Below are 60,948 nucleotides of genomic sequence, written 5' to 3' on the forward strand. Positions count from 1 at the left end.
GTTTTGTCCCTTGAGAAAGCTGGTTGGGGACACAATTCTTAAACTCATTTTCATTTTCAGGCTGCATTCACAGTTGAAGATCTTGGGATAGGGAGACTTGGCTAACCTTCATGCCCTGCTTGTGCTTAGCTCTGGTTTGTGTGAGGGTTTAGTTCAATCTCAAGAAATCCACGCTTGGATTCTGAGATTTTTGATAATAAACATCATGGAATGGAAAAATATTGTAGTTTAGTCTTGTCCTCTTAGTGAAGGTAGAAACTGGTTAGAGATGGACTTAGAAAAAAGAGAGTTTCCTAAAAGCCTGGTTTAGCACCCCAGTTTGGTCTGGCTCCACTAATTGTGGAGGACTTGTATTCATGTCAAAATACAGTGACAAGAGGATAAATTATGTTCTGGAATTTTTAATGCAGAAAATAAAATCACAATTTCAGTTGGAGTAATTTGTAAGTGTGAACCTATTCCATCAGTGAAATTTGAAGAAATAAGGATGTCCTCTTGCTAACAGCATATGGGCCAAAACCAGAGAGCAGGGTGTCTAAGTAGTTTTTTAGAAACCTGGCTCAGTACCCTATTTTTGCCGCTGCTTGACAACTAGACTCTGCTGATTGGTTATATTAATGTATAGTAAAACAGGAAAATGGTTGGATTTTGCTTGGTAATTAATCCAAAAACGCTGGTGTCTGTAAAACCTTTCCAAGATGTTATTCAATACAGGTGTTGCAGCAGGACATAACAGAGGATATTAACATAATACCTCAAATGCACTCAAACTTTTCCCAAATCCATCTACATGTGGCTATCACAGGCTTGGGAGAGCAGAGGAAAAGCCCCAGACTTGGCAAACCCCAGAATGCAGGTTTGGCTTGCAGCATCTGCAAAGCAGGGTTGGTCAGTGCCCAATTTGCAAGCCAGGCAATGTGCCTAGACCCCAATATTTTGTTCTGCCCTCATTCAGGGAACATGACATGTCCAGGAAGCCAAGGCAAACATGGTGTTTGCTTTTGCAGGGTTATGTTTGGCTGACATTTCCTGAAGGAAAGAGCTCAGGAAAATAAATCCTAATTTTTATTGAGCATCATAATAGGAATAATACAGCTCATTAAACAGAGCAGTTGGATTTACCTTATTTCTGAGAGGCAGTGTGGATTATAGTGGAGAGCAGAGATTAAATCTTCAGGGATCAGGCAGAAAGTTACAGTTGACACAGAACTGTTTTTGGAATTAGATCTACTTTTGTATCTAAAAGCTGGGCTAGGTACCCCAGATCTTGTGTGGCTTTTACAGGAAAAAACAACTTTCTGTTACTTAGTTCTGCTCTTAAGCCATTTGAAATGGCCACATCTCAGCATCTGTCTTACACAGGGAGCCAAATGCAATCAGGGTCCTTTCCAGTACCCAGGGAAGTCAATAGAAGGACATAACTTGTTTTTGATTTGAACCTCAGCCAAATCAAATGAGGGGGTACATTATGTGGCACTGTGGCATCTAGATTCCATGGTGATTTGTTTATTGTAAATACTGCAGAATTTAAAAAAAAAATGCCTGCAGGCAAATTTTGTAATAGCTGTAAATTCATCTCTTTCAACCACACAGATGCAATAGAACATCTGGAAAGAACAAAGTGTTCCACAAACAAGAACTGCCTACCTAAATCAGAGGTGCACTATGAGTCAGCCTCCATATTATCAGTTGAATTCTCAAGATAAGCTCAGTGGCTGGAATTATCTGCCTCTTCTCCTGGATGTAATCTCTGTGTTTGCTTTTGCAGTGCCATCTCTGCCATTTAGGTGCCAGTTTTTACTCAGAGGTCTTACCTCTCTGAGATTTTTGTGTTCACTATATTAGGGACCCTGGATGCAAAACAATAATAAAAAAAGAAAACTGTTTTTTTTAATAATTAAGGACTATTTGGGAATAATTATTGCTATTGTGGCTCTAGAAGGTTTGCCCAGAAAAGGGATCAGAAACCAAATCCAGTAAAATGTGCAACCACCTTTGCCTTGTGTAATTGTCTTTGTGGCTATTTAAATCCAGTAGCAACAGCTCCCTAAGGGACAAAAGTTAAATATTTATGATTTCCTATGGGCTAACACAGGCAATTCTGCACTGCATATTGGGTCTCATGAATTTCACTCTTGTACATGAACCCATCTGACATCTAGCTAACAGTCAGCTCTGCAGAGCTGGCCTTTGCTGTTTGGAAACACAAGGTAAAATCTTCATGTTTAGGGAATGTATAAACAGGCAGGATAGGAAAACTGCATTGTGGCACTGTATGTTCTGAAAGGAATCACAAATTAATTAGGAAAGCTGGATTTTAAATTATTATTCAGAGAATCTGCCTTTAACTATGCATTTATTCTTGGAAGTTTTGCCCTCTTAGGAGGTTTCAGGAGAGACACTGAAATTAAGTCCCACTCCCCTTAGCCATAATTGTGATTTTCAAATGAAATCTTGATGTATTTATAACTGGGGAGGGGGAGCCCAAACCCAGCTGCAACAAATTGTTCATTCATGATACAAGGAAAGATAAACTTTTATTGGTTTATGGGTTTGCTTCCCCCTTGTCACTTGGCTGCTTCTCAGGGTCATAATCAGCACCTTTTAACACCAGAATGAAGCAGATTTGGTCCATATGTTTCATCCTGAATATTGCTCCACTATCTGCTCTAGCTGTGCCCATAGCCCAGTGACTCCCATGTCAGTGCTGCAGGAGCCAGCAAACTGCAAGCTCTTGGCAATAGCAGCAACTATTCCCCCTGAAAATATTGCATTATATTCCCTGGCAGAGGAGAACATCTAATGGAGTACAGATGATGTGAATTAATCTTTGAATAAGCATTTAATTTGTTGGCCAAAATATGATTGCCCTTTTTTATTTTTTGTAGTGTCCTCATAATGAACATAAAAAGATTACAAGATTTGTGAATGTAGTCAGTCCTCTGGAAGCTCTGGCAGCTGGCTAAGCTTTAACTTCTTTTTTTTTTCTCTTCTTTTAGTAATTAAAAACACTTCTACAAACTCAGAGCCTAACCATCATTAAGGGCATTTCCAGAGCAAGTTATAAGATTCATAATTAAATCACCTCAGATCCTGCTTTGCCAGAGATGCTAAAGAAAAGTATCCTACTGAGAATTTGTTTGAAAAATGTATTTCTTGCACAGGTCATTAGAATTGAACAGGCTGGCTTGTCTACAAACACATGAATTAAAAGTATTGCTATAGCTGTGATACAGGACACTTAAATTAATCCTTCCTCTTGGGTAAACCCTGCTTTCATTAGGCTCAACACAGAGCACACTGCCAGGGCCTAGAATCAATCTCACTCCCAAACCATCTCCAGAGTGATGTGCAGGATAGTGAGAATAGATGCTAGTAATTACACAAAGGTTTGGTTAAAAATACTTGGAATATATTTAAGTATTTACAAACTCATCCCCAGGGGCAGAAGAGGAGGACCCTGTGGCTTTCTGTACAACAGAAAGGTCTTGCACCAGCTGAGGTTTATATCTGATTCCATTTGTGAGGTTTATATCTGATTCCATTTGTGTCATGATGGAGAGCATGAGGGAATAAAGGGAGCAGCAAGAGAAACAAGCAGAAAATCCAAAAAGATTATTTTGAGCTGGATCCCAGAACCAATGGGATATAGGCAATACATTACAGGCAAGACTTGTCTTGTCTCAAAGCCTTCCTGGTGAAATCAGAGGGCTGTGGGTGCTCCCAGCAGCACTGCACCCGCCTCCATCCTGTTACATGTGGGGTTTCATATTCCTGGTGCAATCCCCAAGGCTCTGCTGGGCTGGGGCTGGCTCTTCTCTCCCCTTTCCATGTAGGGCAAGGGGCTGGAACATCACACACTGCACCTGGTAAGGTCAGTGCCATGGGCAACTGGGGAGGCTCCGTGGGACAAGTGGAGCTTGCTCTTCCCCATGGCCAGGAGTGACCAAGGGCTGAAGGAATGGGGATGCAATCCAGATCTTGGCATTTAAAAAAGGAGGTGGTGACAGGAAGATTTGCAGGCAACAGATGTGGAAGGAGAAGGAGAGTTCAGGGACAAGGAAGACGGTGCAGTTGGTTCAGGTGCAAAAAGAAGGTGGCTGGAGACAGCATGGTGGGGTCTGGGCCACTTTTGAGAGTGTCTTCCCAAAAGGCTGTGGAATTTTTTTTTTTTTTGTTCATTGTCAGTGCATGTGCCTGGTTGGCAGAGCTCAGAACTATGATTACAGCCCTAGGGCTCTTGTTTGCAGAGGAAGTTTCTCTTGAGCACATGTCTGCAGGACTTGTTTTAAGAGGTGAAAAAATACGGCCTTGGGTTAAAGCCAAGGAGTGGAGCAAAGATAGCTGGGCTTTATATATGATTCCAGCACAAGTGTAAAGTTTGCAGGAGACATTTAATCTTCTGTTTCCCTTAATGTAAAATAGAATATCTAAAAGGATATTTTAAGGCTAAATTTTTTAGTGAAGCACTTCTAAGGTAAAAGCTGCTTGTGAGAGGTGAAATCTTTGAAAGCAATGTTAACACACTCAAGAGTCCTGTCTTGACTTTAAACTCTACCCCAAAGGAATATCCATGTTTTGACATATGTCCTCCTGTTTTACAATGTTTGTGCAAGTGTGTTTGCTGTTTTCCTTGGTGTCAAGGTCAGACAACTTCTTGTCTGATCCAGAAATGTCAGACTGACTTTGACAGCAAGCTGCAGCAGGGCCTGCTGCAGATCTCCCCACTCTGCAGCAGAGTGGTTGGTATGACACAGCTAGGTCCGGTTTTGGCACAATTTAGCAGACAATTAACTGAAAACATTGAGGGAAAGGAAAACTGAGCAAAGCTTTTACAGCAGGCAACAGTGACAATTTACCTATTTTCGCTGTGAATCTCTTGAATCTCTTAGGACTGAAAAATTCCCAGACCATGCATGACTTTCAGGGATGTTGAGCAGTCCTGTTTCCTTTTCCTTCCAAAAGAGAATCAAGACATTTCTTTTTTTTCTTTTTTTTTTTCTTTTTTTTTTTTTTTTTTGACTGATGGACTGATTTCTAGCAAGAAACTACAAGGATGAGAAATGCAATGCCACCATGACTTTCACATATTGACGTGATGCAGGAAAGTCTTAAACCTTTTTGAAGTCCTCTTGTTCCGTCAAAATTAGCAATTTTTGTGTTCACCGGAGTACAATCCAGTTTGCACTGTGCACTTTGCTTTGTGTACCTTGCATCCCTCAGATGTCTGTCCTCTCCCAAATATGAAAATGGCTTCAAGTACTGACTAGACAGGGTTGTGTGTCAGGAGTGGTCAGTGTCCTGCTGGGCTGAAAACCTCAATAGATCAGAGAAGAAACCCCGAGCCAGAATGGAGCACTTTTGTTCCTGGTGTATAAATGGGAAAAAAAGGTCCCAGAATTATGTGACTTTCTTGGGGTTGTGCTGGATGTGTGTGGCAGAGCTGCACCATAACCTCCACCAGTGGGACACGGCGTTTTAGCTCAGCCACTGAGCCACACTTGGTCTCCCCTGAGGCCTCAGGGCTACTTTCAATCTTTACTCAAACAGGTTAATTAAATTCCAGCTCTCAGGATCTATTTGGCTATTAGTAGAGCTGCTAAGTGTTTCTGTGGGATTTCTCTCCTCTCTCCACTGCCCCTCACCCTGAATTTGCTGTGTGCAGTTATGTATCCCTTAAGTTTTCCTTGAAAACTCTGATTCATTCAGTTCCATGAATGCACGATTCACAGAGGAGCTGACACATTTCATTAAGCTCAGCACATTGCGTAGAAGTTTGGCAAAGGGTCCCTGGGCTTTATTCAACCCAGACACACTGTGTGACCAGCTGTCACAGACTGGTTGTAAAATTAGAATGAAACCATAAAACACAGTTGAGGGAAATGAAAAAAATTGCCCCTCTCTGGGGACAGCACTTTGAGCTGTGACAAAAGATTCACAGAGCACATCAGACACAGACACACACAAAAGCTCTGTGCAGAACTCAGCTGGTTTCATTTTTCATGCTTGCACATTACACCATGAGTAGGTGCCATGGTGCAAAGGATTCACCTTGTTCCAGCTTCAGCACCAAGCTCTGCTTTTAGCTCAGCTGCCCAGAGCACATTCCGTCTTCAGAGGAACAGTGTTTCCTTTTAACCAGGCTGCAGGGCTGAAAACAAGTGCTAAAAACTCCCTGAGCTACATGAGAACAGCACAAGAATGGAGAGCTGTGCAGCACTTCTTCCATAAATGAACTGAAATGTGTTTCCTCAGATCTGCCACAGCCTGTGTGAGGTAGACATTCACACTGTCCCTGTTCTGAGAGCTCCTTCCCTCTGGGAACCCAGAACATCCCTCTGGCTGTCCAGAATGGCCAAGACCCCTGCCAGAGGGCTTAGAGACCCTGGCACAGAGCCCAAAACAAACCCCTGTGTCTTTGATTATGACCCGTGGAACAAGTTACCTACCTTATATGAAGATCAGCAAGCCACAACCGTTTAGGTAAAATAATAGTGAATTTATCACAAGGTGAAAAAGTAGATTTTGGGGTTTTTGGTATGAGGGTTCAGGAGGCAAGATGGAGGGATCTGGGCATGTCCAGCCTTTCTCCTTCTTCTTCTTGGCCTCCACCTTCTGCTGTGATGGTGGCACTTTTGGATTGGTTTAGAGTAGAAGCTGACTGTCTAACATAGGTGATAGGTATTGGAAAGTAATTGTAAACATTGTACATGTAGTTTTTAGTATAAAGACATAACACTGCACTGGGGGCAGGCAGAGTGCCTGGAACTGTCCTGGTGAACGGACCTCAGCAGGGCAGGAGAAAGAATTGTACAGGTAAGATACAATAAACAACCTTGAGACCGAGAAATGAAGAGCTCTGACCTCTTCAAGCGCCAGCTGAACAAGAGATTTCCAACTTTTCAGGTCATGACCAGCTAGAGCTCCTGACATTTCTCCCCATTCCAGGATGCAGCATACTGTAGGGATCCTCACCCCACAGATGTTTGGGGATGTTTGCTCTGCAGCTCCTCAGCGGCACAACCCAAGCAAAGACATGACCCCTAGTTTTGTCTCCATGTGAGGAAATGAAGCTGGGTGGCTGCTGCAGTGCATTTAATGCATGGGATGCTGCAGCAGGACAGAGGGATCTGCACTGCAGCTGCTCCAGGCACCTTTTGGGAGGAACATCAGGCAGGAATCAGCTGGTGCATGAGGCTTGTTATAGCTGATTAAATGGCTAAGGAATAATTACAGAGTTGAATTGTAGGACTCTCCACTGCATTTGGGAGCTCACTTGGAGGCACTGAGAACATCTATATTTGTTGAGTATCTATATTTTCTCTTGATGGAGATCTTGATTGTCTGAAACAGGAATTCCCAGATTAGTGGATATAAAGAAAACATGGCCTGAGCTGGCCACAAAAAACAAGTGAGTAACAGAGCTGGGGGCAAAATTTCCATTTCCCGACTTTCACTCTTGCAGTTTAACTAAAAGGTGTGATTTTTATTGTCTCTGTTAGGTAATTGGATGATGTATAGTTAGGTCGTAACTTTGGCAAAGAAATAATTGGAGACCTCAAGGCCCTGACAGTTGACTACTCTGGATGCTAACAAAATTAGTTAATCAACAGTGATGAAATTATATCATGATAGAATAAGTGAAGCACGCAAACAGCATGACTGGAGCCTGTTTAACACCTGCTGTTTACCTTGGTTCATGCCAATTTATAAAATGGGTTAAGCTATTTCCATTCCAGCATCCTGTTCTCCATGTGGGAGAAATTTTGTCTAATGAAATGTGTTCAACTTAAAAATTATTTTTTGAGGCTCATTAATGTCTTTCTTCTGTGAAAAGGAGGTGCAGTTCCATGTCCCTGCTCAATTCTGACCCCTCTGGATCAGAGAAGGTGGCAAAGCATAAAATATGGAAATTATTTTCTTATGTTTCTTTGTGCTTCATGGTAGGACTGGTTCTACTCTGGGATGAATGGATGGATGGATGGATGGATGGATGGATGGATGGATGGATGGATGGATGGATGGATGGATGGATGGATGGATGGATTTGGGCCTGGGAAAGGCCAGACAGCTCTACTTCAACAGGTATCCTGCATTTTTCTCTTCCTAGGTGTAGTAAGATGGTGTGAATCTAATTTACAGCAGAATTTATTAGGCTAATCCTGTGTGGTTCTCTCTGTGGGAACAGATGTGGCTTTTTGCAATATATAGATAGAGGTTCCACTTCCAGCATTATTTTGTTTATAAATGTATTTAAAAATCCCCACAGACAAAAAAAACCTACTTCTGATAATGGGAAGCAGTAGGCTGGTACCTGATTCCAAAGTGAGCATTTGTGAGCATAGGGCTGATAATATGAGGAAAACTAAATGATGATCTGGGAGTTTAAATTGCCTTATTCAGAAGGAGATGACAATGTTCAGCATCTCACAGGATTTGACCCTGCAAGGGATATCTGGCATTTCTCAACACTTCTACTGTGCTTCTACAAATCCTCAACATAATATTTTTTTAATAAAACTTTTTAAAAATTGCTTTTATAAGAACAAATGTCAGGTACAGACACACTGACGCACACAGAGACACTTTTCCCTGAGGAGATCTGGGATTTCATGGCCTTTTTTCCTTTCCCTTTCTTTTTTCTATTTTTTCCTTTTTTTTCTTTCTTTCCTTATTCCAGGCAGGGATCTGAGGAACAAGGCTGTTTGTCAGGCAGGGTTTTTGTCTGAAGTGGAATGTGCCTGGCCTTCCCAATGAAAGGCTTTGAAATGGGCTGCCCGAGGGATCTCCCGGCCAGCTCACTCACCCTGCTGCAGGAGCGAGGGTGGCTCTGCTGGGCTGGCCATACAGGATGGGTACACAGCAGTGCAGGATTCTGAGAGTGGGGCCAGCTGGAGAGTCCTGACTGAGCAAATCCTAAAGGGACTCCTTATTCTGCTGGGAATAAACGTGGGATTGGCTTCACTGCCAGCCCCTGGCAAGAGGGACCTGCTGGTGGCAGGGAGGGCTTTGTCCCCAGCATTTGTGATGTGTCTGGGACAGAGCTGTCCTGACCAGGAAGGGGGCTAGGGGAAACATTCTTGAAGTGAGAGTGATCCTAAAATTGCTTCAGTGGCAACATGAGTTCAACCAGATCCCAAATCTGAGGAGCATGGATATAACTTTGTGTTACTTGTCCTTCTCTTCTCTGCTTCTTCTTTGCTCCCTCAGCATTTCCAGAAATCCCTTCAGGCTTTGTGTCTTACTGCCCATTTGCTGCTCTTTATTTTTCCTGACAGCTGTTTGTATGGGTTCTGATATGATCAAGTGCTCAGTGTCATTCCCAGTCCCAGTCCCAGTTATTAGGCATTTTTAAGTGCATAAAACTGCCTGGCTGGCACATGCAGTATTGCATTGCCTGGAGATTCAGATGGGTTTTCTTGCATCCTCTGAAGCATCTTCCCCAAGCAGGTAATGGATGCATTTTTCCCTTTAAATAAATAATACCCCCAGGAAATAAAGGAAAATGCTAATGCTGCTGTTCCCTTGGGGTTTTATTTTCTGGAGGGCCTCTCACCAAAAAAATCTACTGCCAGGCTGGGCAGGAGGGTTGGACCTTCAGAAATGCAATGGCTTAGGGCTTTTAAATGCAAATCCATGTTTCTGGGATCCCATTTAATAGAAAGAGCTGGTGTGAAAGCACCACCTATAAATACATGCAGTTTTAAAAATCTCTTCACTTGAAGAATAATTTAGCTTTGGCAATTTCCTGTTCATATGACAATTAATACATTTTTAATGGTAATGGCTATATTCTTAAAGCTGGAAAAAAAAATCATACTTCTGTTAATCAGGGATACCACAGCCTCAGCCTAGTGTATGTAAACTTGCTGATTTCTCAGGACCTTTAGCAAAGGACTGCTTTCTGAAGTGAGAATTATCACTAACATTAAAGAATACTTGAGATTAAATTCTACCCTCAGCAAATTCAAGTCTTGAATATAGAGAATGACAGACAGCACTTGACTTAGTAATTGCTGTCTAAATAATAATCCAAATGGGCAAAATTCACAGGCACAAAATCACTTGCACAGGTCTGCAGTGAGGTATCCCTGGGTGTATAAATTGCCCTAGGCAAGAACACAGATCAAGGCAGGGCAAATGCACGGGAAACCGGGAGCTACACCTTCATTCAGCTTTCTTTTTCTGTACCTGCCTTTCAGTTTGTGGGCTGGGAACCAGGAACTCTTAAAACTGTCATGAAACTTCATGGATGAGAATTTCTGGAATTATTTGAGGTCCTCTCCAGTGGGGTGGCATATTATTAGGACTGGAACAGCACCAGATACTGAGTTCATGCATGGGCCCTGGGGACTGTAGCTTGACTCAGATGCTGTAGGTAAATTTAAATCTGTGCCACAGTTGCTACGTCCACAGAGAATGGCTGTTTTCCTTTTAATCTGCTGCTCTTCAATGGGTTTCCAGCCTTTGCTAGCCTGTCTTTGTGAAATGAATTTTCACCATTCAAAAGCAGCAGTGTTTTATTTTTGTTTTAGCTGTGCTTGGGAATGCAGAGCAATTCAATCAAGAGGAAAATACACCATGAAAAGCTCTGAAAGCCCCGAGGTCAAGGATCTGAAGTTACCCACAATATTAATGACAAACCAGTGGCTGCACCATGGCAACGGACAGAAGAATACGTGGCGTGGAAACCATAAGTAGTTTGGGGCTTTGAAAGAGCACAAACGGGAGAAAAATGGAAATTACATCATGTTCTCTCTGTTCTGTGCTAGGACAGCCATGTACAGTCTAATTCCCAGTGCTGGTGAGTCCAAGACTTTCACAAGGGCCCCATAAGAGAAAGGCTTTGGAGCTAGAATTGGACCAGTGAAAAGTTTTGTTGAAAAGGGGGAAAGGTTTGGGTGGAAGCAAGTGAGATGAAGTTACTTGAAAAAAAAAGATGCTGATGCTATGGGATCTCCATTCTTGGGTTCTCCTCTGGGATTCCCTGCTGGGTCCAAGTGAGTCACTGAAAAATCAAACATTGGTGGTGAAGCTGACTAGAAATATGAGCCTCAGCTCCTTTGCCTGAGCTGGGAATTAGTGGCAATAGGTTGTGCTGTTGACTTCAACAATAGGGTGTTGCTTCCTGATTAAGTTAAGGGATTGTTTCCAAAACCTCCTCTAGATAGGATAGCTTGTTATTCTTTATTTTTAATAAAAGAGATGTTTCTGTGACCATCCCTGCTGGCTGATAGTACATGAGATAATAAAGAGCAGAAGATAATGGAGATATATATGAACTGTCCAGCTCTGGCATCTCATGACAGTGCTGTTGAGAAGGGATGGGGGAGACAATTGGAAGAGTTAAAGTGAGGAAACTCATGAACTGAGATAAAGGTGATTTAGTGAGTAACCCAAAAGCTGTGCACACAAACAAAGCAGAACAAGGCATTCATTCAGCCTTTCCCCTGGGCAGGCAGATGCTCAGCCTTCCCCAGGAAAGCAAGGCTCCATCGTGTGTGTGATGGGGAAGACAAGCACCATCACTCCCAGTGTCCCCTGTTCCTTTTTCTTCCTTGAGTTCTGAGTAGAGCAGGATGCCATGTGGGGTGGGACATCCCTTGGGTCCCCTGGGGTCAGCTGTCCCCTCCCACATTGCTGTGTGCTGACTTGCTGGTGGGGTGGGGTGAGACAGAAAAGGACTTGACTCATGTGCAAACTCTGCTCAGCATTAATGAAACATCTCTGTATAATCCACACAGTTTTCAGCACAAATCCAAAACACAGCCCCATACCAGCTACTGTGAGGAAAATTAACCCTATGCCAGCCAAAATCAGCACATAGTGTTAGAACTGAGCTCTACAAAGCAGTGATGATCCCCATTGCCATACCTGGCTACTCCATTCTTGAGTTAAGTCTGGATTTTTTCTGTAGTGCAGCATGTACTGAAGCTCTGCCCAACCCTCATGTGGCAAACATTAACATCATGCCTTGGACAATGCTGGCAGCTGCATCTTATTTTGCACAAATTCCTTTTTTTTTCTATTTTTTTCAGCTGCACGAGCACATCATCCATAGAACCATCCACAGAGCTTTCTATGGAATGAATGTGAATTTTTCTTTTTTTAAGTCATGCCCTTACATTTTGGGACACCAGTGGTACAGACCCAAAACTGGGTCATGGTGAACTGCGTCACTGAACAGCCCAGAGTTCCACAACATCTGTTGCTGCAGCATTTGTTGTGTACACTTGCAACCAATGACCTAATTCTGCTTGTGTGAGCAGGGAGTGCACTTGGGCAGGGAGAGGGCTGAGAACATCTTGAGGAGAGCCCTGTGCAGGAATCTGTCCATTCAGATTGCAACAGCTCAGTTGCAACAACGGAATGAGAAGAGAGGCCTGCAAGGCAGCATGACTTTGTGCAAGAACACCAAACATCATTGAGGGAGTGGGCAAGAAAGCCATTTAAAATCAGAACAGGAAGATTTTAAAATAAACACCAAACTTCCCCTGATAAAGGCAAGAAAGGAAGCAGTGAGCTTGTTGCAGTAAAAGCTGCAAATGATCACTTAGTGCCTAAAATATACCATAAGGCCTTTTAAGGGTATGAAAGGCAGTAGCTCAGAAGGCGTTAAATTTGAGACAGGAGGGCTGTTCAGGGCACTCTGGTGAAGAGTTTCCTTTGAAGCACTCTGATGACTTGGGAAAAGCTGGGATTAAATGACAGAAGGGGACAGAAAGTTCAGCTGCTGGGACATGAGGCTGAGAAATGTGACTTTCTTCTTTCTCTTGGTTGGCATTTCTTGAATACCTTTTAATTTCTTGTTCAGTGCATTGTTCAGTGTCAATCCAGATGACCTTGGGTGTTTTACTTCTGAACATGAGTTGCTTCTTTCCATATTTTCTAATGCTTGTGGTGACTTAGCTCTACAACAAAGAGAAATGAGATGAAACTGCATTGTCATGAGTACTCTTATTTCCTGAGGGCATCCTGCTTTCCAAAATAATCCTAATTAAACCAGTTTACCTCTTTTTTTACTGCCTTCTTTTCTCCTCATACTTGTTGAAATGCCTAGCATGGTTGTGAATAGATAGGAATGGAGATGAAGAGCAAGAGGAGGAGTGATGGTGAAATGTGCATGTGAGCAACCAGGATGATCCAAACTTCAGTTTCTGTGGAATTGTTTTCCTGACTAGTGTCCCAGGGCAGGGCCATGCTCTGGATTCCTGCTCCCTTTCCATGGCTGGTCAGCACTGGCTGGCAGCAGAGTTTGGTCCCACGGAAAATCTGCAGGAATTTGGCATCTGCCTTAGAGGGAATTAGCAGGACAAGACTGGTGACCAGGTTTGGGGCAGAAAAGAAATGTTGTTTTTCTGATGGTGAAGGAACTTGTGTGGGTTTTGGACTTCTGTTGCTTCCAAAAATTTTTAACAGAAGAATCTTCTAGGAGGGAGAAAGGTAAAAATAGTGGGTTCCCCATCCTAAGTGACTCTAGAAAGTTGTAACAGGGCAATCTGGGAGGAGTTTTTGTAGCATCCTTGTTCTGTTTTGCTTTTGCTTTCTCTGTTTTGCTGGTCAAGCCAGATACTGATTACTCCAAGCTACTCTCCCCTCAAAACTAGCCCAGATGTTCCACTAGGACTAAGAATCACAAATCTGCCTCTCTCTGGCTGTTTACTTAACTCCCCTCATCAATGCCTTGATCTTTCTCAAGATGGTTGTGTGGCTCTGGAGCCACAGCTGCCTCCCAAGCACAGCTCTCACGCACTGCCTGTATCACACAGCCACCTGTGGGGGCTCTGGGGGCTTCTCTGGGGCTTCAGATCTCTCTGCAAGCACGGAGGGGGCTGAGCCTGCTATTGTCAGCTTGTTCAGCCTGGTGCCAGCACACACCAGAGCAGTGAGACCCCAGGGGAGCTGCTGTCCCTGCCTTCTGAGATATTCCCAGCCTTGCAGAATGTGTCTCGTGGCTGTTGGCTGTGCAAGGCTCTCAGCATGCAAAGGAGGGTTGGCCACTGCTCCTCCAGCTGTTCCTCAAGTGTTCTGTGTCAGTGTAACCCTTTGTACAATATCAGAACCAGCAGCTAGAGATGGAAAATCACCAAAGTGCAAGGCGTGCTGACATGCCCAGTGCCTGACATCAGATTCCTCGGAAAGGAGCCTGAGGAATCTGGGAACTGTGGCACATGATGGATTATTTCTGGTTTGGCCTGTCTCCCCTGTGCAGCTTATTTCTGTCAGTCTCTGCTCCTCTTGACAGCTGGAGGGTTGTGGAAATGCAACTTGTCTCTGGCTGCCTTTACTATTCCAGCTCTGCTAACAGGCTGGCGTGAGTCTGAGGGTGACACACACGAATGGTGATCATGTGTCCTGAGGTGACAAAGTCCTGGAGTACAGTCTGCTCTGTTCTTTCCAGCAAGGATGCAAAAATAATCGTGCCTGTTTGCTGGAAGCAAAAGGCATGATAAAACTCCAGCCCCTGTGTCCCTTCACAGCTTGTAAGCAATTAGGGACTAAGAAAAAGAGTTTACATGGGTTGTAGAGAAAAGGCAGGTTTAAAGTGCACTGCAATCTTCTGATCCCTTCAAGCTGCTCCCAGGCCTTTCTAGCTCATGGGGGGGAATGTTGCAAGCTCTCCCAGCCCAGCTCTTTCCCTGACCTTGTTGCTGCAGTCAGATGTTAGCCCAGGCAGCATTGGGCATGGCTTGCAAATTGTGGATGGAGCACCATGTCCCCTGCCTGCCAAGCCCTCTGCAAGGCTCTGAGCTCTGTGCAAGCGAGGGGTGAGACCCAGGGAAAGATGTTCTGAGTAAGCACAAGCTTAGGGCCCAGCCTGCCAAAGGCTGAAAGCTCCCAGCTCCCCAGTGATGCCACTGGGGCTCAGGACATTCAGTGCCTGGTGCATGGAGTGGCTTGCCCAGATGTAACAAGAATGGTTTTTATTTCAGGCTTGAGTGATCCTACTTTAGTGTGGAAGACATGGCTTAGGCAGCTTCTTTTGTTCCAGCCTGTTTTGAAAAGACTCAAAGAACAGCGCTACAACTCTGTGAAGCTCTTGATAGTTCAGCTTTCACCCTCTAAGAGCGTCTAACAGCAGGAAATAATCTGTACAAATCTTACCCTGAAGCATGCAGATTCAAAAAAAATCAGAGAACCAGCAATGCTGCTGGATGGTCCCACATCTGTAGTGGGTCTAAGCCTAGGGCTGAAGTCAAGTTTGCAGCAGCATCTTCACTCTGGATTCAAGTTTTCTTTTAGAGTCATATGTTTATATATTGTGAATATGGTGGTGGCTGGATTCACAAAAGGTTACCAAGTAGCTATTTGGTGTGGTTAATGCTGGGGGCAATATTAAGTGGTCAGTCCCTTTTAGTAACATTGAATTTTCATTTCACTCTGCACAGAAATTTATCCCCACCCCAGGGTTTAGTGAAGGGTCAACCTATCTTTGAGCTCATTTTCTACAGGGTGGACCAGAGAATCTATTCTAGCAGAGATCAGAGGAAAATAATGGCACTTGTGGGAAGGGTGATCTCACCCAAGGATTGTTTGAATCCTTTCACACAGGTAGAAGCAGGGGCTCACTGCACAGACCAGTCTTTTCTGGGCACTGGTGCCAAATTTGTTCTGTCAGCAAATACACTCTGGTAGCACATGACACCTTCTAGGTATGCAAAGGGGGCAAGATGAGCCAGAAGCTCCTGCAAGAGTTCCAAAAAAAGAGTGAAACTCCTGCACTGCTTGTTCATGGCCTCCCTGGAGTCAGCACAGGGGGAATTTAGAGCCTTCCCCTGCCATCTTGCTTCCCATGAGCACCTGGCAAAGAATGCCTGATGCAAAAAATAAACCATGGCAAATGCTCTGTTTCCATTACTGTATGGGGAATGAGTGGCTTATGTAATGTGCAGTGTGAAACCACTGCAGGGATCAAATATAAATATTGCCCTATTGTGGAATGTACTGGTGGCATAGCTGATATTTTTGTGGCTGATGAAAAATCAAAGCTCATTATCACTCCTGAGGTTTACCCTCTCTGTGTGTGTTGGTGTGTGGGTCTGTCTATTTCTGTGTATTAAAGGCTCTGGGTCAAATCCTGATAATTCTATTTTTACTTTGTCACTACTCAGGCAAAACTTTCATTGACACTAATTGGAAAGCTACCTAAGGAAGGGTGTTGAGGGAGTTGAGAAGCTGACTGTAACCTGCCTTGATTTTGGTTTCTGAAAATCCCTTTCTTGAGATTTACTTTATATAACATATACTTCTTAGTGCAGGTTTAAAGTTGGTGCAAATTTACACTGCATCACTAGAGCCATACATGGGTTTTTAGCAGTTGGGATGTGTTTTGGTCTGCATTTAGAATAGAGGTGTGCTGTGTTCCTGTGGACCTGCACTTTGCAGGATTTTCCCCAGGGAAGGGCTGAGGGAGGGTCTGTGTTTGAAGTCACCCAATGGCAGTGGAGCAGTGCTGACTCTCACTGTAGTTCTGGCATGCAGAGCATTCATCTTTTTCATTTTTTTCCCCTTTCATCACTGAAGGCATTTGGAGTTTGATGGAGGGATTCAAACAAGTTCTCTTCAACCTCAAAGCTTTTCCTGCTCTTTTCCTTCCAACCTGCTCCTTCCAAGCTTGTTCTCTCTGAACTGCTGCTACTATCTGGCACAAAGGTGGCACTTTGTCACTTGGCAGGGAGGACCCCACGTGAAAGGCACCTGGGGAAGAGCTGGCTTGTGGAGTGAGAGCCTTATCCAGCAGAAGAAACATGAGGTGCATACCCAGCAGATGAAACAATCATCTGGCAATGAGTTGAGAATGTTTGCCAGGTAGGAGCTCTGAGTGAGAGGCAGTCAGAAAGATGTATCTTTTATAATCAGCCTGGTTTTTGATTTTGGACTCCCTCAAATTGTGTACTTGCTTCTCAGGAAGAACTTGGTTTGAGGAAAAAACAGACAAATCCATTCTGGACAGATGGTGCTGCAAAAAAGAGTGGCAGAGAGGTGGCAGGAAAGCAAAGGGAGGAGTGGGTGTGAAAGGAGGATGGAGAGAGGGAATGTCTGATACAGGCCCAGTCAAGTCTGTGAGGGATGATGTGAGCCAGCCCCTGAAGGGAGCCAGGAGCTCGTGGTGGTACGTGGAAATTGTGTCAACAAGAGGGAACTGGTGTGAGGGCACAGGGGCTTTCCTTTCCCTCCTGTGGCACTAATGAGAGCTGTCAAGCTGCAGCCACTCACTGGACACAGGCACAGGCTTTGTTCTTGGCTCTCTCTCCACATCCTGAGCTTCTCTTTCTTGGTGCTACCACTCAAACTAGTTCCCAAACTCCCCTGGAAACTCAGGAACAACCCATCCAATTCCTTTCTTACCATCAACCTGTTTTTACCAATTGGGTTATTTTCTAGCTATTCCTAGAGAGTGTGGATGAGACCAAGCTTTGGGCCACAGTGGTGCCATGGAAAAAAAAGCATGGGAAATATTCTGATTATTGTCATGTTTTGCTATTAGGCAACCAGTGGTGGAAGAGCTGCCAAGAACTCATTGCAGAGAAGAGGTTCCCAAATTGCACAGTGACATTTAGTGGTACCCAAAGTCCTCTTTGATGTTATCAGGCCTCTGAATCTCTCCAGAAAAGGGATATATCCAGCCTGTGCTCCCACAACTACAGAAAGGTGCCATCCTGCCAGAACAACCTTTGAAAAGAGATGATGAATAGATCAGGAAATAAACAGGTTGGTTATTCTCAGTGGCACATGAAGCTCTCTGGAGACAGCAGAAGGACCATCTCTCCAAAAGCAGAGATGCTTTTACTCTAGCGATATCCATAGAACAAGAAATTTTTTCTTTGTGTATCAACTTTACCATCAGGTAAAACTTCGGGTTTATTACTGTTTGATATGACATGATGTCCCAGCTATTGGCCCAGCCTGCTGATTCAGCTGCAAGAAAGTAAATTAGGCTTCAGATGCAGCCCTGGACTTCTGGGGAAACCATGCTGCTTTTCCTGGGATATCTGTAGAAACAATAAAATGTAGAAATCTCTTTTATTACAAGCCTTTTTCATGAGGTTGCTGACTGACTATTTGGAAAACAGAAAAGACTGTGTAATTTGGATAATTTTGCATATGAAGGCTCTCATGTTTCTCATCTTCATTCATTACTATACTTAATATGTAATTACAGTCAGCTATTAGCCATTAGCAGTTAATTCCCTGTTACTGATGAAGATGGAATTGAGTTGCCACTTCCAAGTGTTTTATTTCATGCTTCTTAGTGCCTGAGCCTTCAGAGAAACATCTCTGAAATATCTCTGTAGGGCAGGCAAAGCATGACCTTCCTAGAACTGGTCTGGAGTTGTGTTGCAACCTAAACAATAAGCATTCAGGATTTTCATTCAGTTTTTCATTTCACAACATTTGAAAATGTTTTGAAGCCCTCCAGGAGGCTTCAGGAGTTAAATGAGCTACCTAGGCAGGTGGTGGGGATGGTCATCATGACTTTCTGTGTTTAGAAATGTCTGTGCAGGACTTCCAGCTTCAAATCTAGATTTTCATCCCTTCTTCCCACTGACAGCACAGGAAGACAGGGATGGAGATTTTGGTCAGTTCATCACCCAAAATTTTCTTCTACTGCACAGAGAGAGTGGCTGTGGGTGGTTCTCTGCATTCCCTGTGGATCCCCACAGGCTGTGGTGGATCTCTCCATCCCCATGGATCCCCAGGGGCTGCAGGTTTTTCCAGCCCACAGTGCGTGTGTGAACCACAGGAGTGCACTGCAGAGTGCATACATAACACCGCTCTCTGCCCTGAGAAAAACCCTAAGGGTGCTGTGCCCTGGAGTGAGCTCAATCCTTTTTTAAGCAGATATGTGACATGTTTGTTTAAGAGCAAAGAAAGGACTGGACATCAAACACTTTAGAGCCTGAGCCTGCCATGGAATAATTCCTGCAAAATACTGGGTGACCTCCAGTCACTGATGAGTGTGAAAGCCAAGGATTTTAGCACATAGCAAGATCAGCTCCTTAATAAAAGTAGTGTGATATGAGTGGAGCAAAATTCCCCTTCCTGAGCCAAGAAAGAAAAGAAACATCTTCTCCAGGCATCTCTTGCACTCCGAGACACTCATTCTGTGGGTTTTTTTGCACCTACTTTGATCCTCTGGACAAGAAGCTTCCGTCTTAAAAATCCTGAGCCTCTGTTCCCAGTCTGGTTGCTTCCAAAATGCTCCTTCCTCTCAGGCTGCTCAGTGGAGTGGCTTTTCTGATCCCTCATTTCCTGGGACCGTGCCAGCCCTTTAAAGAGTCCACGTTCAATTGCTCCTCTGTGCCACTTTCTGGTCACCAAGGAAATGCCTCCAGCCATCAAGGAGGAGTGCAGCTGATGGGGATGGTTCCAGCCAAATCCCTCAGCAGGAGGGTAAAAAGACACCGAAACTGCTCAGAAAGCCATGCTCAAAGTAAGAAGTGATCACTTTAGGAGTATCCATTCACAGCTCCCCTCCAGCTTGCCTCTAGATCTTAACATCCTTTAAAAATATTATTGTTGCTACTATGGTTTGGGGAATCTAGAAATAGGGGAAACTCTAGAGAAAAAGGAAATCTAAAAATACCTGTAACTCCACAGGATATTTTCATATGTAGTTTGCAAAGTTGTTGTATGACTAGTTGATGGCATGGTTGATATTGTGCCATTGATTAGATAGGCACTGACTGAACCATCCATCCCACCCTGTGGGGTTGAAGTGCTGAATGTTTTTGTTGTCATTATCATAATTCTGGCTTTCAGTTCCATGGACAAGGGCCAGAACTGGAACTCCAGCTCCAGCCACCCCAAACATGGGTGGTGTGAGGAAGCTGACCAGTGTCAGTACACAGAGGTTGGAGGTGGACAGAAAAAAGAGCTGCTTCTTGCAACCACTTCTGCTCCTTTTGCACTTGCACTGTGGCCAAGCTTGAGTGGCTGTCAGCCACACACATGCCAAAACACACTGAGTGCTGTGCTGGGGAGTGAAGGGAGCCAGAGCCAGCTTGGGCCAGCTGTGCAGCAGCTGCTGCCCTGGGGTGGGCTGTGTGCCTTCTGTGTGACACTGCTCAGTGTGTGCCTGCTGTGTGTGACATTGTTCTGTGTGTGACACTGCTTGGTGTGTGACACTGCTCAGTGTGTGCCTGCTGTGTGTGACATTGTTCTGTGTGTGACACTGCTTGGTGTGTGACACTGCTCAATGTGTGACACCACTCAGTGTGTGCCTGCTCAGTGACACCGCTGGCTGTGACTGCACCCCAGGGCTGTGACACTCATCCTGCTCTGCACACTGAACCACATTACTCTGCCCCTTTCCAGCTTTGCTCTCCATTTCCAAAGGCTTTCATCTTCTGATGAGTTTTGAGCTTGAGGATTCATTTCTTTGGGCACAGGTAGAGGAGAAGTAACGCACTGAAAAATGAACATGTTATGGAAGTGTCTGTACTGCTCGTGCAGAGGATGGATTGTCAGTAGGCAGAGATGGACAGGGAACTTTCTGCTGCCTGGGACGGGGCAGGATATTGGGCAGATCCTGGCAAGCGAAACAGCTGTGTGACAAGGAAGAGAAGTGATGTATATTTTACTCTGGGGAACTCTACCAAGCCTTATCAGTATATCTCATCTTGGGCTTTACTTTCTCCTTGCTCTAAAAGGATCACATTGTCAGCATTCAGGAAAGGAATGCTAAACACTTGTATTCCCATGTCTCCTTGCACAGAATCCATTGCCATGTGCAAAAGATGCAGTGAGCCGAGGCACTTAGCATGAACTTTGAGGATTAAGGCTGTAATGTGGGAAAATGTTGGGCAGGTTTCCCTTGAGAGGCTCTCACAGTGTTCCTGCAATGCAAACCTCCTGCATAGCTGCAGGGCTGAGATAAGCAGTTCTGCCAAAAGAGTAGCTAACCAGATGAGAAGAAATCCACCTCAGTCTACAGGCATGAGCCCTGAAGCCACTTGGATCTTGTGTTCACTGTAGTCTGAGCAAAAAGCCTTCCCCCTTGTCCTTGTTTAACCAAAACCAGCACCTCCATGTACAAGCAGAGGTGGGCAGTGTTACTAGGCTGTGTTTACTGCTGAAGATTTCTTCCAAGACTCATGTTGTCTGTTTACTTTAAAATCCAGTGTTTAAGGCAGATTCCTTCTGTAGCCAGCAGAGAACAATGACCACTTTTACTGGGTCCCATCTGAAGAGATGTGTTTAAGATGGATTTGATGATTTGCTCCCTGGCTCTTTAGCCTTCTTAATGTTTAATGGGTATGATCCAGCCTGTTCCAATTTTGACATATTCAGTCAGAGGTTTAGGCATTACTCATCTGGGTTAACAGTTCTCAGAGCTTACATTTCCCCCCTTATCTATGAAAAGCAAAGATTTATGTAGCTCAGCTGACGTGCAGTAGCTGAGTAAACCAGAGCAACTCAGTTGAGTGTCTGAGAATGAGACACATTTAACTGCAATTTATAAAATACCAAAGGATGTACCTCTAGTTGCTTACACTTCGTTACCTTCAGAAAGTGGGTAGTTGATGTTTATCATAGCTAATTGCCAAACTGTGCAGTGGGAAGGCAACTCTAAAAGCCTTCTCATCTATCCTCTGCTGCAGCTACCTGTGCACAGATGTTTATGCCTGTAAAGATGTCAATTATTGGAGACCTGCTGGTCCAATGCTTCATTATCTCAGTAGTCTGAAAGCTCTTCCTAAGCTGAAGCCAAATTTACCATGTCTTTGTGGGTGCTTGTTAGCATTTCAACATAGGTAATTAAACTAATGTATTAATGATCAACCAAATAAAGCAAAATATCCCAAAGGATGTTGAAGTGGACAAGGGAGAAGGGAGGTTGCAGTACATCTGCAGACATAACCAGATTTTGACAGTGAGAAGATGTGACTGTCTGTAGTGTTAAAGAGATGTTTTAGGAAGTGCTCTGTTTGTGGAAGGTTGGAACATTTACCTTTTTTTAAGTCACTTTCCTTGGAAAAACTGCAAGTGACTTTGAGGGCTCTTCCAAGTTAATGAATATTTAATGATAGAGCAATTTGAAAAGTAAAGGAGAGCTTCAGCAAGGTCCTTTTTGCACCTGTACACCAGACTCTCCCTGGTCCTTGTGATGTGGTATTTGTTCAGTTAGAGTGATAGCCCCTTGGTGTTATAGATGGGAAGGAAGTTGTTTTAAAGCTCATTCACAGGCAGAGCTCGCTGGAAGGGTGCAAATTCTTCAAAAGCTCATTAAATTATTACCTTCATCCTGGAGTGCACACTGCAAAACATTTACCCCCGGTTCTTAATGCCACCATCCATTCAGACTTATTATTGCAGGGCAGGTCATGGGATGTAATGTCCTGCTGACAGTGCTGCCACAGGCTCCAAACACCCCACAAATATGGGAAGCTCAGGGCTCACATTCCTAGGGCTCCCATTACTCCAAAGCACTTTGCTGCCAGGTCAGAGCTTCCAGGCAGGGCAAGGCAGGGTCCATTCACCAGTGAGTGTCTCCTGAGGCACAGCAGAACATTAAACACATGGTGCTCAGCAGATTGGTTCTCCTCAGCAGCTTGGCTCTCCACACTGAGAAACCTGTTTGTCTGTCATTTCAAGGACTCTGGGTTATTTTGCTTAGCACACAGAGACATAAATAGATCTTGTCTTAAGATATCAAAGCTGCTTTGGGTCCTATTTGTGGCAGAAGCTAACTGCTAATGGAATGAAAATCCATAAATGTTGTGGGCAGCTTTTATCACCCAAATGTTTAAGGAAGCTGTACCACAGACTGTGCTCAGTTGTTAACTGTAATTATCCTGGTAGCAGACATGAGAAGACTGAGAACAGGAGGCTAAAATGCTGCTCAAACCAGCAGCACATGCTGATGCAAGTTTTGCTTTGCCTCCTCCAAAGCTGCTTTTTCAACAGCTGGGCTGTGCTGCCTCTGAAGTGCCCAGCACTGCCAGAATCCTTCAGAATCATATCCAAGCTTTTGGTAAACAGATTGAAGAGCTACTTAGCATATATCATGTGCTATGGCTGCTCATTGTTTCTGATCAGAAGGGCTCTGCATTTAATAGAAACCTCTCACTGCTGATAAAGGCAAGCAATGGCTCTCCCTATGGCCAGGAGTGTGTAGGGGATTGAGTAATATTGTAGATACAGGTTCCTGAGAAGCCAAGGCATGTGATGGCTGCTCCCAGCATGCTGGTATGAGACCAGGAGGCAGCATGTGGGTTGTACACCCTCTCTGACCATGCACTTCTTGCATTCAGGAACTGAGAATCTCCCTGCACCAAATGAGTGGTGGCACACAAGCAAGAGCATGAGACCTTTTCCCTTTGCCCAGGCTGCAAATGAAAGGAAAAAACCCAAGATTTCCTAGTATTATATTTGTCTCTGGTGATTACATAGACACTTGCATGCAATCAGAATTCTAAGCTACTTTGACAGAGTATCTGGGCTTGCCGTACCAGGATGAGATCTCTCTGCATGGTCGAGTATATGAACACTCCAGATTAGAGTCTGAGTCTGGAAAAATGTTCCTCATTATTAGGGAGAAGAGGTGAGAGAATAATAAAAGTGATACAATCTAGAGGTTACAGAGTCTTTTTGTCCTTGGAGTCTTCTCCAGATACATCTGTAGCTTTGTGTGATTTAATTAGAGCTCCTTGTGTCTGAGTTCCCTTAATGCACCACAAGAGAAATGCAGCCTAAGCTGGAAAGAGAGATCTATGTGAATGCTTTAGCCAAGTATCTCCAAAGTCTCTCAGTCAAATAGAAAGTCAGTTTCAAAACAAGCTCAGCTGGACAGGGTAGAATGAAAGGCACAGAAATAGTGTCTCTGCTCCTGGAATGTACCCATGTCTGGGACTGAATGTTACAGCAGGGCTTTTTTCACAGCCTGGCACGGCAGTTCACAGCAGGGTAGAGGGATCATGCACTGCATACCTTTGAAAAAGAAATGGTGATGCAAATTTGAAGAATGTAATCTACCCATGCTGGAACTCAGAGATTATCTTTGTAAGGAACTTCTTTCCTTCAGTTTGCACCCATGTTTGACAGCCTTTCTCAAGTGTCTTTTGCCTCTGTGCTATGGTGGCAGGAGACTGATTGCAGAGGGCTGTGAGATGTTGGCAGGGCAGCTCCAGAAGCATCTGTGGGTGAGGGTCTGCCCGCATCCAGCTGTGTTCTGCACATGGGCACTGCAGCTGCTGCATCACCTCACTGCATGGAGGCATGGAGAAATACCTGCTCACACCTCCTTTGATCTTATGCAGTGTTTCTAAACTTGCTGTTTAGGTGGGAGCATGCCCTTGAATTTGGCCTCAAAAGGCAGAAGTGATCTTACTACAAGATCACAGGACAGGGGCTAATGTGGTACTGATGGCTGCAGCACAAAGCACTCATTCAAACACCAATTCTCTTTTTCAAGTACAAAATAATAACCCAGAAAAACCTTGAAAATTACTGTCTTCCTTTCCTCTTGACAGTACAATTCTAAGTCTGGATCTTCTGACAGATTGAGAATAAACTATTCCCTCTCTAAGCAGTAAACAATTATGCTATGGGACTGGGACTGGAAATATGATAAGTATAGTAGCTAATGCTCAAATAGAACCAAACAAGTCCCCAAACCTAATACTACCAGGGTTAATCAGCTGGGAACACTTTCTATTAAATATAGAAACCACTTTTCCATCTCACAAGCTGGTTATAAATAAATACCTTTTCCCTTGTCTTTTTTTTTCTTTCAGGAGAGCCTGGCACAGCCCCAGTGAGCCTGATCAGCCTCTGCTGCGGAGCTGAGTAAAGGCAGCTGCAAACATACTAAATCCATGAGCAGGCTGACATGCTGCAGCTCAGCTGCAGGGCAGGGACACAAGTTTTCCCCCTAATTTCTCTCTGCATGGGGGTGACATGGTCTGAACAGGGCTGCAGTGGCCAAGGATGAGCAACATCCCTTTGTCCTGCCCGTGGAGAGCACATCGATGGGGAGGAGAAACTGGCATTTGCTTGGTGTTTGGGAGAAAAAGGAGAAAAGTCGTGACTGAAACAGAACTGGAAATGTTGTTGCTATTGGTTTTCAGTGAGGAGAGTTTGTTAGATTAGGAGTGGCACAAATAAATGATACCATGAGCAAGAGTTTTCAGGTGTGCAGGCAGGGAAGCACCATGTGAGTGCATGGTAACTGATGGGGAGACACCCTCAGTGTTTGCACTTTGAAGGGGACTGAGCCTGGGTTCCTTAATCTGCATTTTTGTGCCTAATTATAGCAGCATCAGCTATTACTACTAGTCACAGTGAGGTGTCCTTTAATGTGAGAAAATTCTGTATCTGTTTTCTTTTCCAAATTTATGTTACATTTATCAGCTCTCAGAATACCACTTAAATAAATCTTCCCGAGGAAGCTCGTAAATTGCTCAAGGATCCTTGGAGGAAACCTGACTCTGTTATTTTCATGCTGCTAAAATGTCTTCCCTGCCACCCAAGCCACAGGCAGGTCCTGCTCCTAGAAGGGGATCTGTGACATTTGTGTGTGTCTGTTCCATGACAGGGGCAGGACTCTGGGCCCCAGTGACCAAGGGCTGGCTGAGCAAAGGGCACAGTCTGAGGGTTGGCAGAGGTGTGTGCCCAGACCTTGGTGCCCCCCATGGCTCCCAAAAGGTCCAAATGCTGTCCTGTGGGAGTTTTGTATTGAGATATCTGGGGATTAATATACATTTGCATAATAACTATGTGCAAGTCTTGAGACAGGGTACACAAAATGCACCCACCTTGTTAGACAATTCCTTTGAAAAGGTGTTCCTGAAATCCTCTAACTATGCTTTTAGAAGTCTATTTTTGGTAATGAATGTGCCCACACTCAGACTTCTTAGTCCTCTTTATGCCCTGAGTTTTCTGCTAAGACTGCCAAGCTTGAGGCCATTTCTTACAGTGATCCTTGGGACACTCTGAGTGCACATTTTGTTTTGCTAAACAATATTGTTTGGTCTTCCCAGATCCTTTCTCAAGAAAGCTTCAGCTTTTCTGGAAAGAGTTCAGAGAGGAAAGTTTGTTGCTATTTGCAGCAGCAAACAGCTAAGAAATCAAAGGCAACAATTCATAACAGAGATCAGCAAAAGGTAAGAATGAAACTGTTTCCTGAGGAAATATCCTGACAAACCAGAACATTCAAAATGATATTTTTTAAGTCACTTAATAATATTCATTTCAGTACAGCTTTGCCCTAAGGAATAAGTGTCTATATTTAATTCCTCTTAAGCAAGAGGCATTTGTCTGTAGGGAAAGGTTGCTTTGTTCATCTTCCTTGGGGGCAGTGACACAGCTCCAAAAACATTCAATAGTATCCAAGTTTCAGCAAAACTGAGTGGTTTTGAAAGATGGTTTATTTTAAGAGCTATAAAAAAAAAAAAAAAAAAAAAAAAAAAAGAGTAGAAGGATCACTGGCTTACTTTGAGTATCAGTTCCAGGCAGAACTGAATGGAAGAAATTATACTCTTGTTACCTACATTTGGAGCTGCTGCATCCCAGCAGAAAGATTTCCTACTGTCACCTCCATCATACTCAGGCACCTTAAAAAACTATTATGAGGTTGTGTCCTATACCAGGGCTGTGCATGTGTAAGTGTTCTTGAATGGTTTTGCAAGGTATCTTGAAGGATCAGTGCAAACTGGGAAATGGAGAAATACTGAGTACAGCTTTCACCTCATACTCTGGTGTGAGCCACAGGGAACTAATTGTAGGGCTTAGCACAAATCCAGCCATCTTGTTTCTTAGTAAAGGTGCAGTTATGCTAAATTAAACATGCTGAGATGACTAAGAATAATTATTCATCATGATACCTTACTGAATTTTCAGGGGTCAGGAAGATGACTCCCTTTTTAATACCAAAAATAGCATTAGCTGAACAGAGCATATTTGATGTAGTCATGAGTAAACTTGGGAGATGAAGCAGACTGAGTAACTGCCTGTTGGTAACCAGAGAAAAACTCTGCCCATGGCAAGGATGTTGGAAATAGATGATCTTAATAATTCCTTCCAACTGTGATTCTGTGAAAACACTGATTTTTTTTTTTCTCTCCCTCTTACTCAGTAGCCTGAGCTGTTGGTGGTGGTGAGAAATGTACCCTGCAGAGGCAGCAAGGCACAGGTATGTTCCAGGAGAATGGAAAAAAGGCTGTGCTGTGTGTCACTGCTTGTGACAGTGTTATTAGTCAAAATAATGGAAGAGCTCAGAGGTGACTCATGAATGAAAATAACTGGGTAATTAACACCAGAGAACATTTATTTGGGAAAAAACAGATCCCTTCAAATTAATCCAGTTAGGCTGACAGGTTACAGGCAGAGATCTATTGCTGATGGGCTGAAGTGACACACTAACAGCCTCCTGCTGCACAGGCAAACAACCAGCACTTCAGGCATGAAAATCCATGGGCCAGTGTGCCTGTCTTTAAAGGTCTAGCAGGGCTAAATGGTCACTGGTTTGAAAAAAAAAAAAAAAGTGATGCCATAGGGCAGATAGTTTGGTTCTTTCTGGATTCAGCACTGTTGGCCAATACTGGGCTCTGTGGTTTTGCACACTATTTGGAAAGTTAAGTGGGAAGTTTTGGGGAGACCCTCACAAGTGAGTGGAAGCTAGTTTGCTTGTCCTAATGTGAGGGACTTGAGGAGAATGACAAGAAGGGAAAGGGCATCTTGGAAATGCAGCTTGGATATGAGCTTGTATCGTCATAAAGATGTAACTACTTTCAGGGGCTGAAATGAAATGGGTAGAATTAAGCCTCATAAAGACATTCTGACAGAATTTCTAACAGAAAAGCTCCACTTCAACCAGGAGCTAATCTAAAGACGTGTTGTGGGCTTTGAGTCACACAGGACAAGGGTCCTCTCTTGCCTTGCAGGATACAACCATGGATGTGCTGAAACCACAGGGTTCCAGTCTGGAATCTGAGCCTTTTAATCAGATTGGTGAGGTTTGAGTTAAACAAAATACATAATTAATACATTATAATCTGTTTCCTCCCATTTTGCTTCAGGGGCACGAACTGTGGGAAAATCACAAAGTGCTTTAATTCTTCCCAAGCTTGGGCAGTAGCCCACATCTCGGAGGCAAGATGGCACATGAAACATTCATTTCCTCTTCCCAAGCATTTCCTGTGGGGCCACCAGGTGCATCTTTCCTGCAGTCCTGTGAGCTGTGCTGCTAATTCAGCATGGAGCTGGGTGAGGAAGGACAGACTCCCTAATGCATTTCTGTGTTTTTACTCATGATACTTGAGAGAGCCCAGTGATGTAAACACACCCAGATGTGTGAAACATGCCCTTGGCCTCCCTGCCATGCTGCTCTGGGAGTGCTGTGGAGCATTTCCATTCTGGGTTACCAGTTTCTGTGGGAAGGGGGCTGTTTGGACAATAATACCCACGTGTGCAGCGGGCCTGGCTGTGTATCCTTAAAATAAAACAGCTGGATCCCATCCCTGGCTCACCCTGGCATTTTCTGTTGTCTGATGGCACTGGCACCATGAAATGTCAGCTCTCAAAATGGAAATGGCTGGCATTGTTTAGGACTGATTCCAGCAAATGCCTTTTGGATAGAGGCACTCTTTTGCTGCCCCTTCTCCGTTACCTCGTGAGGAGAAGTATCTCAAATAGGTCATTGTTATGCATGGAGAGAGCCCTGTTCCCTAAGCTCCCTCGGTTTCCAAGTAAACGAGCTTTGGAGGTAAGTGAGCAAAAGAGGCTGATTCATTAGCAGCAGGGGAAATCTGTGTGCTGGAGGGGAGCCCAGCTGCCCAGAGGGATTTACGTAGTGACATGCTTCTCAAATCTTCATAGAACAAGCTGAGTGATACACACACGGGCTTGAACTGTATCACAATCACATGCTTGCTAGGCTCAGTTCTTATCTCATGGGTTTCTCTGGAGAGTATCAGTTGCTCCAGCCCTTCACAGGGCTTTAAAATTGTAAGAGAAGAAGTCACAGTGAGGTGTCCTTTAATGTGAGAAAATTCTGTATCTGTTTTCTTTTCCAAATTAGGTCACCTTGTGAGGCAGCTCTGGATGGAGTTTGTCCCTGCAGTTATGGAGGCTGTAAATAACAGAGGTATTACAACATGCCTGACAGGGTTTCATTGCGCCATCACTACTCCGTCCGAATATCATATCTCAAATTAATAACAAATTAATTTTATCTGCTGAAAGACCCCAACTGTCACCCTGCTGCCCGGAATGAGATAATTCTGGGCAGTTATCTTAGAGGAGGAATGGGGCCAGCACATTCTTCTGGCATCATTACCGAGGGCAGCACAGGGATGAGTGCTCCCCTTTGTCCAATCATCCGGAGCTCAGGGAGGAGAATTCATCTCTTTGGAGGATCTTCCACCTCTTTTTGGCGTGTCAAGCACTGCTGCCAGTTGGTGCCAGGGATGAGAAGGGCACTCCTCCACGAGATCAGAGGCAGAAATGCACAAGCTGCTCTCACAGGGGACGCTGAGCAGCTGCCGGATTACAAAGATCTCTGGCCCCTCCTGACCCGGGCCAGATTTGAACCATTGACCTAGAAGTGAAAAGCTTGAAATCCCTGCACAAGCCACGGGATAAACAGGGCTCGCAGGGCCCCATTCGCATTCAGTTGCTGCCATCTAATGGCAGATGGAGAGTGGAAAGGCCTCAAGCAATAGAAAGCAACAGGAATATCACCAATGGGACTCGGGTAGGTGGTAAAACCTGCACAGATGGTTCTCATCAGAGTGCTGGGGAAGTGAGGGGATTTAGGCTGGTTTTATTCCTCTGAAGAATAGTTTGACAAAGGACTGCTGTGCTGCAGCTCAACACAGAGGTTTCCCACTACAAACACCAGGTCTTCACACTGCTTGTGCTCTTCTCTGCTGGGTTGTTTCCATACAGGAAACCTGAGGGAAAGTCTGTTATTGTACCCTGGCTCAACAAGTGACCCAATGGCAAAGGCAACTGAGAGTTGAGTGCCTACAACAAGGGGAAGCAATGAGATAAAGAAGGTAGGAGATGGCACTTTTAATTTTTTAATTCTTAGTAACACTGGTGCACACAAAACATCTGGACTTTCCAGAATTTTGTATCAGAAGGAGAAGGAGGTGGAGATTAGAACAAAATTAACAGAACTATCTAAAATTTATTTGGCTGGCCTAGCAGACAATAAAGCTTACTTTCCTTCAAATATTACATAAACGAAAACCAAAGAGAAGAGATGTCTGCTTCTCCCCCTTTACCAGCCCCTGGAAGTTCCTGCTGTTTTCTGCCTCCAAACCCTCAGATTTATAATGTAAAAGGCATTGATCATGTATCAGTTTTGCACTGCCTGTGTCTGTCTGTGCACATATCTCCAAATAATTATTTTAAGCCATGCTAGCTAGCACTGTCTCACAGAGGAGAAAGGCTAGAGAATGCAAATTTCGTTATGCATCCTGAGCTGCAGCAGTTGGGTATCCAGAGGGATGTCCCATGGTGGGAATGCAGCCTGATGGGCCATGCAGCAGGCTCCAGCAGCCCCAACACAGCCCCACTGCTGACATGGGAGCTTGCAAGGCCCAGGAGTCCAACTAAGTCTGTGACCAGGGCTAACCGAAGTCATAAATCATGATTTATATTTGAGAAATGTCTCCAGTAGTCCCTGGTCACCCAAGAAATGCCATTTTATAGGAGAAAACTGGGAAGGAAATAAAAAAATCACATCTTCAGACAGAATACTGAAGAAAGCTGTAAAATTCCACTGTTCTTGGCTCAGGGAATAATTGCTGGAGAGAAAGTCCAGTTGTGAAGCAATGTGGAGGTGACAAAGGGAATACTAATGTTATTCTTTTTTTCCCTGCTGAAGGAAACAGTCTTCAAAAGCCCTGTGGGGAGAAACAGAAATGAGTGCATTGAGCCCTCCCCTTGTGACTGCTGGTGCTGCCTGCACCTCTGTGAGAGAGCACAGGAAAGCAGCACGTGTGAATTGCAATTCAGGGGGGAGATGATAAAACATTTCAGCATGAGGTGGCTCACCTTTGTGCACTTCCCAGGCTGCAAGGAGTAGCTGAGTTCTCCTATCTAAAGGGTCACTGCAGCTCTGTTTGCAATCAAGGTCCAGCCACTGCTCCCTTACGTCAAAGCCAGGACCTATCCACAGTGTTACTGCACTTCTGAGAAAGCGCAGCTTTGTGCTGCTGCCACCCAAATACACCCCTGGGGATGCTCCAGGGACTGCAGACGGGGACATCAGATCATGGCACAGACAGCTCTGGCCGGGCTGGGAGCTCATCCTGTGGCTGCAGCTCAGACCCAGCTGTGGGATCCGTGCAGAACAGTCACATTCCTGGGCTGGAAGCGCCACCAAAGGACCCTTGTCAGTCAACTTCCACCAGGAGACTTTGTGCTTGCTCTGTAGATATTTTACTTCGGAGCTCATTGGTAAAACGATAGGAGAATACACTTAACAGGTCTAAAACTGTCTTGGCAACGTTGTTACTTTTTAGAACCGCGTTCCTTCCCCTCTTGTTTCTCACACCAAGACGCCGTCTTCTGACCGCTCTCAGGGAAGCATCAGTTGCAAAGTAAAGACGTAAAATTACACCAAGTGAGCTGAAATTTAAAGCCTTGCCCTTACAGAGTGACGTTCAGCAGGCACCGTGCACCCTTGACACGGAGCAGCTGCAGGGCTTCGTTACTGCCACTTACCAAAACCTTTACTCCTTTTGGTGTGCCCTGCTTTGAGCCAGGGGCACCGTTTTATCTGTAAAAGCCCTTTAGCATAGCATGACATCTGAGAGACTTCAGCAGGATATAAGTTTGCTCTGCTACTGAGGTATGATTTAATATCCTCAATTGTTCTGGAAATTTGAGCTGCATGATTCAGGAGACCTGCATGAGTATGGTCACTCCAGCGCTTAATGAGATTTATGTGCTTAAACGTGATGGATGCTGTAATCACATTTCTAACACGCTGATTCAGACCGGGAGGGGGAGAAAACCCGAACCAAGGGGAGCTGTGCCCTGCCGGTGCCGGGGGCAGGCGTTTGCACAGGAAACGCGCAACACGAACTCTGGCAAATGTCAAAAAGAGGAGGGAAAAAACCCAACAAAAAACACCGCGAAGAACCCAAACAGAGGAAACGTCTTTCCGCAGCTCTGAATTGCTGCCTCCTGTTTACGCTGCCCACGCTGGAAGCTGTCACCCTTCCCCTACCACCCTCCCTGGGCTCCGGGGGGAGAGCGGGGGCGCTGCGGGAGCGACACCCGGGATGCCGGGGGGCACCGGGGGGCACCGGGAGGGCCCGGGGCTGTGCCGGCGTGGCGGGGCGTGCGGCAGCGGCGCTGCGGGCTCGGCGCCGGGGCAGGACCGGCGGCTGCCACTCACGGCGCCGCCTCCGCCTCCCTCCGCGGGCGGGGGCCGGGCTCGAACCCGCGGCCGCCGCCGCGCCCCGATGTGGCGGGAGCCGCCCGCGCTCGCAGCGCCCCGGCCCTGCGGGGACAGCCCCGGCCCCGGCAGCGCCCCCGCAGCACAGCCAGCCGGTAAGAGCACGGACGGACGGACGGACGGACGGACGGGCCGCGGGTCCTCCGCCCGCACAGCCGGACTGTCCTCCCCATCTTCCTGCCCATCCTCCCTCCCTCTTCCCCAGCGGTTGTTGGGGCCTCCCAGCTGTTCCCTCCGCTCTCCAGATGTTGGGGCAAGAAGAGGGCTGGTCCTGCCTGGGATAGCGCGGGGCCTCGGGGTGTTCCATCCTGAAAATGAGAACATCAGGGAACATCTGGCAGAGGTTAATCCCGATGAGGGCTGGCTGGCAGGAGGTGATGGGTGAAAGACTTGGGGCACTGCCTGGGCCAGCAGTGTGAGTGACAGCTCCATCAAGAAAGGAGATTTGATGGCAGCAAAAGGGCTATTGGTTAGGATGTTGCATGTTTATTTTTTCTTGTGAGATGCTGTGGGGTCGTGGCAACTTCTCTGTGGATGGATGAGTCATGTAGTGCATGTCTGTCAACTAAGGCACAAAAGGAAGGAAAAGTATCCAGATTAGCACAAAGATCAAAGAATTGTCTTGTTACTGAGGAGTGGTGGACAGCTATGTAGTAAGCATAGTACACACCTGGATGCTGGTCCTTTGCTGGGCTATGGGATGCTAGGATATAAGGAAGTCAGCTGCTCCCATTTCTTGGCCAGGAGTCAGGTCCTGAAAAGGGTTGGATTCTGCTGGGCTCATAAGTTCTTTGTGACTCCCAGTGTGAGAGCTGGTGGGTCAAGAGTTCAGGCCATGTGCAGCACTGTTCTTCTGGGCATTCTCAGGGGAGCAGCCAGGATGCACAGCAAGCACTGCAGCATGAACACAGGCCTTGGAAGGGATGCTACTACACAAAGGGAGATTGGTTCCACACTGTACAAAGTTGAAGGTAAACTAAGTACTAGTATTGAGGCCAGCAGAGCATCCTGGGTTTGGGGAGCGAGTGATAGTTTGCCTTCAGGTTAAAGGACTGCACACAATGCCAAAGAATTTCCTGTCTCTCGCCCACCTAATAATTCTTTTTGTTATCTCCTTGTTTCTGACTTTGTTTTTCAGAAAAACTGTGATCCAAGAAAGCCACCATGAAGGGTGAGGAAGCTCGGCAGAGGAGGAAAGAGGGCAGGTCCAGGAATGGAGAGCGACCCCGGCACAGAGGAAAGAGCAAGGGTAAACACAGGGAGAGCAGGCTTGGCAGCCAGGAGCCAGAGGATGTCTCTCTGCAGGCACAGCAGAAGCTGCTGGCTGAGGAGAAAGCAGCCATGGCAAAGGCACAGGAAGAGTCAGCAATCTCAATCTGCCTGCAAGTGCTCCTGCCATACCTCCTGGCTGGGCTGGGAATGGTCTTGGCAGGCATGGTTTTGGATTATGTTCAGGTAAGGGGAAGAAGCTCATCTGACATACCTGCTGTGGGATGAGTGGGGGACTTTTCTTCACTGGCAGGGGATGTGCTCTGGGAATGGCACAGTAAGGGAGGATTTGCAGCAGTTTCCTATGCCAGCATGTCCCTCAAAGTCAGCTGTTGTGTGCAGCTCTCAAGAGGCATGTGGTGCTTTTCTGGTGCCTTTCCTCCTCTGGATAAAAAAGAGAACACGGTACTAAAGAGTACATAAGGATGATTAGGAATGTGAACTCCTAATTGATTAGTGATCAGGAATATGCAGAGATGTCCCCTTGGTGCTGGGAAGAGGGTGGGTGGGCACAGCCTGGGGTGGCACAGTGCTTTCCTGCAGCACACACAGAGGTGACATCACTCAGGGATGTAGCTCTGGACAGTCCTGCACAAGGCATCAGCCAGCCCAGCACTGTTAACATTTCCCACAACAGCTCAGCCCTGCCTGTGCACCACATCCTTTTCTAAGGCCTCACAGCAGAAGACTTGAATTCCTTAGGTCCCATTTCTGACTTTGGGGATCAGGATGAGACCTTTCCTCCTGTGGTGCAGCAATACAGACCTTTAAGGAAATAATCAGCACCTAATTTTAGACAGTTTAAAGCTGATATAAATTGCCATGCCTTTGCACTCTGGGTTCCTCTAGCAGCCTGCCTTTCTGTTAACCTTGTTATTTGACTAACTAGTGAGGTCAAACTACCCTGACCTATCTGATAGAGGGACACAGAAGCTTCAGTGCTTACACTGACAACTTTCATAAATGTGGAGCTGTGTTCCTTTGTCATTAACCCAGGGCTGATCTCCCTGAGCTAGAAGAGCTATAAAGGCTTAGGAGTGACACAGTATCCTTAACTGACCTCAGCTTGTACTTGATACCCAGCAGAATGTCTAGTCAGATCACAGAACACCAGGCAAATGCAGAACCCACTGTCAAACTACTTTTTGTCTCCTTAGACATCATTCCCAAGAGCCTTGAACACTGAGCAGCCACTTCTGTTTTTATTTTTTAGACTTTCTAGAGCTGCATGTTCCAAAGGATCTCTGACATTAAATGTGTGTTTCTTCCTACTGTGAGTTGTTAAAGTGTGAAATTAATTGCAGATGGGTTTGTGATGTTGGAGGAGGACTTTTTCTTCAATGTTTTTTTTCCTAGGAGGAGCTGAGCCACTAATATGAACAGAATGTGAGGCAGACTCATTCTCCTCTGCAACTGCAAAAGTCTGTTTTCTGTTTTTGCAAATACAGAGCTCACTAAAAGCCATCATAGCAGTGCTTAAAGTATGGGAAACCAACCCATGCAACATGTCATAGGAAACGTGGCTTTTGGCAATGAGCACAGCGGCTGTTTGTGAATACCATGGACTGCCTGAGCACATCTCAGCAAGCACTTGCTGCTGCCCTTCCTTCCTGAGCCAGGCCTGGCCTTTGCCTGGCTGCTGCTGTTGTTTCTGAAGTCCCTGGGCCCCAGGCACTCTCCATCTGCCGCCTTCCATCTCTCCACAAAAGTTCTCTTCTCTGCCCTTTCCTAAAGTGGGGAGGAGAAGAGCAAGGTTAGAAACAGGAATTCACTGCTTGGTGCAGCAGAGAGCTCCCAGAGTCAGGGGTGGTGGTGCTGGAGCAGCTGGGATGTGCAGTCCCTGGACAGCACCATCAGGTTCTCCTGTGAGCCCGTGGTGCTGGAACAGTGCTGCCAGCACTGCCACACTGTGAGAGCATCCTGGCATTTCTGTGTCTCCTTTGCAGGGATGACAAGGTAGGGATGAAACTGTGCTCTCAGACACTTGCTGTCTGTCTGTTCTGATGTTTGCACTGTGCCAGTGGATGGGGGATCTAAGTCAGGGTCAGGACTCACCCAAGAGGCTGTTTCTGCTTTGGCTCCTCCAAGGCAGTGCTGCTTGTTGGCTAGCTGGCAACAGGAGGATGTATCTGTGTGCAGAGCTGGGCAGCAGTGCACCTCTCCAGGTTTTGCCATCTTGAGTGGCACAGCCATGAGCTGTTGGGGTTTTTTTTTAGTTTTTTCGCTAGCTAGTCTCCAGGCTTCCAGTTCATGTATTAGAAATAATATCAATTCTCTCTGGTCTCGTGTCTTTTCTGTGATTGCTTCTTGCACCATGGATCCACATGAATACCAGTCACAAATTTACACTTTGGAAGTTGGATACATCCCATAATACCAGATTATTGTTAGTCAGAAGCAATTGTGCCAATTCTGGAGACTACAATCCTTTTCCCACTGTTGAGCAATGCTCTCTTTCTTCTCACACCTGATGCATGTTGTCTGGACAAATAAGGTATATTTCTTTGCCAGGAAAAAGAGATGCATCTCCCTACTGATAAATATGGTGTGGCTCTTTATCAGAGGCTCCTTAAATGCATAATAAAATGTCCCAGTGTACACACATGGGTCACCTGAACCAATTACCTCTCTGCATACTGATTTATCGGTTGAGGGCTTTTTATGGTGCTTGCTTAAAAGGAGAGAGATGGAGCGTGATAAACTCATAAACCCTGTCAGGCTGATGCTTTAGTACAGGATGTGTTGCTGCTGTGTTTTTTAATGTCATTTGAGTCATTCAGTCTCATTGATATTTCCTTTACATTAGTGCTTCTGCCTGTCATCAATCCACTTAGCTGATACAGTGACATATGGGACTAGGTAGGCACATTATTAGAACTGGAAAACTTATTTTTTTGTCCAGAAGTTTTGTCCAGAAATTGTCTTTTATTTCCTTGAAGCCTCTGTCAATGGTAAACTAGAACTGGGCCTTCATACTGTCATTTCTCTCTTCCCAGCTGGTATAAAGAGGTTGGGTCATGTGTGGTTATTACAGGATTTTTATTAACCTGGCTCTTCCAGATATTGTGGAACTTTTTTTCCAGTTAGATTAGCTGAAATGTGCTCTCCTGTTAGCTTTCAGCTAACTGGACCATTGTTAGGTGGTGGAGACACTGTACACACCAGCTGGGAGTGGAGAAGGTTTCAGGGGCTGTACCAAAATAACAGCCTAGAAAGCAGCGAAGGACAGAGCCCCTGCAGCTCCATGTGTTTTCTGCCTTGCTTCCAGGAAGTTCTGCTCTGTCACCTCAGCTGCTGTGAGCTCAGACCAAAGAAACACTGCCTGAATGGCCGAGAGCTCCCTCAGTTCCCAAATTAGCTGCGAGCATGTCGTGTTCTCTCCAACTCCCCCGCAGTGCTGGGGACCCTGTCACAAGGACAGAGTCCACAAGCCATTAGCCTTTTCCTCTCTGCAGGGAATGAGAGGGAAGGGCTTGATCCATCCTAAAAGGTGGTTTTAAAACCTTTTTGACCCTCTGATTCAATTAGTTTGCCCAAAATAATTATTAGAAAGGAGCCTAGGCATAATACCATGACTCTTTTCCCTACATGCCTGACTTTGAGCTGAAGCATTTATGGAGCAGGATACAAATTTTTTTGGCCATATGTAGCAGGTGCAGCTGTGATTTTTGACCTTGTATAGGCTCCTTAACCATGAAGCTCTGGGTGAGACCCCCTTTTTCAGACAGTACTTCCCAGGAGCATGCAGGAGCAGCATGTTTCACTTCAGAGCAGGAAGGGTGACCAGCTCACAGCGCGCCTTTTCTCTCCCTTGTCTGTCGTGCAGAGAGATTATGGAGCTACCTTAAATGAGCTGGGCTAGGACTCTTATCTCGGCCTCTGCAAACTAGCAGAAAGTTGAAGTGATGACAGCAGATAAGGGTACTCGCTTTTGAAGCTTATTGGCTGCTTCTCTGAACTTTTTTTCCCCGTGAGAGCCAGTCATTCAGAGGTACAGCTGGCACAGCCCGATTGTTCTGTCCCACCGAGACCATGGAGCGGACACGAGGGGCCGAGGTCTAGGAGGGCAGATCCTGTGTCACCAGCCGGCTCAGCTGTGTCACCTGCCTGGGGTTGGGGTCTAGGAGGGCAGATCCTGTGTCACCAGCCGGCTCAGCTGTGTCACCTGCCTGGGGACAGGACCTGCGTAACGCCGCCGTCAGCTGAGAGAAGCGTGGGCTCCTGCTCTGCTTGACCTTTCTTCACCTTGGAGAAGTGCAGCATGGATTGTGGTTGGTAATTCCCCACCTCCTCGGCCTCGGGACAGCGAGGAAAGTTCAGCAGAGCCTGTGGTGGGAGCGAGGAGCCGGGCTGGTTGTTGGCAGCAGCTTACACATTAAACCCTGGTAGCGAACGCGCGCCGCGCTCTGACAAGAAATGTAACCCGAGGAGAAAGGACACCAGTGTGTTTGAGCACGCTGAGGGATTCTTGTGTGACTTGTTACTCTTTCAGTGCTGTAGCCTGAGCAGGTCTTACTGGTTTTTACCGAAGTGGTGGGAGCTGAATGGGGTGTGGGCTCGTTTCTATTCGTCCACAAGCATCTCTACAATCTTCTCTTCTCTTTTTTAATTCCCCCCTGGATATAAATCAGAGAAATTGTGTCCATCGAGTTTGCTGCCACCTGGGCTCAACCCAGCTGAACCAATTTTGGAGGATACCCTTGCTGCAATCGTCTGGACGTGCTCCTAGGAGGAGAAGAAACTAAAGGAATTTGGCATCGTTGCTGTAGTTTGAGGAAAAACATTCCTTCTGGCTTTGGAGAGAGCTGCAGAGAGGATCTGTGTCATGTCCTGATCTCTCTCCATTTTCCTGCTGAGCATGGGGTAACAGTGTGTGACCATGGTGGTCACCCAGTTACAGCTGGAACTGTGCTTCCATGGCAAGAAGCTGAGAGGTTTCACCTGCAAGCTGACCAGGTCAGCCAGTGGATTTCTCCCAGAGACATCCTTCTCCATTGCCTCCCAGATTTTTGTGCCATTCCTCCTGGCTGGCTTGGGAATGGTAGCTGCTGGCCTCTTGATGGATGTTGTTCAAGTAGGTACCTGTAATTAGGCAACCTGTAGTGAGAGGGTGGGCTTAGGCTCTGACCTTGAGCATTTGAGTTGTTTGTTTTTAATGAGTGTGCTCCTAGCAGCCAGTCAGCAGTATGGCTGTAGGCTTTTTCTGTGCTGGAGGGACACCATCCACCTCCTTTAGATCAGTAGCTGGGTTCCTTGTGGTGTGGGTTGTCAGATGTCTGCCTGGCACTGCTCTGGGTGTGATAGACAGGGTGCTCCCTTTTCTCTGCGGAGCTGAATACTTTGATAAAACTCCTGTGAAGCAACTGGATCAGGCTGCAGCATATTCCCCTGTTGCATGATATCGTTTCTTTCCTTCAAAAGCTGCTGATAAGGAGATCTAGGTCAGGGTTGTTATTAACTACCTGTTTTACTTAGAGGCAAGTTCATGCTTTCAGTTCTTTGCAAACAACCTAATATAATCTTTGGTCTAGAAATCATTTAGATAGTGTGATGAGAGGTATGCCACCATGAAATGATTAGCCTTGCCTACAAACTGGGTGCTTCTTGGGCAGTTCCTGAGGTGGGTATAAATTCAGAATGACTTCCCCTGGCTGCCAGGGAGTGCTGCAGCATTTGCACCATTGTGCCCCCAACCAGGATCTGTCCCATCTGTGTTTCCTTTGTGCTGGTGGCACAAATAGAAATGCAAAATTTGATCTCGTTTGGGCATCTCATGCTGGTGGATTTACAAATCAAAAGTCTGGCAGAGTTTCCCAAGGATAAATCCTACACTCTGAGCTCACTGGAGTACATTGGATTCTCTGGCATTAATACCACGGGAGGAGCTAAATATGGGTACTTGAATGTTTGGAAAGACAATACCTTGCTTGGTTTTTTTCTTGCACTGGAAGAAACAAAGAAGGCAGAGAGGTTGAACTAAAGGGGGCACAAGGAATATCCAGGAAGGGTTAACTGGAGTGGCACAGGCTCTATCTGGGCTGTGTTTGTCATCTCCACCTTGTGCTGTGCTTAGGCACAGACCTGTCTTGCAGCATTACAGAAGTTCTCAAACTACCCCCAAGATGTTATGTTGATAGTTAGCATTTGTCTCAAAGAAGGAGAAGGACACAGCACATACCCACTCTATACCTTGGAGTGAACAGGTCTTTGTATAGAAGAAATCAATTCACTTGCTAAGAGCTGAACTGTGTTCAAAAATGTAGCTGTATCCAGACTGATGGGAAACACAGGCCGTGTATGCATACCTTGCACCTGTCCTTTAAATGACAATGTGCAATCTAGTTTGTGTATTTGCTCACTTGACTCATAGAAATGGGGTCAGGTGTAAACCACGACCACAGGAAGTGTATATTCTGGTGAAGTATGTTGAAATAGAAATGGTCAGTCCATGGGTTCAGCTCACAGAGAAGGGCGGCCAGTGCATTGAGAGTCACAAATGGCACAGGGGAGATGTTAGTGAGGTGAGCTGCCATGGTAGCAACAACCCCACAGCTAAAAACAAAACCAGTAGCTGGGAAAATGCAGAGATGTCAGCCTTTAAAGGTTTGGGATATTGTTCTGTGCTTGTCTTTGAGCTGTTGATTTTCAACTTCCTGCAAGTGTGAGAGATGGAAACTCACAGTTTTGTCCAACTAAAACCTGACACTGAGTTTGTTTGCTTGAGGCCAGGTACCATGAGACTCATATTGCCAGGCATGAGGGCTCACATACTGAAACTACAGGTTTTTCAAGTCCAGGAGTCTGTGGTTTGCCCATTTTCTAGTGGTTCTTCTGGCTAAGGAATGTCTTACCCTAGTGACTGCAAAACATTCTTAGGAAACTCTGTTTGCCTTGGACAGGGAGATATATGGGCAAGCTTAAGGATGGTATCTAGAGCATAGATAATACTGAGTTTAATCCTACTGCCCTTCTTTTATTACATTCAAAATATCTTGAAATAACTTGGTTCTGTGCTGTGAGTCCAGCTGATGCTGTCTTTTGCAGGGCTCATATTGCTGTAAAGAGAACAAAGTGTAAATTGCTCATTTGTATCCTGTCAAACTTCTCAGGATTTTAGCAGTTTCTGATCTGCTCTGGGATGAAACCAGGAACTGTTATTGTTTGAGAGAAAAATCAACAGAAGCAATTTACCCAGCCCAGTTGACTCTAAGGTTCAGACCTTGGTCTCCCATGCTGCAGGAAAAGGATGCCCAAAGAAGATGTTTGCCATTTTCCCTTCCTGTGTGTGCAGATGATGCAGTCTCTCTGCAGCGCTGATAGCAAGGCACAGGCTTTTCTTTCTGGTCATTTCTGCCTCTGTTCCAGTGGTCCTTGGCTGCTGGTCCATCTGGATTCTGGGCTGGCTGGCACTGCTGGAGACCTTGCAGGGCCCTGCCAGTGTTTGGCCCACTTTTTTACAGTAAAGTGAAGAATCAGATTGAAGCTGGCTGATCAGATTTCCAACCAGAGAATTCAGGAGGAAAGCTTCCCTTTCATTTTCCCTTTCCATGCCACTGGAGTGGGACACAGTCCAAAGAAAAGTCACAGACTGAAGATATCTCTGTCCTTTGTTGACAAAAGCCCATGAGATGATTAACTTTGAAAAGGATTTTGAATTGGCTTGCATTTTGTACTCTAGGATATTTTGATATTTCTGTTGACTTGTTCAGAGTAGTGTAAAACCTCTGAGGCTTCTGAGCTGCTGCCATGGGAGATGGATGGAAGATGGATGGATGGGAGATGGATGTCCTGGGGAGGCAACAGAACAGGCTGGGTCTGTGGGGACAGTGTGGGGAGCTGCTGGGGGGCTGCACTGAGGCTGGGGGGCTGCATTGAGGCTGGGGGTGTGATGGTGTTCACAGGGGTCCGAGGATGAGGGAAGAGATGAGGATCTGACTCCATGTTTTAGAAGGTTTGATTTATTATTTTATGATACGTATTATATTAAAACTATACTAAAAGAACAGAAGAATGGATTTCATCAGAAGGCTAGCTAAGAATAGAAAAAGAGAGAATGATAACAAAGGCTTGTGGCTTGGACTCTCTGTCTCACAGCTGACTGTGATTGGCCATTAATTAGAAACGACTCTATGAGACCAATCCCAGATGCACCTGTTGCATTCCACAGCAGCAGATAACCATTGTTCACATTTTGTTCCTGAGGCCTCTCAGCTTCTCAGGAGAAAAAATACTAAAGAAAGGATTTTTCATAAAAGACATTTGTGACATGGGGGGGCTGCACTGAGGCTGGGGGCTGGCTCAGAGCATCCATGATAAATAACCTCCCTTCTTCTGAGGGACCCCACGAGCAGATCCAGCTGCTTTGGGTAGAACATGGAATTTTTTATTAACCAATTATTAATCAAGCTTCTTCAGAGCTGAGTTTTAGGGCTGGAACTCCATTGTGAAAATGTGAAGTGGGAAAGAGTCTCTTTCTGGCTCTGTGTCTGCCTGAGTGGGTTTGCATGGAATGTTTTTGTTCTTTCTAGGCCAGTTTTTGTCTCAAAGGACAGACATTTCCTAGGCTTTGTCCAGGTGTCTTCATTCAGGTAGTTTCCTGCCTGCATGGCTCCAAACTGCCCCCTCAGCCCCTCCTCCAGCTGACAGCCCTGCCAGTTGATGGCACAGGCATCATCTGTTTATTCTGTATTCCTGCAGTCACTAACACAATGGAGCCCTGGCTGTTGTAGTATAAATCGTTAAGAATCTTCCCTTAGGCTCTCAGTGAGTCACTAATGAGACTCAAATAGAGGCAATTAAATCAGCTTTTTTTTTATTATTAGTACAGTTGTGTGATTATTAATTGTTCAGAGCTTTCAGGTGTAATTATATGTAAGGCAGAGTCCCAAAAATCATACCTCATATGCTGAAACTTGTGTTTTGATGGCCTGAGACCTGCAAAATCTATTATGTCACAAGGATTGGAGCTTACCTAGATATACCAAAGTTGTATTTCCCAAAGGTGGCATGCACAGAAAATACAAACAGTCGAGTTTTTCTATTGCTTTCTATTTATGTCTTTTTATGTGCAAAATATGCAAGGTCTCAAGTACGAATTTCTGCATGCCTCTGTGCTTTAAACGATTGGGAGTTTTACATTGTGACTGTGGAGCCTGTGTTTTGTCCTCTTTCTTTTGAAGGTGTCAAAGATGTGTTTGGATCTTTATTCTTAATTAAAGAGAGAGCAGAGAGGGGGATATGAATCTTTAAAAGAAATGTCCACCCCTAGCTTTTCTCAGGTAAAGTTCCATGTTAACAAATATAAACAAAACTGTAGTGTGCCAAATAAGGGGATAATTTTTGTGTTGTTAGTTGTTTATGCAACAGTAACATACCTTGCCCATTTTGAAACGTGCCTGTTCCACCACTGCCAGGAAAAATGCCTTTTTTTATTGATAGTAACGTTCTGCCTGTTATCTGCACTTCTGAGGTGCCTTGTTCCACCTGATGCTCAGGACTGGCTTAGCCCCAATTTCATCCATCCTGACTGAGAAGGAAGCTGTGAGACAGACACCACCACCTTCCCACAGCTTCCCATGGCACAGCCAGAGAAAAACACCTCTATACAGGTGTTTATTATTACACCCTGTATATATTTCCAACAGGCTGGCAGCTGAATGTGTCATCATTTGTTGAGTCTGTCCAGCCACCTGGATATTCGGGTTTATAGAATCCCAGCGGATGTGAAAAAGGTGGGTAGGGATGTGCTGGTTTGTTTTGTCCTCCAGTGCCAGAATTCAGGACCACCATGGGTACCAGCCAGCAGCAAGATGGAAAGAATGAACAAATGGATCTTCATGTGATGTGCAGCTAAACTATGAAAATCTGTGCCACAGGATGGCACATGGCTTGGAGGGGGGAGTTTGGATGAGCACCTGAAAGAGAAAACCTTTCAGCACTGGGAAATGTGCAGAGAACCCCCAGGAGCTCAGGACCCTGTGGAGATAGTCAGAGTCTGGAAAATACACAGGAGAGTTTTCCCATTAACCTGTCATTTTTGTAGATTCTTGTTTTACACACCCAAAATGGATTATTGGCAGAGCTAAGGATGGGTTAGATGGACCTTTGATGTGATTCATTGCAGCCACCCTTTCTTCCTTGTATTCTCTCTTAGATGTTGGGTTCGTTACTTTTCCTTCATGCTGAGTGTCCCCATCCTGGGATCCATCCTGATTTAAACCTCTCTGGCCACAGCAGGGCTTTGCCAACACCCTTGAATGCACAGAGGAGGGATGAACTCTATTCCAAGGCACTGTGTGGTACAAAAATTAGAGATGACATCTCAGTCAACAAAGTTTGTTAAGTTTTCAGATTGTCCCTGGTGTTGCAGCTGGTTCAACACCTTTGCAGAGTTCAGCTTCAGAGGAGCAACAACAGTGAAGATATTGGCTCAGCAGTTTGGCTCATGAGATATCTTAATTCAAAACCTTTTTCCAGCTGTACCAAGAATGTGCTTGGTAACAGGAAGATTTAGGAACTGCCTGTGGAGAAGAGATACAAAAATCTCTTTCCTTCCCCCCAGCAGTCTTAGATGCTTGACTTGAAGTTTGGTAAGAAAAGACAAAACACAACTTCTTCTTGTGAGATCATTTCCTACATCTTTGGTTTTGTTCTCATGAGTTTGGATGGCAGTAGAGGTTCCTAGGTGCTAGTCACAGAGGTTCTAGTGTCAGTGCAAAGGATGGAGAACATGCTTTATTTACTTTGGTTTGTGAACCTTAATTACTTTTAACATTGGTCTTGGCTGGTGCTAAAGAGATTTTATTTTATGGGTTTCCAAACTTTAAAGGTTTCAGTTTATAGGTTTCCAGAATTTAAATGTTTTAATTTATGGGTTTCCAAAATCTTCTGTTGCCCCCAGAAAGAAAGATCCTTCTCCATTAGGGCAGTGCTTTGTTGTGCACGAGATGAGAAAGAATACTGCAAGCCGAAAATTCCTCCTTCCCTCCCAAAATGCAAAACATGAAATGGATCAGGGCAGCATCTGTCCCTGTGTGCCCAGGACACCTGGAGGTGCTGGGACAAGGCCCTGGGATGCAGCACCACAGGCTGAGGTCGCTGCCTCTGTTTCCTTGCAGCACTGGGATGTGTTCCGGACCATCACAGAAGTTTTCATCCTGGTTCCTGCCCTGGTTGGCCTGAAGGGAAATCTGGAGATGACACTGGCATCTAGGCTCTCCACTGCTGTGAGTGTTAACAGGCTGGTTAATTGTGGGAGGGGGGTGATTAGCAGGAGGCATCAGGAGATTCTTCATTTATATAATCACGCTGTGTATGAGAGATGCCCTTTTCTGCTAACTAGAAACTAGTGGGGTATGAACATTAAAATAATGTGTTTGCCCTCATTTTGTAACTGGAACAGAGAATTTCCATCTGCACTTTGAAGGTGAATTAATCCCTGGGTGGCCACTTGCTGATATTTGGGGCCCTGTGACACATGAAGGAGACACAGCCAGGGCTGCACAGCTGTCAGCTCCAGTGCTGGATTGCTTTGCTGTGGGTATTGATCCTTGAGGGCTTTCCAGAAATCCTACCCTGGGAGGAGCAGACTGAGGCTTCTTGGAACCTGCAGCAGCTTTTGCTGCTCTGTGTTTGATCTCTTCTATCTCCCTAAGCAATTTTGTTTACTTTGGTCTTTTTTTTTTTTATGCCTCAGGAGAAATTGTAGCTTACTAGAGGAATTTAGGGAGAACAAAGGACAAAAAATGGTTTAATTTTTTCAGCTTTTGGTCTGTGTGGGCTGTGTTGGATATGCCCACTTCACTTTTAGCTGGGTGCCCTGCAACACCTCTGCACCTCCAGTGTGTGAGCCTCTGATGCCCCTGGGACACTGGGCTGGTGGAAAAATGTCAAGAAAGAGGTGCAGGGAAGGCTGCAGGGAGATGTTGGCCTGCATTTGCCTCTCTCTGACAGCCCCTTTCCCCCAGGGAGCAGGTGAAACTGCCTTCAGCAGCCACCTGTACCACAGGAACAGCTTTCAGGGTATCTCTCTTGACTCCTAGGCTAACACTGGACAGATGGATGATGCCCAGAAGCAATGGAAAATGGCCACCTGCAACCTAGCCCTTATCCAGGTGAGTCACTTCAGCTGGGAGATGCAGAAGTCTCTTTTCTCTTGCTCTGTTGCAGACCAGCAGCATCTGTTCCAGCAGTGCTGAATGCAGAGTTGGTGATTTGGGTCAGGAATCCTCAACACAGCGAAGCAGAGCCAGGACTTGACCTCCAGTAAAGCTCTGTGTGGCCCAGAGCTTGTAGTTTAGCTGTAAAACACATCTGGACATTCACTGCCTTTGTGGACAAACTGAACTAATAAAAACTCCTTTTGCACAGGAGCTGTGGCACAATCCCCGTTTCACAGCAGCCCCTGGATAAAGCCTGTCATTCACTGGCACTGTTTGGGAATCAGCCTTGGGCAGGAGGGGAGAGATGGAGAAATTCCCTCCTGCAAAGGCAATTCTTCTGCTTGTTAAAATCCAGGAGCCAGCCTGGAGTTTGCACATGGCAAGAGCTCAGGGCTGGCAGCCTGTGCCTGTGTGCTTTCCCTTATCTCCCTGCACAGCTCCAAGCCTCCCAGGAGTGCAGAGCTGATGGGGAGTCCATTTTTGTCTTGACCAGGGCTATGCACTTGCTGCTGGACTCTGTGTCCTTTGCTGAAGTGTTATCTGCCATTTGCAGACCCCCAGAGATTTTCTGCAAACTTTGTCGGGATTTCTATTTTTGATCTAGCGGAGCCTTGCAGGGATGCTGTTTAAATACCCAAACAATCTTCATCAGTGCCAGGCTTTGCCCTGCAGGCTGTGGCAGAGCTGCAGTGGTGGGGCCAGGGCTGCCAGGAGCAGATGGGGGTGAGTGTTCACCAGCTGTCCTTTGCTCCCCAGGTCCAGGCCACTGTGGTGGGGCTGCTGGCTGCTGTGGCTGCTGTGATCCTGGGAGCCATCTCCAAGGGGTCTGTGGAGCTGAGCCAGGCTGCTGTGCTGTGTGCCAGCAGTGTCACCACGGCCTTCATTGCTGCCCTTTCCCTTGGTGAGTGCTTCTGCCTCCTCAGATCCACCACGCAGCACCCAGGTGGGGGATGAGCTGTCCCTGTGCCACCAGGGAGGCCCAGCTGGCATCCCTCTGGTGTGGCAGAGGGAGAGGGCTGCAGGGAACTGTGGCTGCTGCTTTCATCCTCTCTGCATGCTGCTTGTGCTTCTCTTCCCCCATGGTCTGTTGTTCTCAGCATCCACAGGCAGCAATCAAAGTGTGCTTCACCTGGCACAGGAAAAGTGCCCCAAGCTGTGCCTGGCTGCAGAAACACCCCCACTCTGTGTCTCTGGGGTGTCACACAAGCCATCCATGCTGTCCCTTTTCCAGTGAAGGTGAAATAATGTCACCCAGGGATTGAGGGTCTGGTAGCTGACAAATCCACACTCGAGATGGGTCACCCCACACCTGTGGGCAGCCCTGCAGTCTGCCTGCTGTGAGCTGAACCAGGCACTTCTCTCCCCTGGCTCTTCCCCTTCCAGGGGAATGGGATGGGCTGAGCTGTTCGGAGTGGTTTGAAGCTCTCCAGTTTGTGGGTCTGCCATACGAGGGCAGCATGGTACCCTGAATAGAGCAGCTGGCACAAAGGATGCTGCAAGTTCTCTAAATGAAAGGGACAAGTTAGAACAACTGCATATCCTGAAGCTGGAGTCAGAGGGTGATTGGAGATGCCTTTGGTGGAAAACGTGGGATGAGGCAGTTGTTAAACAACAGCAGCTCAGCCTTCATTGCTCTTCCCTGCAATCTCCTTGCTTGGTGGGGCACAGAGAGGCTTTGCTGCTGTGCTCTCTCAGGTTTGACATCAGATTTTTCCCTGGACATGTCACAGGCAGCCTGTGTGTGGCTGAAGCTGCTGCTTTTATGGCCAGGGAGGGGAGCAGCATGAGCTGTGCTGAGGGGAGGGAGTGTGGCTGTCTGGGAGGGCTGCTGTGGAAATGTCACATTGTGTGAGGATGTGTTTTTGTCTAAGGGATGTTGTACCAGGGAAGATGAACATTTCTTGGGGTAGAACTGATGCTCCTCTGCATGCTCAGCTTTGGAGGGGCTGTAGACAGGCACAGGGAGGCTGTGAGCTGGAGGAAATCACCATTTCTTGGGCTGGAGGGAATCACCGTTTCTTGGGCTTCTTTCAGTGCAGCCTGTCAGCCACAGAAGGACTTTGAAGGGATGTCTAGTCCCTTGTCTCAAGGCTGCCTTTGCTAGTTAGCTTATTCCAGGTGCTTCTTCCACATTGCTGTGAGAGATCTGATAGCTGAGGTGTAGCCATGATATTTTCTGAAAAATCCTTTCCTTAGGATTTTTCCTCCTGGGAAGCTGAGACACCTCAAGAACAAAATGTAAACCATAGTTATCTGCTGCTGTGGAATGCGACAGGTGCATCTGGGATTGGTCTCATAGAGTTGTTTCTAATTAATGGCCAATCACAGTCAGCTGGCTCAGACTCTGTCCGAGACACAAGCCTTTGTTATTCATTCTTTTTTTTCTATTCTTAGCTTATCTAGCCTTCTGATGAAATCCTTTCTTCTATTCTTTTAGTATAGTTTTAATATAATATATATCATAAAATAATAAATCAAGCCTTCTGAAACATGGAGTCAGATCCTTGTCTCTTCCCTCTTCCTTAGACCCCTGTGAACATGGTCACACTGAGGGATTCCCACATGTTCACCAGGGTTTGGGGTTTGTGCTCCTAAACTTGGGCAAGTAAAACCTCTCTTCTCCCCAGCAGTGCTGAAAAGCAGCTCAATATTCCAGGTGCACCTCAGAGGACAAGGGAAGAGATGTGGGCAGCCACCATAACCCCTTGACTCTGGGACTGCTCACAGCATCAATATCCACCCAAAGCAATTTAAAGCAGCCCCAAAGGCTCTGGGACATGAGGGCTGAGTCTGATGGCTGGGCTGAAATGCAGGCCACTGTAAGGCAGCTCATTGCTCCTTGGTGGTTCAAACTTTGAGAAATTTCAGTCTAATATGGAAAATATCTTTGTGCTGTGGAATCCAGAGGAGGGGATGGCACCAAGAGGCTGCTGCATGCCTGCTGTGTGCTTATCTATGAGTGTGCTTCGTGCCTGCTCCTGCTTCAAGGCAGCAAAGATTAGGCTGCTCAGGAGGGGAGCTTCTACATTTGAGCTGCCTGCTGGTGTCTGCTTTGATCCCTGGAATTTGCCTGTGTGCCTCTGGGCCCTTGGTGCAGTTTATAAGGACAGAGTCGTGCACTTCAGGTTGGTGAAAACAAAAGGACAAATTCCTGGGGGTGCCCAGTCTCCAGCTGCACGGTGCTGTTGTGGGTATCGTGTTTCTTGCTTCTTGCTTCTCTTAGACCCCCACATCCTGACCCAGAGCAGCAGCTCTGGGGTAAAACACAGCCAAATGCTCTCTCTGATGCCTGCTCTGTGTCTTCTCTAGGTCTGGTGATGATTGGTGTGATCATTGGAGCCAGGAAAGTTGGGATCAACCCAGACAATGTCGCCACACCCATAGCAGCAAGCCTGGGAGATTTGATAACCCTTTCCCTCCTGGCAGGAATCAGCAGCACACTCTTCAAATACATAGGTACAGTGTTCAGCAGGGAGCTGCAGCTCAGCAAGGGAGCTCACAAATCCTTCTGAAATTACTGCAGGCTGCCCCAGCATTTCTGGCATGATTCAGAATGGAGGCTGTCATGTCACTGGGGTAGAAAAACGACAAAGAGGCTTTTTCCAGACTGTCTTTTAGTAACAAACTGGAAGGCAGAGCCTAGTAAACACAAGTGGGATTTGTCAAAGAAATGACCAACATGTATTGTGCAGCTTTGGAACAGGAGGCTGACATATGTGACACTGACTCTGTTCCTCGATCTGTCACTAGCCAGCAGAACTCCTTCCTGTGCATGGATGGGTAACAGCAGCTCCTGCTTCACAAGCAATTCCAGGGGTTTGGCACTAGTGAAATATTCTTGTATCCTCTCACATGGAGAGCCATGGATGAACAAGATACTCAGTTGGAGGGAGGTAGCCTGCAGTGTTTTGTGCCTGCAGGACTCCGAGTAGGAGCTGTGGTCTGGGGTTGGCTGTGCTGCTGTTTGCCAAAGGCTTGGGCACCTGATGACCCTCAGAAGTTCAAAACATTGGTGATATATCTGTTGCTTTTAAAGTGTTGGGCTATTTACTGTGAGCCTAAGCTAGAACAGAAATGGGAAAATAAAAAGATGCAGCAAACTCAATTCCATTTGAAACCCAAACTGTTGCTCCAGACTGAGCAGAAGCATGAGGCAGCTGTTCTCAGTTTGCATAACTCATTCCATGTGCAAGCACAAGTGAGGGAGTGAAGGAGCCCACACTGCAGGGAGAGGCCTATGAATTGCTTCCATCCTGTCCTCCTTGAGCTTCAGAGGCGCGCTTTTTTTTAATAGGATTTTTCCATGATGCCATTGCACCTGCCTCTGTAAAGCTAATCTGTCTTTCAGTTGCTGAGCCTCAGATAATATCTCCCAGGGAGCACAGGGCAGAACAGCATGATAACCCCTGTGGCTGTGACCAGAGAGCATTTCTAGGGTTGCCAGAGTAGTTTGAAGAGCTTTTTGAGATGGAAAATTGTCAGCACACAGACACCAAGTCGTTGGGAGCATGAAGTGAAGCAGGTAGAAGGACGGCACTGCTGATGGTGCTTGAACAAATCCATTTCCCTGCCCAGTGTGTAATAAGGTGCAGGTCACACTCTAAAAACTTCTGGGTCCTACCAAAATGTGTATGTATCCATCAAAAATACTGATGAGCCTGTGAAGTTTGAAGTACTGTGTGCCACCTGATGCAGCACCTTCTCCTTCTGCAGAATATCCTCTTGCCAGAGAAGATTCTCTATTTATTTTTTTTTAATTGGCTCTGGTTCTTCTCAGTCCTGCATAAAGGAGATAGAAACTGTGCCAAAGGGTTTCAGCTTGGTATGGGCTGCCTGTGAGAGAATGTAGCAGAACTGGAATGTGGAGCCTGAAGAGCATTCATCCCACCAGGAGCCTTTCTGTGGGCTCTGATAAGGTTTGATCAACTCCAGTACTCTGTGCCTGCTTTATTTAAGAAGGAATTTATTGCTCAAAACAACACATGGTGTGGGTAAGAGACCCAGTTCAGCAGCTGAGTCTGTCAGACAACCCACCTGTCCTGGATGACTCCAGGGGGTGAAGTGCAGTGACAAAACTCAGTGGAGATGCATTTCAGTGCCATTGAAGCCTCTCATGAGGAGTTGCACCTCTTTGTGTGAGAGCCTTTCACTCCCAGCAGATGCCATCACGTCAGTGCTGTCTCATCCAGGTAGCCCAAGGCCCTGGCAGTGGTGTTGTTAAAAATGCACACTTGGAGCTGCTTCATCTCCCAGATTACCTGCAAAGCCAGCATTACATCCCACTGCCTTTGGCCCCAGCTCAGAGACCAGATGGAGAGCTTTGTTGAAGAAGCATTTTTGTATCAAAAGGGCTGGCATCAGCCCCATTGCTCGAAGGTGTTTCTCATGCTTCTGAGTCATGTTTATTTTCTTTTAGTGCTGCACATCTTATTTTTTAATTTCTTTGCTTCTAAAGATCCAAGGCTATGCCTCTGCTGAATGGAAAAAGCACCTAATGGAAACACATGCAAGCTAGCACAAAAGAAAACCCCAGATCTGAACTGGCTGATATGTGCCAGAGAACATTTGTTCCTATAGAGCAGACCAGCTGCTCAGCAATTCTGCTAGCTCCCCTCCTAAAGTGCCTCTTACCTCTTGTTTTAGGTGAAGGTATGAGGTGTCTGCCCTGAGTGGGGTACAGCTTCCACACAGGAGTTTCCCCCTTGCCCTGCTGTTTGATTTGCACCCTGAAGCCAGAAATTTTGTAACTTTTTATATTTCTTAGTTGGAGATGAAATTGGAGAGTTGTTCGTCTTCAAATATAGCTTGCTTTGAATCCTGCTGATTTTCAAACTGCATCCTCTAGCAGTGAATTTCAGGGATTAATTATGGATTTCTGTGGTGGAATGAGGTGGTTTTGTGAGGACTATCCTGCTTCATGTGATTTTTTCCTCTAACGTAACTCAGTTGGAGCAAGAATCCTGCTGCATTTCTTCCCATCTTTGTGCATTACGATTTTGGCAACCAGTGAAGCTACGGTTTAATTTAATTCAACATTTCTTTTCCCTGCCAGATGTGAAGTACCTTTCTCCTCTGATCTGTGCTGTGTTCATTGTCATGATCCCTCTCTGGGTTGCCATTGCCAAGCAAAGTCCTTCCCTGGCTGAAGTGCTGAAGTCCGGCTGGCAGCCGGTCATTGTTGCCATGAGCATCAGCAGGTAAGGGAGGCACAGCTCCCACCCTGTGAGCACCCTGCACACACCTGGGCTCGCTCAGAGGGACACCAAGGGGACACTGCCAGGGACAGCAGCAGGGGGTTTGCCCTGAGCTTCTCAGCCATTGGTGACTCTCCAACAGACTCTCTTCTGAGTCTGTACAGTTTGTAGTGCTGTGTGCCAGCTGCAGCCCCTTCTCCTGCTGCAGAATATCCTCTTTGTGGGGGTACCACTTGTCAGTTTTTCTGGGTCTGGATTGAAGGCACTTGAAACAGTAATTCGTGTTGGGATTCAGGTGTTTATTATTTGTTATCAGTAAAACAGTCTCCCTACTGTGAGTTCAGCAGCAAGTTACAAGATGGCCAACAATCTCTTGTTACAAGATCTTTTAAGACTAAACTATCCAATTAAGAATTAACACCTGGATTATTTTCCCTTTTAACCCAATAATTGATCTCAAAGAGCCCCCAATATGGACTTTTCTGCCCAATTACGAAATGCCACCCAAACCCATGAAGAAGGAGGATGAAGAAGAAACCCAGGACGACACCCTGTGCCCTCCATCTTTCTTCCATCCACAACATACTAAAAATCCCAAAACCTAAATTTCTCACCAAGTGATAGACCTACACTGGTCTCTATAATCTATTCCACACTTTTGTGGATTCCAGTCTATCTTGAAGTCTAGGCAACTTTCTCCATGAATGAGAGTCAAAGTTAGTGCTCCTCTGGGGGTCAGGGCACCCCAGAGCAGACACAGAAATATTCCCAGTGCTCTGGATTTCCACACCTCTTGCCAGAGAAGATTCTCAATTTTTTTTTTAATTGCCTCTGGTCCTTCTCAGTCCTGCATAAAGGAGATACAAACTGTGCCAAAGGGTTTCAGTCTGTCTCCCTTATTTGCGAGACAGCTGATAAGGAGCCCCCAAAGGACTGGGAAAAGCAAATCATTCTGAGTCTCACTCACACATCCAGGCACCACATGGGTGAAAGCCAGCAAATTGAAAGCACAGATAATGATCATCACAAATTGACAGGCTTTGATCATCACAGATTGTCAGGCTTCAACCTCATTCTTATCCAGCTGTAAAGAGAAAATACTGGTAAATGTAGAGCCAGGGAGTTCCTTCTTCCTGTGGTACAAACTGAGATCTGGAAGAGAATTTTAAAAAACTGCTAAGTCCAGTATAGAAGGGTAACAAAACTTTGTGGGAGGATGATAATGCTTTTCTAACCACTACCAGTTTTGCTTGGGGGTGGGCAAGGAGATCCTTATGAATCATTATGCCGTTAACAAAATCTATAATGTTTTCTGTTGGTGGAAGCTGAGCTGTAAAGGAGTGCATGGTGAGCAGTCCAATCTGGCAGTGGGGAAGATGCAGTAACCCATGGCAGGGTACTGTTTTCAGTGTGGGAATTGCCCTGGGAAAAGATTGGTCCGACCTCATTTGCTGTCCTTTTTTTAACAGCATTGGTGGGCTCATCCTGGACAAAACTGTGACTGACCCAAACTTTGAAGGCATGGCAGTTTTCACACCTGTGATTAATGGTAGGTTGGACATGGAGGTTCTATGCATGCTTTTATTTATACCTCTCCTTCCTCCCAAGGCTTCTGGCATCCACCATTGCCCCTACACAGAGATCAGTGTTCAATTCCCTGCTCCCATCATGAGTGGAAGTGAAGCTACTGGTCCCCATCATGTTCCTGTTTATGTTTTGAAATGTCTCTGGAGCAAAACAGCAGCGAGGACAGAGCTGTGCAAAAAGGTTAACAGCATCTCTGAGAGCTACATTGACACTTTTCATAAAATCAAACCTACTGGGATGTCTCAATAAATCCATTTCCCCTTGTTTCCTTCCCTCCACTCAGTGATTTGTGTGGTGCAATCATCTCCTATACAGAATGTTGATAACTAGTAATATAATAAGATTATACATGTGTATGAATCTGAGAGATTATATGCATGGATTGGATATAATTGGGTATATATATATATATATAAACATTTTGTGTGCATATTCATTTATATTTATATTTGTAATTTTTGTATGCATGAGATAAATATATATCTTTATATATATGTAAAGATTATATGCATGGATTGGATGTAATTGGACTTTTATGTATATATCTCAATATATTTTGTGTGTACATTTATACTTATATTTATATTTACATTACTTATTTTTTTTATATTGATATGTGCATGAGCTAAATATATATCTTTATATATACATAAAGATTACATGCATGAATTGGATATAATTGGATTTTTAATATATATATCTCAACATATTTTGTGTGCATTTATATTAATATTTATTTATATTTTATATTCACAGTACTTTTATGCACACACCTATCAGCACAAACTGCTGGGGATCCTGGTATCACTGAAGATCCACTAGCTTAATTTTCTGCTATTATAACATTCTTGTAGGACAGGCCCATTCCAAGGGAAACCCAGGCTCCTAGGGCCTTGTGCCACCCTCAAAGCTCTTCACTCTGCCTGTGCAAAGCCTGGCAGTGCATGGCTCAGACAGGTCCATCTTCAGCTGCAGAGACAGCCTGAATATTTTCACTTTGATTCCCATCTGGGAAATCTCATATTTAATGATGATTTCTTCTCCAAGGAAGGGAAGGCATGAGAAGCCTGTAGCATCTGGCTCACCCTTATCTTTTCTGTGGCATTTCCACCCTGAAAATACTTAGGGTGGTGGAAGTTTGTTCCATAGATAATTTTCCCTCTATAGCTGCTTTTTCATGTTTGCTGCAATTAATCAGCCTGGAATTAATTAATTTACTTTAATTAGCTAACATTTTTGGGTTCTAATTCATCCTCATGATTCCTTCTCATTGAACAAGTGTGTTAGGTACCTTCAGACAGTCATATAATCACTCTCTGTGATGTTTTGTTGTCTTTCATACAATAGTATTTCTCTGAATGAGTAAATCCAAGAAGTGGCCATGAGCATCCTCTGCACTGCTTTCCCCAGGTGTTGCTCACAGACAGGTGCAATTTCATCATCTCCAGAGGCCACATCCAGTGCTGGGGAGAAAGGGAAAATGTTTTCAGCCAGCAGTCAGAGGAACATAATTTTTGGAGCCTTCCTGATTTTCAGGAGCTGTTCCTGAAATGTGAATAGTGCAGCACCCCTAGGGATGCAGGGGTCAGGTTTGCTCTTTCCCTCACTGCTGCTCTCAGTGAATGCAGATTGACTCACCCTAGGCTGGGTTTTGGAATCCTGTTTCCTGCTGTAGTGAACGTGGTTTCCAGGTTTTCTGTGTTTTTGTCCTCACAGGTGTTGGAGGGAATCTGGTTGCCATCCAAGCCAGCCGAATTTCTACATTCCTGCACTTCTGGAGCATGCCTGGAGTTTTGCCATACAAGATGAGGCAGAACTGGCCCAACCCATGCACCACGTTCTTCTCATCAGGTACACCCTGAGCCCTTGGTGTCTCTCTGTCCTCACAGGCGGCTCCTTTCCCAAGCCTCTGTGGTGAAGCACTGCCTGGGTTTCAAAGGCAGAATTTTTCCCTCTCTCAGAGAAAACTCAGATCAGAGAGGAAGCATCCTTGCAGTGGGCAGCATGAAAAAAAAGGCTTAAGGCATATTTGCTCAGTGGCATGCAAAGAAAGTGGCCTTCAGGGAGCACTAAGGAAAGTAATTGAAAAAGAATCTTAGATTTGATCTAACAGAAAGTCATTTTAATGGCCAGCCTACAGCCATCACCTGTGGACAGAGCAGTGAATAGACCATAATCTTGCTGAATATCAGCAATTCCTCTACCTTCAGCACTGGAAATACTTAAGAATCAGCAAAACTCAATTTTGGGTCTGTTGTCTTTATAGAGTTCCTCTTGATTTTCCCTGTTAGGTTGAGAGTTAGTGCTAGATCAAACTATAAACTGGGAAAATCTGTTGCAGTGAGGCAGAGCAGAAGTTGTGGGAGGCAGAGAGCAGCTGAGAGGAGTGTTTGCAAGAATCACAGAGGAGTGTTTGCAAGAATCACAGAGCAGGGTTTGCAAGAACCACAGTGGATCAGCACGGAGCACAAAGCCTTTGGCATGCAGTTCCAGTGCTAGACAAAGCTGCTGGGCTGATCCTGCAGATGCTGCCTGTGTTTGTGTGATCTAGAGAAGGCATTAGCAATGGGGTTGGTGGAGGGTTTATGCATTAAAATATTCACTGTGTCCTGTCCTCCCAGCTGCTGTTACCCCTGTTTCTGTCTCTGTCTCTGCAGGGGTGAATTCCAAGTCAGCCCGAGTGCTGTTCCTGCTGGTCATCCCAGGGCACCTGGTGTTTCTCTACACTATCCACCTGCTGCAGGGGGGCCACACATCCCTGTCCTTCACCTTTGTGATGTTCTACCTGACTGCTGCTCTGCTGCAGGTAAACCCCAAACTCCCACCCAAAAGGAGTCTATCAGATAACACAAAACCAGCATTCTCCAGGTTTAAAAGGAGTCACAGTAAAACATTCAGCAGCAGCAGCCTCTGCTTCCTGCCATTTCAGGTGTGCTTCTGCCAAGAATCATGTGCATTCTGTAGCTCCTGTAATGCTGCACCCAAATTGCCAGGCTCTAGTTTCCCACATGAGCACAGCTGTGCTTTAGGGTGAGAGGAGGAAAAACTTCTCAACATCCACTGAGCTGCAGTAAGTGTGCAGAGACACACTTAGCAAGAAGTACCTTGCTTTAGAATGTTCACTCCTTGGGTCTCTAAGCTGCAAATATTTCCAGGCTGCCACTAGTTACCCCCAGCAAGGTGAAAAGCAGTGAACAGCAGCCAGCAGTTTTCCCCACCCATTTTGGAAACCACTGTCACATTTTATGGTGAAAACCTAGGGAATCGCTCTGGGCAGGGCCATGTGGGCAAAAAACAAAGGGGAAGCCCAGGCCTTGAGCAGTTAGTCTTCAGAAGTGAAAGCTCCTGGTAGGCAATGAGCAGATCATCTGATTTGTTCTGCTTTTCCTGCTCTGTAAACTTTATTTTTCTCACTCAGAAATGCATGTGGCTGTTGCCTGAACTCACAGAGGCTCTGACTTCACTTGCCCTTTTAAATGAGTGATTCATTGATTTGCATGATGAGGTGGCTGACTCTCACTTTGCCTTACAAGCAGCCTTGTGTCTGAGGGTGAATTCCTTGTGTGTGTAAACAATCAGTTTTCCTCGACCTTTGCACAGCCCTAAGCCCAGAAGCACAGCCACAGTTTAAAGGAAAATATTTATTCTTCTCTTTATGCATGGAGGTAACTCCTCAACCAAAGCCAGGCATGAAAATGCAAGAATAAATGACAGCACAAAGAGCAGCATCCCAGCAACAGCACTGACCCCAAAAGATTCCCATGGAGGCCAGTGGAGGAGGGCATACTCAGCCTGGCCCTTTTTCCCCTCTGTTATCCTTTATAAAGAAAGGCAGAAAGAAAAAGGGTTGGAGGGAAAGTTTGGGATTAACTAGTCCAAAGTAGAGAGACTTGGGGAAAGTCTGGTTAACAGCCTTTAAACTGCCAAATTTCTGTAGGAAGGGACAGAATAATATTTGCTATGTGGTCATTAGGGGAGGAAACATGAAATCATGGATTTCAAATGGAAAAAGGCAGATTTATGTTAGGCCTTGGGAAAAACAAAAATGGGGGGAAAAAGCTGTGGGATTGATTGCTTGGAGTGTGGCATCTCCATTTGTGAGATGTTGTTTAGTACAAGTTCAACAAATTTTCCATCAGGAAAGATGTGGATGTATTTGATCCTGAATTGAGGAAGACAAATGATCTATGTAAAACTCTCGAGTTTCCAGCCAGCTGTAGTTTCTGTGATTCTGTTATTTAATTTACTTCCCCCATCTCTCCTCCTCCCTTTCTCCCAACCCAGCTTGCAGTTTTCACCTTTAGAAATGCTGCCTCAGGCTTTGGTTCCTGATGTGCTGTGGTCTCCCATGGAGGGACCACAGATGTGGGGTGCAAATTCTCTCTCCCTTCTTAATTCAATTAACTAGACAGTCTTTAATCTTTAACCAAAATATTTTTTTCTGCCATCTGTTTATCAGAATTGGGAATGAAATAAGAATTAAAAGAAATCACAACAAAGATTTTTAAACTGTTGAGATGAAAAAAAAAATTTTTTTTTTTTATCATGTCAGTTCTGCTTGGGATGGCTTTGATGTAAAAACTGCCTCAAACTCCAGTTGTCCACTGAGACTTTTAGGAAAAACAAAGTAGACATGATCTGAATTTCTAATGGAAAAAAAAGGATGAAGAAAAAAAACCCTGGCTACGAACTTGTCCTTTGGGGTTGCCTGCATATTCACAGAAACCTTCATCTGGTGGAGTGAGTGGGAGCACTCCTGCTGAAGGCACAGGGATAGAAATTGTACCTTTGGGAGATGCTTTTGGTGTGGCCAGGCTCTGGTTTGGGCAGGCAGTGCTGGTGAGCAGTTCAGGCAGGGTCTTTGCACTTGGGGCTGGCAGCAGAGGGCTGTGGGTTATGTGATAGGGTAGGAGCCAGCTACACCCATGCCATGCCATGCCATGCCATGCCATGCCATGCCATGCCATGCCATGCCATGCCATGCCATGCCATGCCATGCCATGCCATCTTGTCCATCCCGTCTCGTCCATCCCGTCTCGTCCATCCCGTCCCGTCCATCCCCTCCCATCCCATCCCATCCCATCCCATCCCATCCCATCCCATCCCATCCCATCCCATCCCATCCCATTCCAGAGAGGAACCCCAGCTCTCTGGGAAGCTGTGCATGCTCAGTGACCCCGTTAGCTCTGGTTCCCTGGCCATGGCAGCTCCCTTTGGCTCTGGGCCCAGGGTTTGTCTGTCTCCTTCTCTCTGTTTCCCCTCCCAGGTGGGGATCCTGCTCTACGTGGCCGACCTGCTCGTGCGCCTGATGTGGAGGAAGGCTCTGGACCCAGACAATTTCTCCATCCCCTACCTCACAGCCCTGGGGGACCTGCTGGGCACTGGGTTCCTGGCCATCTGCTTCCGCCTGGTGTGGCTCATCCATGGCACAGACATGAACCTGGGCAACTGAGAGTGCCTGTGCTGCTCTCGCCCCTGCTGTGACACGGTGCCCCCCTCCAGTGAATGCCTGGCACTCTGTGCTGGCTCACCTGGCTGGGCTGGGCCCCCCCTGCCACCCTGCCCACCCCCTGCCCTCCCCACCGTGCCTTACAGCCAGCCCCAGCAATCAGCACCCACAAACTCCTGCCCTCAGAGGGGAGCAAAGCGGATTGAAGGAGCACCCCCTGCTCACACCTGCAAACAGGGCAACAAGGAGCAGTTGGGCCACTGGGGAGGACGGAAAAGAAGAAGGGAGGAAGGAGCATTTGGGCCATGGTGTCAATCCCCAGCACTGAGACAGCCCTGAGGCTGCTCCAGAGCCTGCCCAGGTCACTGTGTCTGATCCTGCCAGGGGATGCTGCAGCCCCTCCATCCTCTGACTTTCCACCAAGGGAAATTCTTTATTCACCCCACTTTTCTCCTGCTCCTGGAGTAGCAGAGCAACCAGGTCAGAGCTCAATATCTGAGGCAGTGAGCTGCTGGCTCATGCCCAGTGGAGGTTATCTAGGGATACCACCTACCTGCCCTGCCAGCATCCCTGGTCTCTGACCAAAAAGCTGGTTATGTTGCATTTTAGGGGCAGGAAGGTTTGTTTTTACGGTTTATGAAATGTCCAGTAGTTCAAATGTTTATAGAAACACACACATAAATAAAGTGGGTAAAAAAAAAAGAGTAATGCTGTGGATTTGCTGGTTGATTTTTCTTGCCACGACTCTGCCTGGTTTTAGTACTTACTTGTCAGGTAGAACTTCTTGGTTTTTTTCTCATCCATTCAGGATTGGACAACACAATTTTAATAGGGTTTCAGGAAAATCAGTGTTTCCTAACAAAGAATGTTTTGACACCCATATGTTTCAGGTCAGAATTAAAGCCTGTCCCACAGTCACCATCCACTCTTTAACAATTGCTTTGGAATCAGTCCAGGAGCTGCCTGTGTTGGTCTGGGTGAGGATCAGGCACGAGGCTGTGGCCAGTGACTCCTTGGGTCCTTGCTCCAGGGTGGCAATCTGAGGGAGGCTACCATCAGAGAGGCTTCTGGGGCTGGAAGCAGCCAATTCTCACTGAAACTGAAGAAGCACTCGAGTCCTCCAGATAATAAGATGCTGAAGAGTCAGGAGCTGAGGAGATGGATCAAACCTTTGAAAAATGTCACTGGGCCTCACCTTTATTAATTATCTACCTTCTTGTTGGAGAAGGGAAAAGGGGAGGTCAAGTCCCCCATGATGCCTTATTTAAGGACCTGGCCAGCTCTAAAACACTTGAACCTCAGCTGTGTTGAGTGCCTGCTGGCCTTGGGTGTTTCATTGCTCCCAGCTCTGAGCTGGTGTCACTGCAGAGCTGAGGCCCCCGCATGGGTTCCACACATGGCTGAGGGTCCCTAACAGTGAAAGCTGAGCAGCTCTGGGCTGCCAGGCATGGGGAAAGCACTCCCTGGGAAAAAAAAAAAAAAGCTATTTTTTGAGGAGGGAGGAAAGCCGCCCCTTTCCCCAAGTTTCCCCTTCTTTTTTTTTTTTGCCATGAAGGACAAATTGCCTGGTGCTGCTGAGCTGGAGAGGCTGTGCACAGCAGGGAGGGTTCAGCACACACTGCCCTGCCTTGGGTGTGGCTTGATCCCTGCTGCAGCCCGTGGGGAAAGCAAAGCTTCTGACTGCCAGTCCCAGTGTGAGGGGCACCTTAGAGGATGTGTATGTAGATATTTTAACAACTTCAGCTTAGTGCTTTACTTTGCAAAGCTTTAATAGCTCAGACTTGGCATTGGCTTGAGCAGGCCTGGCAAGTGACTCCTCCTTCCTCAGCACCATTTTCCTCCTCCTTGCTGCATTGTCCCCACCAGCTC

The 60,948-nt window shown here is 45.9% G+C and overlaps 1 protein-coding gene across 6 annotated transcripts; it reads left to right on the plus strand.

Annotated features, from left to right (window-relative positions):
* Nucleotides 1-29,062: 29,062 nt before the first annotated feature.
* On the plus strand, nt 29,063-59,783 carry SLC41A3 (solute carrier family 41 member 3). Of its 6 annotated transcripts, none has more exons than XM_064724377.1 (11): nt 29,063-29,089; nt 33,558-33,874; nt 44,806-44,913; nt 45,730-45,801; nt 46,606-46,750; nt 49,159-49,305; nt 51,902-52,046; nt 53,513-53,592; nt 55,347-55,481; nt 56,288-56,436; nt 58,897-59,783. In XM_064724377.1, the coding sequence occupies exons 2-11, from the start codon at nt 33,584-33,586 to the stop codon at nt 59,080-59,082; spliced, it is 1,458 nt and encodes a 485-aa protein (XP_064580447.1). In that variant the 5' UTR covers nt 29,063-29,089; nt 33,558-33,583; the 3' UTR covers nt 59,083-59,783. The 6 variants fall into 6 exon arrangements, with proteins under 6 accessions (XP_064580447.1, XP_064580446.1, XP_064580445.1 ...); XM_064724376.1 differs by lacking the exon at nt 29,063-29,089 and adding an exon at nt 29,848-30,002; XM_064724375.1 differs by lacking the exon at nt 29,063-29,089 and adding an exon at nt 32,387-32,514.
* Nucleotides 59,784-60,948: the final 1,165 nt, after the last annotated feature.

This window comes from Zonotrichia leucophrys, chromosome 12, assembly GCF_028769735.1.
Source record: "Zonotrichia leucophrys gambelii isolate GWCS_2022_RI chromosome 12, RI_Zleu_2.0, whole genome shotgun sequence".
NCBI classification, from domain to species: Eukaryota; Metazoa; Chordata; class Aves; order Passeriformes; family Passerellidae; genus Zonotrichia; species Zonotrichia leucophrys.

Bases quoted from the DNA above. Each gene is read 5' to 3' on its own strand.
- SLC41A3 (XM_064724377.1), top strand. From the start codon at position 33,584: ATGAAGGGTGAGGAAGCTCGGCAGAGGAGGAAAGAGGGCAGGTCCAGG. The intron at 45,802-46,605 runs GTGAGTCACTTC...TTTGCTCCCCAG, and splicing joins GCAACCTAGCCCTTATCCAG to GTCCAGGCCACTGTGGTGGG. The intron at 55,482-56,287 runs GTACACCCTGAG...CTGTCTCTGCAG, and splicing joins CACCACGTTCTTCTCATCAG to GGGTGAATTCCAAGTCAGCC.